Source organism: Quercus lobata, chromosome 12, assembly GCF_001633185.2.
Source record: "Quercus lobata isolate SW786 chromosome 12, ValleyOak3.0 Primary Assembly, whole genome shotgun sequence".
Lineage (NCBI taxonomy): Eukaryota > Viridiplantae > Streptophyta > Magnoliopsida > Fagales > Fagaceae > Quercus > Quercus lobata.
The window spans coordinates 26,755,738-26,818,250 of record NC_044915.1 but is presented as its reverse complement, the minus strand read 5'-3'; the positions used below and the strand labels follow the sequence as shown (position 1 = coordinate 26,818,250).

The following is a 62,513-nucleotide window of genomic DNA, read 5'->3' as shown; positions in this document are numbered from 1 at the left end:
AACTACTGAAATATTTTGTTCCTTTAATCAAATTAAAATAGCTTTTGGTACCGTATTAACAACTTTGCTTAACATCGTCAGTAAAAGCAACACTCTTCCTCATTGTATGAGTGAACATTGTGCTCAAGAATTAAAAGAGAGCTGTTTAAAACATGCTATGTAAAACGGTTGGTGATGTTTTTTTTTAACTGGATAATAATTATGATCTTTTTTTTTTTTTTGATACGAATACTAGTATTTCATTAACCATTCAAGTCTGAATCAATTGGTTTACATCTGAAGCAACTGCAGATTCTATAATGGTTGGAGTTTCCTCCATCCATGTTACATAGTCATCTACATATTGAGCATATTGTGCTAGACCGTGGGCTGCCTTGTTGCCCTCTCTTCGAGTGTGTTGGACTTCAACGTGGTGTAGCTGGGACATATATTGGTTGATGCCAGAGATAATATTGGCAATGGTTGTAGGTGGTTCAGTGACTCCCTGAATTGCAGAGCAAACAAGTAAATTATCACTTTCAAAGACCACCTTCTGGATAGCAATGTCTCTAGCAAAAACAGCAGCCACTTCAAGTGCTTTAGCTTCAACTTCCAACGCCCCTAAGGGGAGCATCAGTTTCTTGCTCATTGCAGCAACTACCCTTCCTTGATCATCCCTTGCCACCACCCCAATACCTGTCCATTTGTGCTTAGAGAAAACTGCACCATCAGTATTCACCTTGTACCATCCTATTGGGGGAGGATTCCGTTTGTTACTTCCAATTGAATTACCTTGGGGTTGAATTGGACTTTCCTGTACTGCAGAGTATTCCTCCAGCAGTCTTGTGGCTAATCCATAAATTGCAGCAGCTGTGAGTTTTCTTCCTCCGTGCCTTACCTCATTTCTGTTTCTCCAAATACTCCATGCAATCATCAACACAATATCCAACATGTTGGACTCCTTATTCGGGTCCATGCTGCACTGCCATAGTATATCAGTAAAATCCCCTTTACCCTCAATCCGAGATAGCAGATGACAATGGTTCCATACCTCTTTGGCTTTTGAGCACTGACACAACACATGGAGGACAGTTTCAGGTTCTAAGCCACACTCATCACAGATAGGGTCTTCAAGTACTTTCCGATGAAATAAGTTCTTTTTGGTGGGTAGGATATTTTGACAAGCTTTCCATCCAAAAGCTCTAATCTTAGCTGGGATTCTTGCTCTCCAAAGCTTTTGCCAAAAACATTTCATTAATGACGGATCTGAGTTCTCTCCTTTGTCCTTTCCCTTCCCATTTCTAGCCAAGTAGTATGCACTTTTCACACTAAATTTTCCATTAGCTGCTGCTATCCATACCATTTTATCAGCTGGTAGTACTGTGCTTAATGGGATGCTCAGTATGGAGTCAGCCTCATGCTCCAAAAACAAATCTCGAATCATGTTAGCTTTCCACTCTCCATTTTCTGCATCAATGAGCGCACTAACCTTCGCCTCCATGGGTAGTAGTCTTTGAGGTGAAACTATACGGAAAGTTGATGGATTTGTGGTCCATTTATCCTTCCATATGCTAATGCTTTCACAGTTCCCCACTTGCCATTTAACACCATCACTGATTAATGACTGGGCTGCCCAAATGCTTCTCCACGCAAAGGACGGGTGATGGCCCTTCTTGGCATGAATAAAGTCCTCATCTGGGAAATATTTATTTTTGTATACTCTATAGAAAAGGGAATTTCTGCCTTGTTGGAGCCGCCAACCTTGTTTAGCCAAGAGAGCAAGATTGAAAGCTTTTAAGTCTCTAAACCTCATACCTCCATTGGCTTTTGGCTCACACATCTTATCCCATTTCATCCATGCCATTTTCCTTTCCTCCCCTTTTTGTCCCCACCAAAAATTACGCACCATGCTTGTCATTTCCTCACATAAGCTGGATGGCAGCAAGAAGCAACTCATGGTATGTGCTGGCACGGCTTGAGCAACTACTTTGATAAGCACTTCCTTGCCTGCATTGGATAGTAACTTTTCCTTCCATCCCGATAACTTGTTTGCCAGTCGTTCCTTTAGCTGTTGGAAAGTGTTTTTCTTTGATCTTCCCACCAAAGATGGTAGGCCTAGGTATTTCTCATGCTGCTTAATGACCTCAGCCCCAAATAGTTGTTTTATGCTTTCTTGGGTACCCGGATGTGTATTCCTACTGAAAAACAGTGCTGTCTTCTCCCTATTGAGTTGTTGTCCAATAGAAGCTTCATACACTTGGAGAAGGCGTAGGAGTTCTTCACATTCCTTTGTTGTTGCTTGGCAGAACATCAAACTATCATCGGCGAAAAGCAAGTGGGATAGTTGTGGACCTTGTCTATAAATGGATATGCCATGAAGTCTGCCCTCCATGGCTGCTTTCTTGATCAAGGATGATAAGCCTTCTGCACACAACAAAAACAAATAAGGGGAGAGAGGGTCCCCTTGACGTAATCCCCTTGTCGGAGTTATACGCCCTTGGGGAACTCCATTAATCCGAATAGAGTAGGTTACTGAAGACAAACATTGCATGATAATGTTAATCCATTTAGTGTGGAACCCCATTCTTCCCATAATTTGTACCAACCCACCCCATTCAACTTTATCATATGCTTTGCTCATATCTAATTTTAGAGCCATTTCCCCTGTTGAGCCACCCCTTTTCTGACTAATATGGTTCATAACTTCAAAAGCTACTAGGATGTTATCAGTAATGAGCCTATTAGACATAAAGGCACTTTGGTTCTCACTGATGATAGTTGGTAATACAACCTTTAGTCGGTTAGCTACGACTTTTGAGGAAATTCTAAAGACTACATTACTCAGACTAATGGGCCGGTACTCTGTAATTTTTTTTGGATCCTTAACTTTAGGGATGAGGGTAATGTGGGTTTCATTAAATTTTGGTGGTACAACACCTAAGTTCAGAAAATCCAACACACATTTAGTGACACACTCACCCACAATAGGCCAAAAATGCTGATAAAAAAGGGGGTTCATACCGTCTGGTCCTGGGGCTTTGAGTGGGTGCATTTGCTTGACCGCTTTCCGCACTTCTTCTACTCGGAATTCCCTGATCAGCAAGGCATTCATTGGCTCTGACACTCGGGCTTCAATAGCTTCAAGGAGTTCTTCGTGGACAGCAAGGTGATTACTCATAAATAATTCTTGATAGTAGTTTACTGCAATGCCTTTTACCACCTCCGGATCCTCTTGCCACTGGTTGAACTCATCCATTAAACCCACAAGTGTATTCTTCCTTCTTCTGGCTGATGCCTTCTCATGGAAATATCGCGTATTTTTATCACCGGATTTTGCCCAGTTACTTCGCGATCTCTGGTGCCACATATCTTCCTCCATGGCTAGTAATTTATTCAACTCCATTCTTGTCTCTTTTATCTGATCCTGGTTTGAAAGTCCCACTGCTTGTGCTTCCAGTGATTGTAGCTTTTTTTGCATATGCTCTATATTCTTCCCCACATGGCCAAAAACTCTCAAATTCCATGCTGTTAAAGCTATCTTGCAATTTTCCAGGCAGTGCTCCATAGTGTTCTCCCTTCCCATATGAATTCCTGTTTCCCAAGCCTCCCTAACAACTTCCTCACATTGTTCATGCTTGAGCCACATTGCTTCGAAGTGAAAGATTTTTCTATTTCTTGGTTGTCTCATGGTTTGATCTAACTTCAACATCAATACACTGTGATCAGAGGCTGAATTTGCTAAGTGGAACAGCCTTGCTCTTGGGAATTTCCCACACCATTCAGTTGTGGCCACTGCTCTATCCAGTCTTGCTCGAATAATTCCATGATCCGATCTATCAACTGCCCAGGTGAACCATGAACCTGAAAAACCCAGGTCCTTCAGCCCATTACTATCTAAGCATTGTCGAAAATTTGCAATTTGCCGACTAGGCCGATCTGCCCCCCCTTCTTTTTCGTTGACACTTAACACCTCGTTAAAATCCCCAATACACACCCATGGTTTATCAAACCTCTGCCCAAGTCTTGTAAGCATTTTCCATGATTCTCTTCTCTTATACGTTTCAGGATTTCCATAAAACCCCGTTAATCTCCATATCCCTATATCCCCACCAGAGTCAATCAGAGCATCAATATACCAATGGTTAAGAAATTTAACCGAGATGTTCATGTTTTCCTTCCATAACAATGCCAATCCCCCACTCCTACCTTCACTTGGCATTGCTATCCCCTGAAGCATGCCTATGTCCCTTTTTACTTTCCTCATCTCCTCCACATTTAACTTGGTTTCCATTAAAAAAACCAAGCTGGGATCTTCTCTTCTAATGACCCCTTTCAGGGCTTGAACTGTCCAAGGGTTCCCAAGCCCTCGGCAGTTCCAGCTCATTATACTCATTGCTCTCGGCGGGGTTGCATAGCAACCTCCGCCGATCCCAAGACTTGTTTAAAAACCATACCCAAACTTACCTCATCAAAATCTGTCTTCACCTTCTTCCTCTGTGTCAAGTTCTGATCCACTGGAACCATCATCTTTCTTTTCGGCCCTTCCACCTCTGACTCCTCATCCATGGCCACCGTGGTCGAAGATTCCCTGGTAAGCCTTCGCCATGAACCTTTACTGTTTTGAACAGAGGTGTCTTCATTCTCCTTGCTTCCCGAACCCTTACTGTGTTGAGCCTTGCTTTTAATTTGCTGCTCTTTGGTTTGTTTCAGGGCTGAGTTCGGAGAGTTAATCTTTCCTTTTGGTTTTCTATTAGTGTTGGTCTTTTGGATTTCACTCCCCTTATTTTGGCCCAAGTTAAAAGAGCCCATCTCCACTCCTTTACAAATATGTGGCTGGTTAATGTCTGAGCCCAACTTCACCTTTTCAATTGGGCCTGAGTCCACTGCACTAACACCACCCTTTGCATTGTTTTTTTCAGCGCCATCTTCCCTTTCTTTGCTTTCTAGGTATCGAACTGTTGTAGCCGTATTAGCAGCCTTGATTTCGGACCCCGAGATATCTTCCTTGGTAATCACATTTCTTCCTGACTCCCTGTCAATCGCCACTGCTTTCTTCTGAAAAGTTCCATCGTCAACCACACCTACTGACATCACCGGATTTTTCTGCGTGATTTTCGGTATTGTTTCCTCGATGTTCGGTGTCTGTTCAACCTCCATTGTCATTACATCCTTCACTACTGACCGAACTCCGCCCTCTCTCATCGTGGCGGTCACCATAGAGTGAGCAGGAAGAGTACTCGTCTTTCCCGTCTCTCTACTGTGCACTTGTACTCGCTGAGGGCGTTGGAGTCTATCTGGGCTTGCCCTTAACCACGACCCGTACTGTTGGTCATGTGCCTGCAACGATTTACTTCACAGCCACATTCCACAATCTTTCTCATCGTGGTTCAGCTTGCCACACCAATAGCAGAAGATTGGCAGCCGTTCATACTTAAAGCCTACCCACACCGGCTCCGATCTTCCAAAGTTAATCAGTCTTCCTCAACACAGAGCTTGTGTAATATCAATTCTCACACGCACTCGAATGTACTTCCCTAGGAGATTATCGGTCGCCGAGACATCCACCTCCTCAACCTCGCCCATCGTTCTTCCAATCCACTCACCAACTTCCCTTGTCATCCTTCTGGCTGGGAGGTCATGAAACTGAACCCATAAGCTAGCCTTGTCAAAGCTGATGTTTTGTATCTGTTCATCCTTTTCCAGTTTGTGGTCTTATCAAAGGACCATGGACCATTATTTAAAACACGAACCATATCTGTCTCGTCCTCAAATAAAAAAATTGCTTTGTTTTCCCCTAAATCCCGAACCTCAAAGCTCAACTTCGTCTTCCATGCATTCTTCAGCGTACTTGCCGCAGCTTCAAGGTTTACTCTCCTTTTCGTGAAGAACCTTGCCACTATCGCTGCCCCTTCAACCACATTTGTGTCCTTGAAATCGTGTTCAACCACTTCTCTTTCCGTGAGGGATAGCTTCCCCCATCTTTGAGTTACTTCATCCATTATGCCCCACGTCTGTTTCAGGACCTTGTTTCTACCTCAAGGGAGAAAATGCTGTTAGCCAAAGCTAACAAGAGTTTCTACTGCTAGGATTTTCAAAGGAAAAGCCTAGAGAGAAAAAAGAAGAGTGTCAAAGGTTGTGTCAAAGGTTACGCAATAATTATGATCTTATGCATATGATATATACATATTCTCTTTTATAGGGTATAGTCTAACTCAATATAGTTTGTCGCCTAATGCAACAATTTTAAGTGGAGAAATTTTCGTTTAAAATTCATCATAATTTTTTCAATTAAAATCCATTTTTACATTTAATTGACAATATGACTAATTCACTTAATTTTCTTTTGACTTAATTAACTTAAAGCCAATTTGTAAACTACAATCTTAAAGTTTGGGGTGCTTGGATTTTACATTTTGAAATTTCATAATTTGGATTTACCCCCTAAAATTCTATCTTACACGCATCAACAGACCTTTCATTTATATTTTTCGTTAAGTGATCATAAATTTACCACACATGTTTAGTTAATCCAATAAAATAATACCACATCATTTTTATTATGATATGTCATTTTTAATTCTTTTTTTTTAGGCTACAAAAATAATGTTGCATCATTTTATTGGACAAATTAAATACAAATAATAAATTTATGTGACACCTAACAAAAAATATGGATGAAAAGGCTACTGATGCAAATAGAATAGAACTTTAAAGAGTAAAAATCCAAATTTTGAAATTTCATGATTTAAAATCTAAACACTTCTAAACTTTAAGGGGTGTAGTTTGCAATTTAATCTTAATTAAAATGTAACAAAATTGTAACACCTTAATGCAAAATTGATCATCAATAATTCACTCATCAATTTTTCGTGAAAGAGAATAGGATTCCAATAGGATTGAATCTCTTTTTGGGACAAGAAACAGAGTGTCGGTCTACCTACCTTTTAATTTTTTAATTATTTTTCCCATAAAACTACCTAAAATTAAAATTTTCTCATGGGGACTCTAGACATTGACTTAATGACCTGGCCTAACAGTCTACCCGAGTGGCGTGTAAACCACCTTATCTTCATTAATTTGGATCAACCACAATAACCACCACACCATTTTGGGTAGCTACTCATTCAGCCAAATAATAATAATAATTGCGGTAGTTCATGCCTGCACTCGAAGGAGCAACTATCAGGCTCACCGGTGCCTAAAACAATCCAGGACGTCGTTGGCTTATGGTATTGTCCAAAGAAAAGTCCTCTCTAATTTCGAAAGAGCCATTTGATCAACTTGCCTGATACAATTTTAAATAACTCTTCTATAGGAAAGGAGTAAATAAAGAATGAAAAAAAAGTTAACGGTGTCTTAAATATATTAGTTTGGGAAATATTTTTTATAATTTTTTTTTAAGAAATAAAAAAAATAAAAAAAAAACCAGCAGCTTTTATATTTCCTATAAAAGTAATATTAAAATTTTTCTAAAATGATCAAATAATAAATATTCTAAGAGCACCCAATAAAGTTGACAGCCCAAGCCCAATGCCTAAAGCCCTACTATTAAGGGCATGTTTGATAGATTGTAATAGGCGCTGTAATGTAATAGTTATTCCTATGGTTTAGTTATTCTTTAGTTTGGTAATATTTTTATTACAAGGAATAATCATTCTTTATGAATAACTATTCTTCAAAATAAGGAATAATTATTCCTCTTTAAAAGGTTGTATTAGCTATTCCTTAGTAAGTGCAATAATTTCAAAACTTAATATATTTTCAAGTAAACAAACTTTTCATATATATCTAACAATTATAAAAATAAAAAATTATAAAAAATAACACATATCTCTCTTAAATTTAAAAATAACAATTTTTAAGGAAATATAATTGTATAAGTAAGAAATTTCCTAAAATAAATGTTAAGTTTCATTCTAATGTTATAACTCACAACCAAACTAATAAATAGATTTAGTTATTACATTACAACACATTTTATTCATAGTAATAAATATTACAATTCCTATCATAATTCTCATTCAGTGTACCAAACGTATTCTAAATAAATTTTAGTAAATCAATATCTTACATTGTAGATTGTCAACATTAGTTACCTATAATCTCTCACATAACAACACACTAAACAATCTCTCTCTCTCTCTCATAACACCAAAATATAAAATTTTAAGTTAGATTACAACTTTTTTTTTTTTTTGAGAAAGCAGTTAGATTACAATTTAATTTAATTAACCATGCATTGCGTTATATCCAAAATAAAGTGAACCTTCATAAAAAAAAAAATGATTATATTTTATGCCTAAACTATGATAATTCTTTGTATAGAATCAACCTTGATTTGGTTAGTTTTAATTCATCAAATTAACCTTGATTTTGTTACTATTAAATAAATTTAATTAATGAGATGGGTTCAAGTTACACCTAGTGTAACTTAATAAGAGTTACACCTTTTTCTGACCATTGATTTCTATTAGATCTAATGGTAAATAACACACTAATTGCCATGTTATTAACTTTCTAAAAATAAGTGATGTCAAAGCATTAAAAGTCATTAATGCATTTATTTATATATATATATATATATATATATTTAAAGTCATTAAGCTCCACTTTCTCTTCCCATCGTCTTCTTCTTCTCCTCTTCTCTCTCTCATCTGCCTAGGCCTCTTTGAGCTCACCTCCTCCTCCGCTAACCCACTCAACTCACCAGAGCTACACTTTAAATTTAGCTAGTTAAATTCAAAAGTATAATTTAGTTTTAGATATAAGTCTAACACCGATCTGTTAAATTTTTTTACTGGTTAGAGTCCTCTGTCACTTAACAATGAAATAGGGGTGTTCTAGTAGTCTGAATGAAAATTTGATCAAAATTCAGAGAATTGAAACTCAGTAAGAATTGGGTCAAAGTTAATTGTTATGATGATTTTAGAGTTGCATTGTTTTAGAAATAAGAGCCACGCATGGGACATGGCACAACAGCCTCATTATTTAGGATATATGAAAGGCCATGGTGATCAAAGAAAATAATGTGAAAGATATAAAAGGACAAATTTAGCTATCAAAATACTCCTCCACGCAAAATGCATTTTCTATGATTTTAATTGTAGCAGTCAGTAAATAAAGGGCGAGAGTATGGGTAATTTTGGAAAGTTAAAATGAGGAAAATCATAGCCATGCCTAAATCAAAGAAGTCTTTGATCTCTTTAAACGAATCTTAGAGAAAATGAATAAAAGTTTCTTTTAAGGCCACTGCGATTGGGTCTGCCTCCTTGAGCTCCTTCTCATTCATGCCACAATATCGCAACTAGCTCCATATTCACCGTCGAAGAGGGTGGCATCGAATTTGCAGTTTTTTTCCCCATTCCTCTCAACGTTTAGATGACTGTAAATGTAATAAATAGGGAGAGAGAGAAAAAAATGCTACTATTAATTATGCAAGATGAGGTGGATATAAGAGATTTTTAACCATTAGATCTAATAGAAATCAATGGTCATAAAAAGGTGTAAGTCTTGTGGAGTTACACCAAGTGTAACTTGAATCCATCTCTTAATTAATATTTAAATATAGACAACTCACTTAAATTTATCATATTAAGCCTCAAACTATATCAAGGCGACCTTGCAAATTGGATATATCCTTGAACTTATGTAGCTTATGATCAAGGTGATTTTGCGAGTTTTATTTATTTATTTTGTACCCAATTTCCGCTGATATATTTCACTGTATATAGAAGCTCCTTAATTACATCGGATTTGGTGCAAATCATCGTTATATTGTAGAGCTAAATTAACTAAAATGTAAAATCTATAAATTTTTTCCCCTTAAATTTTCCATGTAAAATCTATAATAATATTACTCCATGTAAATTTCCAAAATAAATATTGGAAAATAAAATATAGAACGAAATTAATATCTCATTCATAATGGAGAATTACAAGCACTTCCAAGTTCCATCGATTATTCAAAGACATAGACTGAAGCGAGTAATATCCATGCACTTACATAGACAAAGGCATAGCTATAGCTAGCTAGAAGCCTAAGCTTGAGCCTTATGCTTCATCTCAAGCACCTTGGCCCATGCAGGTCGAGCTAGGATCTCAGCGCACCATGCTCTCACACGAGGTCGCGATTCAATGAGTTTTTTGGCTGGCGTTCCCATAAGACTTTGCAAATTTGGGAGGTGAAGTACATCAACGATGGTGTATTTGTCAGATGCCAAATACTTAAATTTTGCTAGCTGTGTCTCATACACATCAAGAATATTGCCTAATTTGGCTTCAGCTTCGGCCACTTCACCTTGGTCAGGAGCCAAGCCACTGTTTGGCTTAATGACCAACTCAAATATGAGTTTCATTGCTGGTGGCTCAAACCGGTGGTCCTCAACATCAACCCAATTGGCTACTATGGCTTGCTCCCTCGCATTCCAGTAAATTAGCTCTTCTCCTTTCTTGCCATTTTCATGGGCCATGCATCTTATTATTGCTCTTGATTCTACAATCAATAGGTTGTATTTTTGTTAGCCAGGGATATATATGTATGTATATATATATATATATAATATATATCTATAAAAGAAGTGAAAATTGCATATATAGCGCTTACCGAATTGCTTGAGGTCACTGTCCTCGTACACTGGAACTTCACCAAATGGCTACAAAATACAGATGAACAACTTATGCTCCATGAGAGAACTTTATCAGTTATCGCATGCTATTTCATTAATTTGATATCTTTGTAAATATTCTTTTGTAATGCTTAACCAACTACATAAGTGCATATCCTCATTAAAATGTGTATTTCATTCTTGTGCATTCCACGTACTATGTTAAAAAAGTAATGGAACAATGACAAGAACCAATGAACAAAACAGAAAGTACTCACTCTAAAGTCAGAACTTATTCGGGGGACTATTTGGAAACATTCATGGAAAGTGCAAATCCCAGACTACTTACATTCATGGAAAGAAAGGCTTTCTTCTTCTGCTCTCCAGCATCAAGATTGACCGGAACAAACTCAAAATCAAGATCATGCTCAAAGAGGCATGCCAGAACCTTCAATGTGGCCGGTGAGTTGAGGCTGCCATAGACTTTTCGGACCGCCATGTACCTTATTGACTCACCTTACAACTACTAATCGATATTGACTGGAGGATGTAGACAAAATTAAAGCTTGAGTGTTGGACAAACATATATATATATATATATATACATATATGGCAAATGTTAACAAGCACTGTATAGGTGTTGTTAAGGTGGTACAAAAGTGGGTCTCATTTTAAAAAAAAAAAATTAAATAAATAAATGAAAATGACATAAAACTAGTTATTTTGGTTATTTTAATATTTTTTCTCTCTACAAAGTTGACCCATACTTAAAAATATGACATAAAATTGCAAAAAAAGACAAAAAATTGTACAAAAAAAAAAGTCAAAAGTTGCTTTTAATAGGCACCTTACAATGGCCGTTGTTAACACAATCCTATGGGAAATGTTAACGGACACCGATGTCAGTTAAAAATGACTTATTGTAGGATCTACTTAATAAAAATTTGATATAAATCAATAAGATAACTGAAAATAGTATTAAATTGGCAAGTGAAACTAAACAAATTAATTTTATTGACTCTATACCCCATAAATATTTATTTATTTATTTAACATGAAATTATGTTTTATATATATATATATATTTATATTTTTATGTAGACTGATATCATATAGCTAGCCATTAAATAAGTGAATATGTACCTTTATTATGTGTTGAACCACAGTTTTGGGAGCCTTATTGAGATAAGGAATAGATTCAATTTATCTTCTTATTTTTTTCAAAAAACCTAATTATTTTCCTAAATTTTGGGTTTTAGTCCAACTCGACCCTAAGCAATGGATTTAATGTCCTAGCCTAAAAGCCTACCCGAATAGTCTGTGTACGAACTCACTTTCATTTGGAATCTTTTGAGCAACCACACCAATACCTACCCCCCCAAAAAAATAAATAAATAAATAAATAAAAGGTTGCTACTCATTCAGCCGAATAACACAAAAATGCTAAGAATAGTGTTAGTCAATGCTTGCCCCCAAAGGAACAACTAGCAGGTACCTAAAACAATGAATTATCTTAGGGACATAACTTTTGACACAATTTTGTACTATAATTTATTATATAGTGAGTTGTAATTGGTAAAAGTATGTCAGTGGTCTATGTGGGGACACACCCTTACCAATTATAACTCATCTTGTGTCGAGTTGTGGCACAAAATTGTGCTAAAAGTTGTGTCTCTAACATAATTCCTAAAACAATACAAACTTGTTCCACGAGTTGTGTTAGGACCACAAAAAATAACACAACTTTGTGCCACAACTTACCACATAACGAGTTGTGACTAGTGAAGAAGTGTTTATGAGTCATGTAAGGACACACCTTCACCAATTATGACTGACCACATGACGAGTTGTGGCACAAAATTGTACCATTTTCGGTGGTCTTAGCTAGGGGTGTGCATGGGTCGGGTTAAGGGGATTTTTTTACCCAACCCACCATGGTGGGTCAAAAAAAATCTAACCCAACCCAACCTACATAGATCGGGTTGAACCCATGGGTTGAACAAATTTATTATTATTATTATTATTATTATTATTATTATTATTATTATTAAATTGAGTAGAAAAAAATATAAATATAAATATATTAAAAAAAACTCAAAGATTAGTATCAATGTAACTCTTTAAAGGTAAATAACACTAATGACTAAACAACAATAGTAATTTACTAGAGTTTGTGTCACATAATTAACTTTTATATAGGATAAGAAGAGCTAGTTATTTTAAAATTTTTATTAATTATATAATATATTTTAAATATATGGGTGGGTCGGGTTAGGTTTGGTGGGTTTGGAATTTTATGACCCAAATCCAACCCGTCCCACTATTAAAAAAAAAAAATTGTAACCTAACTCAACCCAACTCATCAAGTCCTAAAAACCGATCCAATCTGACAAGTTGGATTAGATTGAGTCGATTTTGACGAGTTAATGGATTGGCTGCACACCTCTAGTCTCAGCATTTTCCCTTGTTCCACCGAACACGACCATATTGCAGTAGTAGTAGTAATAAAGAACAGCCAAATCTGATCAAGTTGGTAGCCTCGCCCGAGGCCTAGCACATGTTAGCCTAGGCTTAAGGCCGCCACCTCTAAAAGGTCCCATCCATTTTTTATTAAAAAATAAAAGTCCCTCTTCCATTATAATAAGGGAATTTTATGATTTAACCCAAAAAAGGGGACTTTTATGATAATAATTTTTTTAATTAAAAAAAAAAAAGTAAACCAATAGAAACTCAGCCCAATTGAAATTATATATTATTTGAAAAAGAAAAATGTTGTAAATGCAATAGATCATAATGATGATTATTTTTCTAATAGAAATAGTACGAGGGCTTTAACTTTTGTAGACTGCCAATATCTTATATGATAGATTGTCAACATTAAATATCTAATTTTACACACAATCACACATTAAAAAATCTCTCTCTCTCTTTAAGAGTCCATTTGAATACAGCTTATTTTGCTAAAAATTGAAAACTGAAAATACTGTAATAAAATAATTTATAAATGTGTAAATAGTATCGTGGGACCCATTTTTAATTTTTTTTTTTTTTAATAAAATGGTTGTGGGTCCTATGAACAGTGCTCAACAGTGCGTGAATAGTACTCAACAGTGCACTCTGTCAGGAGAAAGTCTAAAAAGCATGTAGCAAAAAAAAAAAAAAAAAAAAAAAAAAAGGAAAACGCAAAATGCAAACGTTGAAGGAAACGCCAGATCCAAACGCTACCTTAATGCTAAAATACAAATTTTAAAATTAGATTACAACCTTACTTAACCATGCATGTATCCAAGATAAAGTGAAACTCTTTTTAAATAATAATAATAATAATAATTTTCTGGTAGATTTTATACTTATATTTAATTCTTTATATGAAGCGAACCTTGATTTGATTAGTGTTAATTCATCAAATTATCCTTGGTTTGGTTAATATTAATAAATTTCTAATATTAATATTTTAATATAGAAGGTCCACTTAAATTTATCATCTTAGGCCTCAAACTATATCAAGCTGGCCCAACAAATTGGAAACATACTTGACCTCATGCATCTTATGATCAAGTTGAGTTTATTGGTTTTCGATTTTATGCAATTGAAGAGAAATGAGAAAAATAAATTGTAATATATTTGAACACAGGTGTTCATTCCATGATGAAAGTTCTTAATAATCTTGCTAGGACAATAATTAATTTTTGTTGTATACTGGATTTGAATACAAATCTCTTACTTGACAATAAAAGACTTAGGATCATCTTAAGAGATTTCTCCCTGTAATTATTTGGTGTGTGGGGGATGAAGAAATTTCACACTCAACGAATAGTTATCTCAAAGAACCTTGGACACCTACGTTAGCGGGTAAAAAAATTGGAAAAAAGAAAAGAAAGAAAGACAATTGTTTGTCATTTGTAATTGGGATAGACCCCCTCCCATTTTGAGTCTTTATTGCCAATGAAGGAGATGGGCCTGGCTACCTCCCTTATTTTACTCTAATAAAGTATCCTTAATTATTCATATAAGATTTAGTCAAAAAAATAAATATCTAGAAAAGGGGAAGAAAACAAACAAACAAACAAATCTCCAATTTTTTTTTTTTTTTTTTTTTTTTTGAGAAAGAGGTAAGTGAATTTTATTAAGCTAAATCCGATTGGAATACATCCTCCAAATCACTAGGTAGGAATTATACCCATATATCTGTGTCTGCAGATAAAACTACTCTTCTAGCTAAAGCGTGAGCTAATCTATTCCCCTCCCTTCTAACATGTTGAAACTTGCAAAGCCTCAGAGAAGCGCTAACTCACCTACATTCACGAATCTCCAATTTTAATGGCCCATCCAATGCATTACACAAAAAGGACACATTATTTCTCATGCATTTAGTATTTAGCATCGTCACCCACACACTAGTTTAATTTATTATATTGTTTAGGAATTATCAGTTTCTGATGTCTTTGTAAGGTTTTACATTGTGCTACAGTATATATGGCATTACCGGTTTGGCTCCGATACTATCTGTGATGACCTGAGGAATTATCACTTTCATTACGGTTTAATGCGGATTCATGTTGGTGAGTCTATATGTGTTTCAAGTTGTTGTGCTTGCCAGTGACAGTTATTTTGTGGCACTTAGATGTTGTCCTTAAATATTTATAGTCATGCTCAAGCTCATATAACAAGAATGATTGTGACAACTTAAATTAAATCATGCTCAAGCTCATGTAACAAAAATGATTGTGACAACTTAAATTTTCATAATTTTTTTTACAACTACTAATATGACTTGTTTTAATTAATGTATTATATAAATGGATTCTCTCAATTTCCAAAGGTGTTCAATTCATCTATTTCATGGTTCGGATTTTATTTTCTAGATCTAATAGTGTAAATATTGTCGTATGACTTAAAATTTTTAATGACATGATAGACTATACACAAAGGTTTGTAAAATCTAATTGAGCCATGAAATTGATAATATTTGAAATGGAAGAGTGAAATCAAGGGTGAACTAAGGCAAAAATGATGTAACTACAATCAAAACATGTCATTTCAATAATTACGAAAAAAATTGTGAAAATTATTATATCTTTAGTAGAAAATTACAAGCACCTCCATTGATTATTCAAAGACAAACTGAAGTGAATAATATCCATGCACTAACATTGCACCCGATGATTATTTTAAGCATATTTTTAAGTAATTGGATATAAGATTCGCTTGAATAAAAAGTGGAACAAAAGATTTGTTTTCCTACCTAGACCTGAGCCGTATGCTTCATCTCAAGCACCTTGGCCCAAGCAGGTCGAGCTAGGATCTCATAGCACCATGCTCTCCCACGAGGTCGCGATTCAATGAGCTTCTTGGCTGGCGTTCCCATAAGGCTTTGCAAATTTGGGAGGTGAAGTAAATCAGCAATGGTGTACTTGTCAGTTGCCAAAGACATAAATTTTGCTAGCTGTGTCTCATACACATCAAGAACATTGCCTAATTTGGCTTCAGCCTCGGCCACCACACCTTTGTCAGGAGCCAAGCCATTGTTTGGCTTAATGACCATCTCAAATATAAGTTTCGCTGCTGTGTCTCATACACATCAAGAACATTGCCTAATTTGGCTTCAGCCTCGGCCACCACACCTTGGTCAGGAGCCAAGCAATTGTTTGGCTTAATGACCATCTTAAATATAAGTTTCGCTGCTGGAGGCTCAAACTGGTGGTCCTCAACATCAACCCAATTGGCTACTATGGCCTGCTCCCTGCCATCCCAGTACACTAGCTCTTCTCCCTTCTTGCCAGATTCATGGGCCATGCATCTTATTATTGCTCTTGATTCGACAATCAATTGGTTGCATTTTTGTTAGCCAGGAATAGCAAAATGTGCAAATTGCATAGTTGTCAGCTGGGGGGGTCAGGATTTTAGTTTATGGGGCAAGGTTAAAAAAATAATAATAAAGAACCTAAAATTATTAATCAATATTAATAATAAAATTATAAACAAAATAATTGTCATACAATTAAAATTTAAACAATTGTAAAATATTCCTGACGATCAATCATCAAAGTATGAGATTAATCTATATATACATAAAGTTTAGACAATTAATTTGATTCTTCAAAATAAATTGAGAAAATAAATTTTAAATTTTCTTTCTGTATTCTTCTAATTATTTAAAATTTGGATTTATGATAAAACTCAAATTTTGAACTATGAAAATGCAAGAAATGAAGGAGAAATAAATAATGGACATTTTACAACTTTAGTGTCATACAAGATATTTTATTATTATTTTGGGTAAAGTTTGAATTCCACTTGCTTAACCTGAAATGAAAGGAAAGAAATTTGAATAAGTAAAAAAAAAAAAAAATTGAATATTGGTCAAAAGTGAAATCAGGTTTGGTGGCATTTATTTCGTGTAGGCTCATTGTTTAAAGTGGGATGAGTTGTTTAAATAACACCACAAAATTTCATAATATTTTTATAATAAATTGAGGTGTCAGTACATTATTGGTCAAAATAAAATATAATATATTTACTCTGGGATCTATTCCAACTAAAAATAAGATTATTGTGAAATTTTATTATGTCTCTAGACTTTCTCAAATAGAAATATGTATTTTATTTATTTTTCATTTCGTGTCAAGAGTACGATTTGAGAGAAGATGTTTCTTTTCTATTCTAACTTTAGGAGTACAACTCAACTTTATAAATATATGAAGGACTTGTTGGGAGGAGTCTCGGGGGGGTGGGGAGCTACCCCCTTAGCTTTGCCCTGGGCAGCTTACCGAATTGCTTGATGCCACTATCCTCGTATACCGAAACTTCACCAAATGGCTACAAAATATAGATGAACAAATTATTGGATATATACATGTAAGTAAAGTCTTATATTGAGCAAGAATGATAAAAGGGATGGTTAATATAATATAATTTGGTCAAATTTATAGGCTTAAACGCTTTTGAGTCAAGTGGTGTCCTTATATATTATAGTAACTACTCAATCTTCTTAATAAGTGGTATCAGAGCTCATGGTGGTGTGTGGCAAGATGTTCAAGGTCCTTTACTTCAAAAAAAAGAGAGAATGAGTACCAATGGTACTAGATAATGGTGCAATGTAAAGTTCCATGGACACAGAGGCCTATGTATGATGTGCTAGTGAAATATATACACACACACACACAAGAGAGCTAATATGACAGTAAGACTTTCTGATGGCCCACAAAGAGGCAAGAAGTAAATATAACGTAGTTTAGCTTAAACTCATAAGTTTAAACTTTTGAGTTAAGCAGTGTTCCTATATGTTATATTAATTACTCAATTGAAGTCTCCTTAACATATGATCTCCCCAACATGACTTGTGTCCCATGAGAGTGTTGGAAAAATACATGTTTGTATTACATACAAAACATACGCAGTGGAAAATTAACAGATATACTTCATTCGCAACTGATAATATGTATTGTGTAAATTTCAGAATATAAGAACGAGAGAGTGTACCTTAGTGCGGTGAAATTCAAAACCAAAGATTAGAAGTACTTGGAAACACTTTTAATCTTCACTTCGATTCCACTTGTTACTAAGAAGTGTGGTCTTTCAATCAGTTTATATGTATATGTTCAAGGGAGAATAAGAGAGTATCATACACTCACATACAAACCATTTCATTCTCTTACAAAATTTTGTATGTTTCTCTCCATATAATTGATTATCTAATTGGGATGGTCTTTTGGACCATTCCAATTGGGCTTTAGTATGTGGCTTAAAGTGGGACCAAAAAATAACAAATAAAACACTAGCTCCAATGGGCCTTGGGCTTTTCTGTCAACTCTTGACAAATCCAAAGTTACAATTAATTATATTTAATACCACTATATAAATATAATTACACTCTAGGTCTTATTAATAAATTATATCTTAATATTTTATTATACATTCAACCCCTTCATAAAATATTCGTAGTAATACAAAGTCATGAATGTAGACTGTCACTTTGAAGATTACTACATCTTAATCCTTGAGTACCCGTTTTAATACTTTAAGTTATTCATCATATATTTATGAAATCAAATTTTATAAATATATACTTTAATCATTCCTTACTAAAGTGATTAGGCCTAACACTCTAAATAACCGAACCCATTAAACTTATCTCAAGAGAATATTTTATATCTCCGTTAAGAGATTATGAATTCCATCTTGAGAACATATGTTCCATCAACACTAAATGTGGCTGCCCAACATACTAAGATTTTGATCGTAACTTTAAATCTCACTCCTAATATATCAAAACAACATACACTTCATGATCAGGTCCGTTATTCTCTCAGGATTAAGAGTTCATGTAAATAGAAATTGTGAGATTTATTATTCATTTGACAGTCGTTAGAAGAATAATAAATTTCACCGTGGTCTAATTCAATATGTCTTAACTCTTAAAACATATTAACATATCAACTAGAAGTCTTCACTTCCATGATCAAGACAAATCATCTTAGTTAATATGTTATAGTCTTCGCAGATGAAATGCCCAATTTCATCACCGACTATGAACTAAAATTTTGAGTTTACAAAAAACTTGTATTTTATATCTTCTGTGACAAAATCACATAAATCACATACTATACATCTCATGGACTAAATGATAATGTCCAAATATTCATGTTACCATTATTTTAGATAATAATAAAACAACTTTATTAATTATAACATTAAGTCATACATAATGTCACACATAATGTCATACATAACATCATACAATAAGATTTAAGGGGACTAATCCTAACAGAGAGAACTTTACCAATCATCACATGATATTTCATGATGTATATTTGATATATCAATAATCAAACATATATCATGCCAATTGTAGCACAAACTCAAACCAAATGTTACATTGATATCTTGTAAATTATCTACTGTAAATTTGTAATGCTTAATTAACCAACTGCATATGCTTGCAATCTATTCTTGTGCATTCCATGTACCATATATATATAAAAGTCATGCTACAAATACAACGAATACACAACAAATTGCAATTTGTGGAGCATAAAGTAGAACGCAAAAAGTGAGACAAAATATTTGTATTCTAGACAAAAAAAAAAAAATAATAATAATAATAATAATAATTCAATTTTTTTCACAACCATTGAGTTGATAAAGCTTTTATTTTGTACTTGCTTTTAATATCAATTTTTTTTTCTACCAATTATCAATAGTTTGCCACCTACCATCCATAAGTGTGAATGTTTTTTTTTTTTGGAAATTATTTGTGTAAATTACACTCATTGTTTTTTTTTTTTTTTTTTCAACAGAAAAGTATAGTATAACCATCATCGCGAATATAATTTTCCACAAAAATTGGGTTCCAATTAATTCAGTTAGTAAAGTTTCAAATGATTAAATAAGAGATCTAAGATTCAACCCTGCCTACACCGAAAAATCGATTGATGTCTTGTTCTAATGATAAAATACTACCATCAAAAGCGGATGCCATAAGTTGAAACTCTCTCTCTCTCTCTCTCTCACACACACACACACACATCACACACGCTTTGCACATGCAATAATGTTCTTTTTCTATTTTTTATTTTTTTAGAGTTATAATGCTTAAAAGTGATATATAAATAACCATGTGTATTTATAAATAAAAAAAATTTAAAAATTAAAAAGGTAAGGTAAAGTAGAATAATGTTTACAAATGAGATAGAAATAGTGTCCTAAGTTTTAGGCTAAATTAAGAAAATAAAGAAAAAAACTTAAAACTTAGGCCTAAAACATAGGAGTAGTAAATTATTCTCTTAACCAATTTATGTTTTTTAATTTGAAATTGTAAGGACCAAATTTGAATTCCTAGCCCAACACGTGGATGGACTTAGGCCCAAAAAACTCAAAACGATAAATTTGTAGAGAATGGGTTAGAAAATTGGGCTTGGGTTGATCGAACAACGAGTTAGATAGGTTTGATGACAAAAAGATAAAAATAGACAACTATAAAATGAAGAAAAAACGTCCCCAGCGAAGTCCGAGAACCCTGGTTCTTATGTATAATTCTTAGGTAACGTTACAAGTTTGATTGTAGATTGATACAGTGTTTCTTTTCTGAATTTTCCGATCCCCTTGTCTCACTTCCTCTTTCTCATTTTATACTGTCTTCTCCTTCCATTTCCACCTTCCACGCGCACTCTAGACGGTTGATCTAAATACTTGTCCCATCAACACTTCCTATATGTCCTCATGTAGTAGTTGTAAGGCTGAAAACCACTGTTCAAGCATCACCTCCACATTAATGCGGCCAGAGAGTTAGCTGCAGTGCATTTAATGTGGAAGCAGCAGCTTTCTTCTAAGATATTTTGGGACTCCTCCTTATCTAATGTCTCTGCAATGCCTGTCTGCTCCAACTAAATTTCTGGGATCGCCATCCATGCTGATAAACCATCTTATAGGACCTCGGCTTTGTCTAGCTAAGGACTCTTTCATCCTCGATGAGCTCTCTTGAGCTATCATGACCAAACCCCACCTTTTATTTATCAGCACAATCTCCTCTGACGAAGACTTCTCCTCCTCAGGCAGATCTTTGTTCTCAGCTTGGGCCATAGGCCCAATATATGGGTAAACAATGAACTTATGGGCCCAAGGGCCCTACAATAGCCCCTCGAGATTCTCCTTTCTGGCTCTTCAGGAAGAAAGGAGGATTTCGATGTCCCTAATTAGCTCCGTGCCCATTTCGCCCTTCTTCTGCTTATAAAGATGCCCTTCTGACTGCCCAAGACATGCTCCTAGCACTGCAGCATTCAAGACACGTCCTCATTAAATTCTAGCAGCTCTTTGTCCCCCACGTTCTACGGCGTGATGCAAATCCTAAGGTTGAGGGCTTCATTGGGAATTGAACGGGAACTTTCCCGCTCTCTGCTCTCTCCTTGGTATAAATATCTCTTAAATCAACTTCTTTTCTCACTTTAGCATTCATTTCATTCTAGCGCATATACCTTAAACTTGCACACCTTTTCAACTCACCTGAGCCCTTACAAATACTAAAGACCTGTCCTAGGACACCTTTATTCTTTCCGTAAATCTTCTTGAACTTTTACTCTTTAACTTTCTTCACATTCCTCTTTGCATCATCCAGTCTCTTTTTAAGTCCACTTACTATAACTTTGTTGACAGCCTCAGCCAGCCCATTTCCCTGTGGATACGCCGGGGTGGAGTATCTATTCGTTATGCCCAAGTCACAGCAATATCTTCTAAAGACTTTACTATTAAATTGAAGTCCATTGTCCGAGATGAGGGTTCAGGGGACTCCAAAACTGGTGACAATATTTTTCCAAAGGAATTTTTTGACATCCACATCCTTGATATTCGCCAGAGGTTCAATTTCAACTCACTTAGTGAAATAATCTATGCCGACCAACAAATACCTCTTATTCCATACTGTCTTAGGGAAAGGCCCCACAATATTCAAGCCCCACTGAGCGAAAGGCCAAGGGCTGGTCAAGGGATTAAGGACTTCTCTAGGTTGGTGAATGTTTGGTGCAAATCTATGGTATTGGCCACATTTCTTTACATAGTCTTGTGCTTCCCTCTGTATGTTTGACCACCAATAGCCTTGTGTTAGGGTCCTGTGAGACAGAGATCTACCTCCTGTGTGACTTCCACAAATTCCTTCATATTATTCTTCCAGGAGCAGCTCAACTGCTTCAGGGTGCACGCACAACAGATACGAGCCGAAAAAAGATCTCTTATGTGTAATAGTGGTACACTCATCCTTAGGCCAAAGGCTTATAAGGCATGAGTGGGATGCGTCTCTCCCCGATGTGGGATTGAACAAATCCTTGAAGACTAAGGCTCAACGTCATTTCCAAAGAGGACAATACCTAATTGGGGGCCGAGACGAAAGTCCTCCCACAAAAATTATTTAACTAAAAAATAGGAGTATTTAGAGAGGTTAAGAATTTATGTGAGGATATTTTAGTGCATCAAATGTTAAAGATGAAATGGGAAATATAAATATATATATATATATATATAAAGTGGACACTTTTTATACAAAAATACATATGTATCTGATTCACATACTAAGGTTATATTTGGTAACAGTTTTTTATTTCTATTTTAAAAAACTTGTTTTGGGGAATATAAAGAGAAAAAAAAATTCTTATATTTTTGAAATCAAAAACATGTTTGGTTAGTTGAAATTAAAAAAATAGTTTTTTGAAGAACAGAATAAAAAGATACTAAAATATGTTGTTATTAGGATTTGAACTCTAATGCTAACTCATTAAATAAGACAGATTCATTAAATCAAATGCGTATTTTCTTTAACTTTTGAAAATTAGAAATTGAAAACAGTCTTTTGCATGTTTTCAGTTTTCTTCACAAATTGAGTTTTGAGAACAGTTTTTGTTTTCTGTTCATTTTGAGTTACCAAACAAGTTTTTTATTTTCAAAAATAGAAAATTGTTTTTTAAAAAAGGAAATAGGAGAAAAAATAGTTACCAAATATACCTTAATTTACTTCCCAATAAAACAAAATAGTTTTTTGTGTTCTTAAATGTTGGGTTAAAATGAATTGATCCCTTGCAAATTAATTAATTACCCAAGTTAATTAATTAGTCAAATTACATGTAATAGCGTGGTAGTACAAAAAAATCACCAAATAACTAAATGCAGTGGAAATTAAATTTGACATAAGTGATTTGTTTACAAATGGGGAAAACCACCAAGGCAAAACCCCACCGGATGAATTTAAGGTCACCACTCCCGAGAATCCACTATTATTAATCACAAGCAATTACAAGTATAAGGAATCTTACCAAACCCTTTGACCTATCCTAAAATACCAACCTACAATTAAACCCCTACCCTAATGTCCAATTAAACTTGTATTGTAGCAGCAATTTCTGTGTTCAATGCACGAATTCCAATACATGACTAACCAATGATCCACGGATCCTAATACATGACTAACTTACCAACTTGAAAAAGATGTTGGCTGCAAAGTTCTTTAGTTCATCAACAGTGAAGATCAAAAAGCTCATTAGTTACAAAACCCTTGACGTAAATACGCAGTAGTTTTTACAGAGAGAATAATGAACTAGAGCAATTTCTGCCTCCAGTCACACAATGCATTTATTATTCTTTTTCATCACCTTGTGACGGCTCTTAAAATAATCCTTATATATGTCTAGGGTTGTGAGAAAAGAAACTCTACACAAATAAATAAGAATATGTGTGTAATCAAACTTGAAAAATCTAATTTCGTAATTCTCGATAGATACAGCTTGTGTCGAGATTTAACATTAAATCTTGATAGAACTCTTTCTGTCGAGATTGCTGTCGAGTTTTGAAGAACAACACTTTCTTCACTTGTTTCTTGGTTAGACTTGCATGGCTTCAATACTTAACTTGAACACTTGTTTTTTGAAGTACTAAACTCATCCTAAATCTACCTAATTACAAGTCAAGTGCGTTTTGTTAAAAAATTAGCCAATTACATAAAATAGTAACATATGTTCCTAACAGAGACGGTAGCTCCTCTAGCTTCTACTGCTCTATCCACCTCCGCTCCTTCGTCTTCAGTGGATGGAGTTACACTTAAGGCCATCATGGCACAACTTGTGCGCATGAATGCTCACCTTGACACTCTCAGCGATGAGTTGTGTCAGGTGAACACCCGTGTTGGTCGTATCGCACGACGACAGGCTGTCATGGATGGTTTCACTATGGCTTCCTCTTCATCTCCATCGACTTCTGAGAATGAGAATGACGATGGCTCCGGCAGTGATGACGCTGACGAGGATGATGATGCCGGCTTGCCTAGTGGTGATGAGATGTTTACTTGATGCACTTACCCCTTTATCACTCATGACAAAAAAGGGGAGTAGTTTTGAGATGAGAGTAGTCATACTCATAAAGGGAGGGATAGTATAGGAGATGGAGGGAGTGTGCATGAAGGATGCAGTGAGGATTTTTGTATCTTTTCTTTTCTTTCTATCTTAGATACATTATTTCTCTTGTATATTGGTCTTGTAGCCATTTGACATACATTGTGCTTATATTTGGTTTATATATATTAATGTATGTTACTTCACTTATCTCTCCATGTGTTGTTTCTTTTCATTCTTTATATACAGGTTTCTTATTTATTGTATGTAATCTATTATTTCTGTTTCACACTAAGATTTCGTGATGAGTTTTGTTTAAAGTGTTTCAGAAATACAGGTTGTCAAAGTCTTCTTGCCATAAACTCTTTTCTTACAAAGTTTTTCAAGAGTTTGTATTAGGATAGATTTTGTTGTATTCAACAAGGGAATGTGAGTTGAGTGATTTATGACTTCTCTCATATTTTCATTTGTTTGCTGTGGTTTTGTCACAGATTGCCAAAATGGGAGATTGTTAGGACATATGTAATTCAATGTTAGGAACATATGTCACTATTTTATGTAATTGGTTAATCTTTTGACAAAACACACTTTACTTGTAATTGGGTAGATCTAAGATGAGTTTAATACTGTTAAGACATATGTGATTCACTTGTTAGGAACATATGTCACTATTTTATATAATTGGTTAATCCTTTGACAAAACACACTTTACTTGTATTTAAGTAAATCTATGATGTGTTTAATACTTCAAGAAACTGTGTTTCAAGATTAAGTGTTGAAAACATGCAAGTCTGTCCAAGATTCAAGCTGAAGAAGTGCTATTCATTAAAGCTCGACAGCTAGCTATCCATCGAGCTTAAGAAGCTGTTCCAGTCCCGTAGCTCGACAGCTGCTCGACAGCATCTCGACAAACAGGTATCTGTCTAGCTTTATGAAAAACAGAATTACAGTTCTGTTTTGACTCTAATCCGTGATTATGTGTTTGGGTTTTCTTTTCTTCTAACCCTACACATATAAAAGGATTATTTTAAGGGTCGTCAAAGGGTACACAAGTTGCACAAGTGTTGAGCAAAGTTTGTTCAAGCAATTTGTAACCAAAGACAAAATTTTGCCCTAGTTCATCATTCTTGTGAAGAAGTTGCTGTGTATGTGCACCGTAGGGTTTTGTGACCAAGTATCTTCTTGATCTTCATCGTTGGGATGAACTGAAGAACTTTGCAGCCAACAACCTTCTCTAGTTGGTGATTGAAGTCGCGTACTGGGATCCGCGTATTGGTTAGTCATGTACTTGGGAGTTGTGCATCAAAAGGGAAATTGTCACTACAAAACAAGTCCAATTGGGTATTGGGGTAAGGGTTCAACTGTAAATTGGTATAAGGTACTGGGATTCCTTTACTTGTAACCGCTTGTTTTGATAATAGTGGAATTTCGGGAGTGATGACCTGAAAATCACCCGAATAAGTTTTTTCCGTTAGGTTTTCCCCATTCGTAAACAAATCACCGTATCAAATTTATTTTCCGCTGCATAATTAGTTTATTGGTGATTTGTTTGTACTATCACGTGTTTGCATGTTAATTTGATTAATTAATAAACTTGGCTAATTAATCACAAAGGGGTCAATTCGTTTTTGGCCTATCAAGTGGTATCAGAGCAGGCACACTCTGATTAGGGTTTAATCTTTGCTATATTGATCCATTGACTCCTGTTTGTCATGGATAGAGGACAATCGTTAATTATACCTACTTTATTTGATGGCACTAACTATGCATATTGGAAAGTACGCATGAGAGCTTTCTTGCAATCTTTAGATAAGAAAGTGTGGCAAGCTGTGGAGATAGGCTGGACTAAGCCTAAAGAAGCGCCGGCCGACTGGGATGATGCCAAGATCAAGGCGGTAAACTTCAACAGCAGAGCGTTGAATGCCTTTTCAGAACTGTTTTTCATCAAATCCGTGAGTATGTGTTTGGGCTTTCTTTTCTCACAACCCTAAATATATATAAAGATTATTTTGAGGGCCATCAAAGGTTATACAAGTTGCACAAAGGTGAAAAAATTTTGTTCATGCAAATTGTGATCGAAGACAGAATTTGCCCTAGTTCATCTTTCTCTTAAAGAAGCTGCTATGTTTTGTACACCGTAGGGTTTTTTACCAAGGAGTTTTATGATCTTCATCGTGTGATGAACTGAAGAACTTTACATCCAACATCTTTCTCAAGTTGGTGATTAAGTCACGTATTGGGATTCGCGCATCTATTGGTTAGTCACATACTGAGAGCTGTGCATTGAAAATGAAAGATTGTCACTAAAGAACAAGTCCAATTGGGTATTGGGGTAAGGGTTCAACTGTAGGTTAATAGAAGGTACTGAGAGTCCTTTACTTGCAACCGCTTGTTTTGATAATAGTAGATTCTCGGGAGTGGTGATCTTAAAATTACCCAGTGGGGTTTTTGCCGTGTAGGTTTTCCCCATTCGAAAACAAATCACCCGTGTCAATTTAATTTCTGCTGCATTTAGTTTAATTGGTGTTTTGTTTGTGCTGCCATGCATATTGTATATTAATTTGATTAATTAATCAACTTGGCTAATTAATTAGTTAATCTATTACAAGGGGTCAATACATTCTTGGCCTTTCAAGATGATTATTTATGCCTTTCTCTTTGGATTTTCTAGTCCTTCCCATCAAAAAGAGTGATATGAGTATTAAGTATAAAAGATTACTTAATCATACTTATCACAAACACAAGCCACAAAGTTCACTTGCTTAGATGTGCATTACAATGTTCATTTAAGCTACAAGAGATACAAAATTTAGAAAATTTTGTTTCAATGGCCATCTAGGGTACACAAGTACCAATATACACAAACACACACTGTTTTTATATTTTTTTTCTATTTTTTCAATATATATTTTTTATTTTTATGAAAAACAAATAAAGCAAAAAATTGAAAAACAACCAAACAAAAACATAAAGAAACACACGAAGCATAAAACTTGACTGACTCAAAAGCTAGAAAGCAAAACAAACAAGTAATGCATAAACATAAAGGGAGAGAGAGAAAAAGTGACTGAACCACTTTAAGCCTTTTTTTTCCTTCCACACCTTGGAAGGACCTTTCCTTGTGCGAACCTTTGATTCTGAGGAGAGGGGGAAGAATTAAAACCGTTCAAGTTCAAAAGGAACATGAAGGTCTTGAGAATATCTCTCAAAAGAGCCAGAAAGGATGGAAACTAATTCTGATTTCCTGACAAGAGCATACCATTACTTTGTTAAGTGACTAACCACTTATAGCAATTTGGATGAGTAAGCCCTGAAACTCCACAATGATGACAGAAATGCGGCTTCTTCGGCTGAGACTTTTTATTATTATCCTTCTTATTCCTAGGGCTTTTAGTCTCTTTCTTTTCAACCTTAGGGGATGCTCCTAGAATAAATTTGCCTTTATCTATATTCTCACTAGCTGTTTCAATTTTAGATTTATTGTTCTCAGAATTAACATTATCAGCAAGTGAGACAAACACAGTTATACTAGAGGAGGTAGTATTAGGAGAAGAAAAATCATACCCCAAACCGGTTTTATCAGAAGCAGCTTTCTAAAAACTCAACACCTCATCGAGTTTTGCACTAGAAGTCCTCTTCAATTGAGCTCTGACCTAGAATAGCTCTGCCTCAAGCTTCTTTGTCCTTTCAGCAAGGAAGCTATTCTCGAACTGCAATGCTCCAATGGTTTGATTAGCTCCATCAACCTTGGTAGAAAGCTCCTCTCGATCTAGCTCCACATCACTTAGCTTCTTGGTGACCAGCCTATACAGTTTCTCATACTTCTTAGAAACTTTGTACAACTTAGCATAGATTGTATAGATGTCATCTTCATCTCCCATTTTCTCAAATTTGAATTCCACCAAGTCCTCTTCTTCATCCACTGCTTCTACAATCCCCTCAATAGGATCCACTGTAATAGTGAAAGCACTCAAGATTCCCTCATCACCACTGTCATCTAACTCAGTCTCAGGCTCGGTATCACTCAAGGTAGCAACAAGAGCCTTGCTTTTCCCAATCGACTTGAGATATGTTGGACATTCTTGTTTCATGTGTCCAAAACCTTGACATCCAAAGCACTTTGATCCAGAGGGAATAGTATATAGACTATCATCCTTAGCATCCTTCTTCCCTCTGTCTTGACTTTTGAATTGTGAAGAACTAGATTGCTTACGGTCCTTATCAAAACCCTTCACATTGTCATTCTTCATGAACTTCTTGAACTACCTAGTGATGTAGGACTTCATCTTGGAATCTTCATCATTTGAAGACTCATCAGTCTCATTACTTTTGTCCTTCAGTGCCATACTCTTACTTTTGGTTCCTTTCCCAAGTCTAGTCAAACCCAATTCATAGGTTTGCAAGTTGCCAATCAGCTCCGTCAAAGGAATAGAGTCAATGTCCTTCGATTCTTCAATCGTTGTTATATTGGCATGAAATCTCTCAGAGAGAGATCTAAGCACCTTTCTCACAACCTTGGGTTTGGGAATAGTTTCCCCAAAATTGAAGGCTAAGTTAACTATGTCCTTTAGTTTGACATAGAACTTATCGAATGACTCATCCTCCTCAATCTTGATCTCCTCAAAGCTTGTAGTAAGCCTTTGAACCTTGGAATCTTTAACGGCCTTAATTCCTTTATAGGTCGTTTATGGAGATTGGTCTATACTTCCTTTGCAATTTCAGTCTATAATATTTTCTTAAACTTTTCATTCGTGACACACTGAATATGGCGTTCAATGCTTTGCTGTTGAAGTTTGCCACTTTGATCTTTGCATCATCACAATCAGTCTGCACTTCCTTTGGCTTAGTCCAGCCAATCTCCACAGCTTGCCACACTTTCTCATCTAAATACTGCAAAAAAAACTCTCATGCATACTTTCCAGTATGCATAGTTAATGTCATCAAATAAAGGAGGTATAATAAGAAACTATCCTCTATCCATGACAAACAGGGGTCAATGGATCATACAGTAAAGATTAAGACCTAATCGGAGTGTGTCTGCTCTGATACCACTTATTGGGTTAAAATGAATTGACCCCTTGCAAATTAATTAATTACCCAAGTTAATTAATTGGTCAAATTACATGCAATAGCATGGTAGCACAAACAAATCACCAAATAACTAATGCAACGGAAATTAAATTTGACATAGGTGATTTGTTTACGCATAGGAAAAACCACCGAGGCAAAACCCCACCGGGTGAATTTAAGATCACCACTTCTAAGAATCCACTATTATCAATCACAAGTGGTAACAAGTATAAGGAATCCTACCAAACCCTTTGGTCTATCCTGAAATACCAACCTACAGTTGAACCCTTACCCCATTATCCAATTAGACTTGTATTGTAGTAGCAATCTCTCCATTCAATGCACGAATCCCAGTACGTGACTAACTCACCAACTTGAAGAAGATGTTGGCTGCAAAATTCTTCAGTTCATCAACAATGAAGATCAGGAAACTCCTTGGTTACAAAACTCTTGACGTAAAGACACAGTAGCTTCTACAGAAAGAATGATGAATTAGAGCAATTTTTGCCTCTGATCACACAATGCATGTATTATTCTTTTTCATCATCTTGTGACGGCCCTTAAAATAATCCTTATATATATTTAGAGTTGTGAGAAAAGAAACCCTACACAAATACATAGGAATATGCGTGTAACCAGATCTAGAAAATCTTATTTCGTAATTCTCGACAGATACAGCTTGTGTCGAGTTTCTGTCGAGCTTCAACATTAAATCTCGATAGAAGTCTGGTCGAACTTGCATGGCTTCAATACTTAACTTGAACACTTGTTGCTTGTAGTATTAAACTCATCTTAGATCTACCTAATTACAAATAAAGTACGTTTTGTTAAAGGATTAGTCAATTATATAAATATGTCTCTAACATTAAATGGTACTTCATATCATAAAACAAAAGGCAGAAAAATCATCAATTTTATAAATAACCAAAATAGAAAGTACCATTTTCTCTACTGTGTTTTGATTAATTTTCTTTCCCTTACTACATTTTCCAAGTTTCATACAGTGGCTTTGTATTTTTTTTTTTTTTTTTTTCTTTCATAAAGTGGCTCAGTAATCTTATTTGCGAAGTGTATTTCATCTTACAAGATTTTTCTTCCATTCGTTTAGCTCATCTTTCCACGTTTACCATTCGTTTAGTTCATTTTTCTATGCAATAGAAAAAAAGACCAGAATGGAGGTAGAACATATTGGGCCTCTTTCGGACCAAGCGGCACATAAGAGCTTGTTAACTAATTTTTAGCCCAAATTTTTAAGGCTTCTATAAACTAAGTAATTGGACTTTTCTTTAACTAAGAAAATATACAAAAATAAGAGTAGAGAGCACAATATTACCGAGTTTCAAGAGAGAATTTTAATAATTTTCTCAAAAAGTGAGATAAGAATTTGGATGAGAATGTTTGGGTTTCTTAAAACAAGTTTGTAAAATTTAATTGAGTCGAAGTTTGGGTTTTGTAAAGCTCTTTGAGGTAATATTGTATTTTTTTTCAAATTTGTTGTGTAAGCTCAAATTGTTTTATTAAACATGAGTAAGAGACCATGAAACTTGTTGATTTGATAGAGCTCAACTTGTGAATGTAGGCTTTGTTGTGAACCACAAGTAATAAGCGCATTAGGAGAAGTTACACCAACAAGTTGGTTTAGTGTGCATGGTTCCTAAGTCTCATGTAATCAATGAGTTCCTTGGTTCAAATCACCTAAACATCATCGGTTGAGGGTGAGGCGGGTTGGAGGTACTTTTCCTTCTCTAATGAGGTGGTTTTAGCATTAATTAGGTAAAGATAAAAGAGAAAGTAAAGGGGTAATCGTGAAAGTGCTAAGAGAGAGAGAGAGAGAGAGAGAGAGAAACAATTTTGAAATGGTAATAGAATATGTACAAACGAATAATCCCACAGATGAGAGAGAGAGAGAGATTTTTATTTACTAGATTCCACTGAGATAACCACCACATGATTTCATCAAGTTCTTCCAAAATGTTAAAAATAGAACCCTTAAAATTCTCATTTCCTCTTAACCAGAAGTGATAGCCTCAGCCATTTTCTTGTAAGAAGGCCTAGAAGAAATGTCCTCCCACCATGCCTTAACATGGGGACGGTCATTCACCAACGAGGCCCATGGTGTCGTCATGAAATAGTGAGTGTAAGGATAGTGGTGCAAGTCAGCCAGGCTATAGAAATCACCAGCCAAGTACTTGGTGCTACTCAGCCTAGACTCATACACATCAAGCACTTTTTCTAGCTTCACCAAGTTGGCATCGATGACTGCTTGGTCTGCAGTTTTGCCTTTTATAGGCGCTAAAACATATTCCAAGACAATGGGAGTGATTGCAGGGTCGAAACTCTGGGATTCCACCTGTATCCACACCTTAACCAAAGCAGCTTCTTTGAGGTTGTTGTGCCTAATGAGATCAGTTCCTGTTTCCTTGAATTTCTCAGCCACATATGCTGTAATTGCTCTAGATTCTGTAATACACATGAAAGGTCAATTATTTTTGCTTTAGCAGGGCACTCTCATTCTCATCTATAGGCCACTTGACCTGTTGCAGCAATGGTACGTGCCTCCAATGCAATCCGAGCTCAAGCACCAGTGCACCACTTTTGACACTTTTTAAGATTTCAACAGATACGGTACAGGTGTACAGATCAACTGATCAAGTGACCCATTCTATCACTCTTAGCAAAAATAAAAATAAAATTTTGACTCTAACAATATATATATATATATATATATAATTTTTTTCATTTTAAATTGCATTCAAGCATTTATGCAGGAGTAATCATCACTATGACAGACAATATAGTCATAAGCATGAGTAAAATAATTAGGTAGCAGAAAAGGAAAAACATGTGAGAAAAATAGAAGGTGAACTTACCAAAAAGAGTGAGATCACCATCTTCCAGCGCTGGAATCTGACCAAAGGGCTGCAATATATATATATATATATATATATTCCCAAAAAAATATTATAAACCAATTTGAAAACTAAAAATTGTGTATCACTGTATCTACAAATTCGATAATATAAATCGAGTGCAAGGAGAAAAAAATACTATGACTCTATGAGATTAGATGTGGGTGATACATACATTCTTAGATAGAAAAGCAGGCTGTTTGTGTTCCCCTCCGAAAAAATTAACCGGAACAAGCTCAAAATCTACTCCTTTCTCATAGAGGCAGGCCGTCGCACGAGCAGTGCATGTGGAAATTGGAACTCCATAAATCTTGATAGTCATTTTCTCACAAACACAAGGATCCAAAGTGATAGAGAGAGAGATATGCTATCTGATGAGGTGAAGTAAACTATATGTTATTTAGAGTAAGACATAGAAGCAGGTGTTATCTATAGTAGTAGCCAGCTAGTCTTGGCCACCAAGAGTAATGAAATTTGACGATGGGTAAGGCTTAATTTCCAGATTCTCAATCAGATATGCAAGCCACCTAGGCCTTAGTTAAGACAGCAATATTTTTCAGATTTCACCATAAAATCACCTATTTTCTTGCTACCTTATCAAAATTGTACCCAGATTAGAATGAATATATTTTGACTATTTCCAACTGTTTGACATGATGAAGCATGTGATTATTTCATTACATATATAGACACCTATATTTATTGCAGTTTGATTGCATAGCCTCACAGAATATGAATTTAATTTTTTTTCTTTTCAAGAAGTTCCTAACTCCTACGTTGCATGGCCAAGAATTTCACCATTTTAAAATTTCACCATCAAGAATAACATTGCTTAATTTAGCTTCAGCCTCGGCCACTACACCTTGGTCAGGAGCCAAGCCATTGTTTGGCTTAATGACAATCTCAAATGTTAGTTTCGTTGCTGGTGGGTCAAACTGGAGGTCCTCAACATCAACCCAATTAGCTACTATGGCCTGATCCCTGCCATCCCAGTAAACTAGCTCTTCTTCTTTCTCGTCATATTCATGGGCCATGCATCTTATTATTTCCCTTGATTTTACCATCAATTGGTTGCATTTTTGTTAGCCAGGGATAGCAAAATGTGCAAATTGCATAGGCCGATAGGCGTCAGGGTATTATATATTGCTTACCGAATTGCTTGATGCCACTGTCCTCGTATACTGGAGCCTGACCAAATGGCTACAAAATACAGATGAACAACTAGTTTGGTATATACATGTTAATAAAGATCTACATGACTGACAAGAGGGGTGATTAATATAACATAGTTAGGTCAAATTCATAGGCTTGAAGCGTTTTGAGTTAATTGGTATCCTTATATTTTATATTCATTACTCAATTGAAGTCTCGCCAAAAGGTGGTATCAAAACACATGATAGCATGTGGCAATGTGTTCAAGGTCTAGTGGCGGCTCCAGGATTTTTTTTCTAAGGGAGTCATTAATGTCTTAAGTTAGGATTTTGTTGTGGATGAGTAAAAAATAAAACGATTAATTTTTTTATATATAAAGTTTTCATATAACATGCAATAATCTAACATAATATTCTAAATAGTATACAATGCAACTATACTATACAATAGTCTAAAAAAATTATTTAATAGTTTAAAGATCGGTACGTAAGACAACAACAATTAAATGCATATATAAATATAATTAAATAAATAATCATAAAATTTGTCAAATTAATAATAATTCATTATAATCGTATGCAATACCAATTAAATAAAAATATATGATAAAGAAGAATAGTAACACATACAAGGGTAGGTATGGGAGTAAACGTGAAACTAAGAAAAAAAAATAGTAACTGAATAAGATTTTGTTTTTGAAGTGTATGGATTTTTAACCACACAAGTGGTCATTCTCTTGGAATTGGAGCAAGTACAAAAAGACTTTTTGGACTCAAAAAACTGTAGAACACTTATCAAACTACTTGATTAGACAAAAAGAAAATATAAAAATGAAAAAGAGAGAATGAGAAAAGAATCATATATTTAAATACAGAATAGTTGGTATGGTGTAATTTTTTGCTAATGAAGAAGAAAAGTGCAAGAAAAAACAGTTTTATTTTACCATCAAAGGTAAAGTAAGCTAGAGTCCGGAGAGAAGGATTATTTATTAACAAATGAGCAATTTTAATAATAATACTATTGACACAACATTTATGCAATAAAATCTAGGTGTCAAGTTGTTAAATGCATGTAAAAAAGTGACATCAATTATGGGTTCAGATAAAAAGTCAATTACAACTTGTCACTAAACCTTTATTGTAAAAATATTATGAAAATAGCACTAAAATGATCATATTTCAAGTTTATTTCAATTGAGTTTAAACAAAATTTAGAGTCAGAATGTTCAAAATTTTATTTTAGAAGTCAAAAAAAAAAAATTAAAACTTTATATATAATTTTTTTTTTTGCCAGGCCATGAACCCCCTGGGCTGGTTATAGAGCCGCCCTTATCAAGGTCCTTCTCTTCAAATGAAGAGTGGACTAGTACCAATGACGTGCTAGTCCTTAAAAAAACCTATAGACAAGAGGGGGCTAGTAGGACTGTAGGACTTTCTTATGGCCCATAAAGAGGGCTTGAATCCTACAAAAAGACAAAGACTCACACGTGAGGGAAAGATCATTGGATACGTACACATAAATGAAATCCCATAATTGAATAAGAATAACAAAAGAGAGTTGGGTCCAAACTCATAAGCTTAAGCTTTTAAGTTAAGTGGTGTCCTAGAATGTTATACTAACTACTCAATTGAAGTCTCTTTGATCAAGATGTGATCTCCCTAGCAAAAGCACAATTTATGCCCCATGAGAGACCTTTATCAATTATCACATGCTATTTCATGATATAAATTTGATATATCAATAAGCAAACATATTTCATGTCAAGTGTATAGCACAAAACTAAAACCAAATGTTACATTGATATGCTTAGCAAAAAAAACTGTTACATTGATATCTTGTAAATTTTCTTTTTTAATGCTTAATTAACCAACTGCATCTGCTCATTAAAACGAGTGCAATCCATTCTTAAGCATTCCATGTACCATATTTAAAAAGCAATAGAACAACGATGAACCAGTGAACAGAACAAAAATTACTCACTGAAAACTCATTCAAAGTGTTCACTAAGAACTGGTTGGAAAAATTATTATTATCATTCTTTAGTGTAGTTCTGAATTATGGAGAAAGTTCACATCCTAGTATATTAACTTACATTCATGGAAAGACATGCTTTCTTCTTCTTCTCTCCAGCATCAAGATTGACTGAAACAAACTCAAAATCAAGATCATTCTCAAAGAGGCATGCCAGAACCTTCAATGTGGCCTGTGAGTTGAGGCTTCCATAGACTTTTCGGACTGCCATTTACGTTCAGCTCTCCTTACACCACTCCTAATTGATATTGACTGGAGGATCGAAACACAATTAAATTAAGCTTGGATGTTGGAAAATTTTACAAAATAGGGTACATATATATATATATAAGGTCAAAAGGTCAAAATTTGTGGACAGATAGGGTCATGATTGGGGTCATGATGAAATTGTTAGGTAGTGTGAAATGTACTTTCCTAGATCGAGGGTTTTACATGGAGTCGCTACTTATTTAATTTAAAAGGAAAAATAAGTAAATCTTCAATAAAAAAACATTTCTGTTGTATTAATGTATATGACAATTTACATCAAATTTTGTAATAAAAATTTACAATGCTTTTTTTGTCCTAGATACAATCTAAGAAAAGTAAATTACATTGTTTTATTTCCTAGTTACATTCTAAAAAAATGTAAAATTACATATACAAGAGCATAGTCTAGAACCCTTGATCTTGGTTCGGAGGCTAATTTACGAGATGGGAAGGGATTAAGCACCCATCTCGTCTAGTAAAACCAGTCTTCTAGGTTAAGGTGGTCAATGTCATATCATGTCAAACAAATACAAACAATATGTCATATAAACATGTTAATTTGCAGGAATTGTAAACAAATATGTGTTAGAAGAATTTGACATACAAAGAAACAAAAAGTGAAACTTGTTAGATAACAATTTTAATGTAAAGAAAGCATGAAGGTAATAGCATGTTCATCCAAGAAATCAATGTAAACAAAGAATTCCTAGCCTAGACATGTTCATCTAAGCATGTGAAGAAAAAAAAAACAAAGTTGTCATGTTATTTGTCATCAACATAATTACAGAGAGAACAAAATAAAATAAAACATTTAAGCATATTTGATCATCCAAGCTGAAAGTTCAAAAACGTGTATAAACACCTTTGAACGTTTAGACCCCCAAATTACAACTTAACCAATTCAAGCAATATGTCAAACAACTAGTGTGCGGAAACTTAACATATGCTATAATATGAAATTGGTTAAAAACTATCTAAGTCAAAATAAAATAAAATCCACAGCAGATAATAAAAATACAAAGATAGAGAGGAAAGAAGATGCAAACACAAAGACAACACATGATGTGTTATCGAAGAGGAAACCGAAGCCCTCGGCGTAAAACCTCTCCGCCGCCCTCCAAGCGGTAAACAATCCACTAGAAAATACAGTTGGGATACATGGACAGCAATAGACCCTCCAAGCCTAATCTATCCAGTGCACCTAAGCCCTCTAAGCTTCTTGCTCCAACGAGGTTGCGCCGAACCTTTTTCTTTTCTAGCTTCCCAGATTCCGCTACTAGACTGTAGCATCAACCAATGAAGATTGGTTCCTTCCTAACTGCTTCCCAGAAATCCAAACAACTCTCTCACAGTAGTGATAATGGTGAGAATCAGGTTTGGTAAAATGCCTCTCAAGGATTTGACAATGGAGAGGAAGAGAGATGAGAAATTTGAAAAGACTCTAAGGTATAGATTGTGGGTGAATCAATCTTGTTTTTCTTTAGGGTTTCTCTCTCAAAATTCTCTCTGGAAGCTCTCTTACAATTGTGGGTAAAAGGGGTATTTATACTGGAATGGAAGAGGAATGTGAAACGTCAGGTTTTACAAAACAGGGGTGGCTCACGGCTTGACCTCGCGGCTTGACTAAGTCGCGAGATCCAGTCGCGAGATAACCTTATGGCCAGTTGTCCTGTTTTGTCCTGTAGTGCTCCAGCTAGCATGACTGTTCATCTTCCAGCATGCTTGGCATGTATGCTGCGTCTGGCGGCTTGCAGCCGCGAGTCACCCGCGAGTCCCAGCCGCGAGTCTCTATTTTCTTGCACACTCTTGAGCAATCTTCACTCTATCTCACTCACTACCCTTACATCAAACCCACCTAAATACAGGGTTACTAAATGCTGAATTACAAGTAAATTTGGCACGGAATAAAGCCAATTAGATGGTTGAATAAATTCAACCTTACAATCTCCCCCTTTGGCTATTCCGTGACAAAACCCTAAAACAGACTCTAAACTTAACATGTGAGTTGGGAACAGTTGAACAAAACTCACTCACACCTAACTCTAGAAGCTGTGAAGCACTTGAATCATATGAACATAATACTCCTGAAACACAACAATACACCATGATCATTGTAAGCAGAAAATTATAAATGCATATGAAACAGGCAATATGTGATCAAGTAAAGATGGAGTTAAGAAACAAACCATGGTTTGATCAACCAAGTGAACACCACAAGGTAGTGATCACAGTGCTCATTCACACTTGGAATGAACACAAAGACATACAAGTTAACAAGCACAAGGCAAGACACTTGTATGTGCAACACTCAACTAATGCATAGTACACAGGGTATATGCATCTAGGAACAATTCTACAAGGGCACAAGAGTGACAGTACATAAACCAAAATGCAGGACATTTAGATTAAAGTACTGATTTCAACATAGCATAAAGGCTGCATTAAGCAAGGTACATACCATAAAGCCTACAAACTATGCATAAAACATTAACCCTAAAAGCTTACAAAAGCACATGGGTACAAACTACAAAACATCCTGAATAACATCATCAAAATATATTAAAGTTTAAACCAAGAGTATAGGTTAAGAGTTAGAAACAACTATACACCAAAAACACAGAGTATCAAACCCATATAAACAATAAATAGTCCAACAAACATAAACCTAAACCTATAAGTTTAGAGGATAAGACTTAAAACAAAAGTATGACAAAAGTATGTGTGTACTCCCCCTATCACTATGCACACTTCCCTTTGAACTTTCTCCCCCTTACTGAATGCTCTCCCCCTTTTTGGCACGAATAGCTAAAGGCTCTCGTCCAACTTTCGTTGAATATCATCTAGCTGATTCTCCATAGTCTCAAGACGCATTTGGACATGGTTGTTTGTGGAGTAGAGAAGTGCCACAATCTCATCAATGCGTTTCTGAATATGCTCAAGTATACTCCCGACTCTATCAGTATGAGGAGCAGTCTGTGCTTGCGGAATACTAGCCGGTGAAGTTTCAAGAACAGCACGCGAAGTAGATGTAGTATGTGCAGGTGTCTCTGATTCAGGGACAGATGGAGTAACCGGAGAGATGTGAACACTCCTTGGTGATTTAGAGGAGTGACTTCTGCTAGCTTGAAGAGTGAACATGGAAATGGGACGCTGACGGGTCAACATTTTTCCATCTGCAGGAGGAATAATACCTTCACGAAGAATGAGCTTCATAATGAGACTGCAAAATGGAATAATTCCTCGAGCTGCAGTTCTACACGCGGTCTTCCTCAAGGTGTAGTAGATGTGAACACATATATCAATGGGGGCTCCTGTAATAAGATCACAAAGGAATAAAGCTCTCCCAAGATTGATGAATGTAGTGTTGGATAGTGGGTAGAGATTGGTGAACATGATCAACTTCAGTGTGGTCAGCTCTAGTGCAAACTTTGCGGTGCTGATGGATGTTCCTACACCGGATACTTCATGATCGGATCCTAGGATTTGTAGAATTTCTCCAACTTCTGGAGTTCGTTCATCGTAAGGAGTTAGATTCACATTCTGAGGTTTGGTGATGCCGAGAAGATCTGCGATGGAGTCTGGGGAAACACTAAACTCTGTTCCTCTGACCCAGAAAATGAGTTGAACTCCAAGATCAGTTGCATTGGAGAAGCATTCTTTGACCAGCTCATCCATTGGATCATCAAAGTTCCGGAACAAGTTTGCCCAATCTCGTTTCTCAAAGATTCGAGGGATAAAAGTGGTCCCTAAGGTGTTAAACTCTACCACCCGTTCCACTATAGTAGTTGACTTGTCAAAGACGTTTGAGTAGACGTGTGAGTTAAGCGAAAGTCTGAACCTATCCTCATTGGGGTCTTGAGATGCCTGAGATGATAGTCGAGTCCTTTTAGCAACTGGTGTTGCTGGTTCGTCAGCAACAATGTCTTTACCCCTGGAAGATCGACGAGACATCTGCAAGAGAACAGGCCCACAACAGAGAACCAAACAACAGTACCACACAAGATAAATTTCAACAAGATTCAGAGCAAAAGAAAATTTCAATTCATAAATACAAACTGAAGATAGTGCAGACCCAACCAAACTTCCAACAATACAAAGGAGCACAAAATGACAGGTGCAGCAAAATGGTGATAGTGCACAAAGACATAGATAGACAAAACAACTGACAGAACTGTCAATGAGACAGGTTATCATGACCATGATATGCAAACAGATACAACATTCGAACATTTAGAGCAGATAACATGAAACACTCCACAAGAAATATGAACATGGGAAAATATTTCAACATGAAGTAACAAATCATCCACACTAGAGCACATGGTTGAGAGACACACATTATGTTAACATAAAAACTCAGTAAGCAATACCGAAATCCAACATCAATACTCAAGCAAGTGAAATGAGCAAGTCAAATGAGCAAGTCAAATAAACACCAAACCCATTTAAGAAAAGATTTTCAGACTCAACAACAGGCAAATATCAGAACAATGAAAAACACATTGTGACCACTCAACATGAAAATAGATGAGAACAATAGCAAACACAGCAGGTATGAAATGTTTCGAACACAATATCAATCCAAACGGTAAAAGAAATATCCATGAAATAGGTAAAATGAGATTGAGAAATCAAAACCCATACCTTTTCTTGATGATTTGGACAAGAAATGAAGCACCAATGAGATTTGAAAATGGATTCACGGAGTGTTTGGGAAGGAGATAGTTTAGAGAGAAGATGAACAGTCACAAATGTTCGAGGGAAAACTGAAAAAGATTTAAAAACTGCTCCTATTTCTGCCAAACACGCGTTTTTCGCGACTTGATTAAGTCGCCACACAGTCGCCAGTTCAAGCCGCCAAAACACTCAAGGACAAAAATTTGAAAAATTTTTCTAAGTGTTTTTCGCGACTGGAAGGTCTACCCGCGAGTGAGTCGCGAGCTGAGCCGCGAAAATCTCTGAGTAACCCTTGCGACTGGACCTTCCACTCGCGAACAAGTCGCCAAAAATGACCCGCGAAGACGCGACTGAGGCACGCAACTTGACATACCCGCGACTGAGCCGCCAAAACAGGGCAAAACAGGATTTTTGAAATTTTCAGATTTTTCAAACAAATACTTTCCAAAAACACCTAAAACACTCAAAAATCTTTTTGTGCTTGATTTAACAAAGTTTTGAGCATGTGAAAACACATTTCATCAAGTACAATCACACAAATGAATATGGCATTTATTGAACATAAACTTGTGTGTTGTGTGTGGATATCAATAATGAGATAGTCCTTAGTCTAATGTGAAGCTTCAATGATCAATTCAGCCAAGACATACACAATTAGCACTAGATCATGTGACCCATCTCAATTATAAAAATGTGTATATATGACCTCCCACAAAACTTGATAACATAATTTGGAGCTTTACATTTGACTCCACTTTCAATCATAACATTTGATCTTTTTGATCTTTTGAGTCAATCATCTCTCATTGTGAGAGTGATATTTGATATTTCACTTTAATGAACAAGTCTTTGACTTTTTGAATAAACATTCACTTTAATATAAGGTCGCTTACCCTTTTTCCTAGTCAAATACTAGAATGTGCGACAGGCTTTTGCAGCTCAATATCTCTTTTCATTTGGAGATTTACATTTGGTGAGCTCTTTTTAGTAAAAACAAAAATAAATAGTGGGAAGATATATAGACACAAGTCTATGCATGTCTCAAGATCAACATAACCATTCACTAATCATTCATGACAAGTTTGAATATCTATTTACAACAATCACATAGATTTCAAGATTTTTCCCACAGTGATATGAGTGCATGAAAACAAGCAATGCTCGAAAATGCACAAAGCCATTAACACAAAGGTACAAGGCAAAACAAGTTTTGAGACAAAAAACTCAACAAAGTCAATCAAGCTTTTTGATTTTTTAATTTTTATGTGATTTTTGGATTTTTGACACAAGAAACAAAAAGATTGATAAGACAAAATTAAAAATATGCACAAGTAGACAAGCAAACAATCAACAGCAAAAACAGCAAGCAAAACAAACAAACATTGTCACAAAGCATAGGAAGTATTAATGCATGGACATGTTGTAATGCTTATGCATGAGTACCCTTTTTCACCCACACGTCACTTGCGTTTGGGGTGATTTCCTTATAGGATTGGGTACGGGAGTTAGGGCTTTCAAACCTTCGTGAAAAGCTTTCCAAGCAGTTGTTGAATGCACTAATCATCTTCATCACGTTCATCATTCCGGGATCACCATTCTGATCTCTAGATTGATCACCTGCCCAAATTCTTCTATCATTTCTAGGTCCTCCTGACCTTTGAGGAGTTGCACTATTCTTTACTCTCAGCTTTTGGCAATTTGGTCGAGTATGCCCTTGAAGTCCGCAATAATGACACACATAAGTTGCTCTAGGACCTCTTTGTGGTCGTGGGCGTGACTTGGCACGATATTCAGACCTGCCCACAGATTGATTATGGGGATTCAACATCCGTTGGTTCACCACATTCTTCTTCTCCTCCACCTTGAGCTTCTCATCAGTAAGGTCAGCTACAACTGGATCTTTGGCCTTTACAAACTTCACTTCTTTAATGACATTTCCAGATGAACTACCTCCTCCGGTATATCCCAATCCGGATTTGTCTGAAAAACTCTTTTGAGATGAGATAACATCATCTAGCTTCTTGGTGGTGACCCTCTCCACTTTAGCATTTGCTTGCACAACCTCATTCTTAAGAAATCTCACTTTTGTGTAAGTTTCGGACAACTCACCATTCAATGTTTCTATCTCACATTTGGCCTCCCTATATCGGATTAGGAGACTTTTGTAGTCCTCCTCAGCCTTCTTTATTTTTCTCACAGTAGCCTTGGCCACCCTTGTATACTCACTGAACTTCTCCAAGAGTGAGTTATAATTCTCTTGAAGATTTGCTGTGCTTTCATCTTCTTCAGCATCTGATTCTTCAACAATTCCTAGTGATTCATCATCACTATGTTCTCCAAGGTCTCGTACAAGCAGATTCAACTCATCTGAAGACTCAACATGAGCAATAGTCATAAAAGCCGAATAGTTCCCCTCTCCATCACAGCTCTCTTCAGATTCTGAGTCAGACGAATCCGAGTCACTCAAAGTCATGGCATACACTTTACCTTTCGATTTCAAATAATTCGGACATTCCTTCTTAAAGTGTCCATGCTCGTTACATTCGAAACAAGTGACACCTTGTGTGGGTTGGGATTCTTTTCCATCTTTCTTTTTGAATTCCCTTTTCTCCCTTCCAGAACTTTGGAATTTTCTTTTATCATCAAATTTGCCATTATTTTTGAATTTCAAGAACTTTCTGAAATTTTTGACAAGGTATGCAACATCTTTGTCAACCACATCTTCTCCCGATGAGTCTTGATCTTCCACCTTCTCATTAATGGTCTTTAGAGCAAGAGATTTACTCTTCCGTTGATTGGGCAGCGACATCTCATAAGTCTGTAGAGAACCAACCAGCTCCTGTACTTTGATGTCATCAAGGTCCTTACTCTCTTCAATTGCTGTCACTTTAGCACGAAAACTTTCCGGCAATGATCGAAAGATCTTCCTTACAATTTTTGAATCCTCCATTTTCTCCCCCAAGTTGAACTTACTGACAACCACCTCATTTAGCTTCCCATAGAAAGAGTCAAAAGACTCATCCTCACTCATTTTGAGCTCCTCAAACCGAGTGGTCAGCATTTGTAACTTGATGTCTTTCACTTTCTTCGTACCTTCATAGGTGGTTTCCAAAATCTCCCATGCTTCTTTGGCAATGGTAATGTGAGAAATCCTGTGAAATTCATCTGGAGACATACCACAGAAAATAGCATTGAGTGCTTTACTGTTAGCATTAGATGCAGCAAGTGCTGCCTTATCCCAAGTGGATTTGGCTGCCTCAGGTTTGGTCCAACCAATCTCAACAGCATCTCAAACGGATTCATCAATAGAACACAGAAAAGCTCTCATGCGAACCTTCCAAAAAGCATAATTACTACCATCAAAATATGGAGGTGCATTTAGGGATTGAGACCTATCCATCTCAAAAGGGAGTCAAGGATCACACAATGGTAATGAAACCAATAGCAGTGTACCCGCTCTGATACCAATTGAAAGTTCAAAAACGTGTATAAACACCTTTGAACGTTTAGACCCCCAAATTACAACTTAACCAATTCAAGCAATATGTCAAACAACTAGTGTGCGGAAACTTAACATATGCTATAATATGAAATTGGTTAAAAACTATCTAAGCCAAAACAAAATAAAATCCACAGCAGATAATAAAAAGGCAAAGATAGAGAGGAAGGAAGATGCAAACACAAAGACAACACGCGGTGTGTTATCGAAGAGGAAACCGAAGCCCTCGGCGTAAAACCTCTCTGCCGCCCTCCAAGCGGTAAACAATCCACTAGAAAATACAGTTGGGATACATGGACAGCAATAGACCCTCCAAGCCTAATCTACCCAGTGCACCTAAGCCCTCCAAGCTTCTTGCTCCAACGAGGTTGCGCCGAACCTTTTTCTTTTCTAGCTTCCCGGATTCCGCTACTAGACCGTAGCATTAACCAATGAAGATTGGTTCCTTCCTAACTGCTTCCCAGAAATCCAAACAACTCTTTCACAGTAGTGATAATGGTGAGAATCAGGTTTGGTAAAATGCCTCTCAAGGATTTGACAATGGAAAGGAAGAGAGATGAGGAATTTGAAGAGACTCTAAGGTATAGATTGTGGGTGAATCAATCTTGTTTTTCTTTAGGGTTTCTCTCTCAAAATTCTCTCTGGAAGCTCTCTTACAATTGTGGGTAAAAGGGGTATTTATACTGGAGTGGAAGAGGAATGTGAAACGTCAGGTTTTACAAAACAGGGGTGGCTCACGGCTTGACCTCGCGGCTTGACTAAGCGAGATCCAGTCGCGAGATAACCTTATGGCCAGTTGTCCTGTTTTGTCCTGTAGTGCTCCAGCTAGCATGACTGTTCATCTTCCAGCATGCTTGGCACGTGTGCTGCGTCTGGCGGCTTGCAGCCGTGAGTCACCCGCGAGTCCCAGCCGCGAGTCTCTGTTTTCTTGCACACTCTTGAGCAATCTTCACTCTATCTCACTCACTACCCTTACATCAAACCCACCTAAATACAGGGTTACTAAATGCTGAATTACAAGCAAATTTGGCACGGAATAAAGCCAATTAGATGGTTGAATAAATTCAACCTTACACAAGCAATTATGAAAAAAAAAATAAAGGAAAAATCCCTTAGACATGTTCATCTAGAGAAAATCAAAATACTTAGACATGTTCGTTCAAGCATTTAAAAAAATAAAACAACTACCTAGACATGTTTATCTAAGCATTCAAGGGAAAGTTGTGTTTTAGCCTAGAAGTGTTCATCTAAGCATTCAAGAGAAAATTGTGCTTTAGCCTAGAAGTGTTCATCTAAGCATGTAAAATGAATATCAATGAGACATATAGGCATGTTCATCCAAGCATATCATGAAAGAAACAAATAACAACTTGTTAAGCATTTATTCAAGCATGTGTAGAAAGTTAAGAACATAATTAACTACTTACCAGCATAGAGCATAAATTAAAAAGGGGAAGTGATCACTTAAAGGGCTAGGGAGAAAGTAAGGAAGTACTAAATTACAACCGAAGTAGGAACAATGGTTGCACAATAGCTTTTCTTTTCTGCTTTCTCACTACCTCTCCAGAGGGAATTCGGGGTGCAGAAAATGGAAGAAGTCTTCTCTATTTATAGGGGAAGGGATGGCTTAGCTTTAAAGCTAAGTTATTAGCTTTCTTCTGAAGCTAAGGGAGGAGATAACCTGTTTAAATGAGCTAGAACGGATTTGGTGTTGATCCCCATTTGAATTTTGAAAGGAAGTTGAAGATGATGCTGCACCTGCTTCGTATTTGGCTCTAACTTTCCGCTCAAAATTCAAACTGATTCAAGATGGATGTTTTTTGAAATGAAATTCAATTATCTACAACTTTTTCATAAATAGAGAAAAACAAATTTCAACGTTTTCCAGGCCAAAAATGCGTTTCAAATTGCTGCTGAAGATAATAACGTTTTTTGAGCATATTTTAATTTTTTTCACAGGATGTATCTGTTTCTCTATCCAATTTATTTTTCAAAAATCTTTCTTCTGAAGCAAAGGGAAAGGATAAGTCTATTAGATAGGCTTGAACAGATTTGATGTTGATCCCCATTTGAAATTTTGAGAGAAAATTGAAGATAGTGCTAACTTTGTGTTATCTTCTGCACCTGTTTCATATTTTGGCCATAACTTGTGCTCAAAATTCCAATTGATTCGGGATTGATTTTTTTTGAAAGTAAATTCAATTATCTACAACTTTTATAGAAATAGAGAAAATCAAATTTCAACGTTTTCTAGGCCAAAAATGCGATTCAAGTTGCTGCTGAAGATAATGACGTTCTTGCTTTTTTTGAATTTTTCCTATCTCCAAATTTTTTTCAAAAGAGTAGATAAGATGTCCTAAAGGAAAACATTTTTTTTTTTTTCAAAAAAAATGAAATCCAATCAAAAATCACACCTAATTAATTTTAAATTAATTCTTGTAAGAACCAATCAAAATTAAGTGTTTAAGATAGAACGTGATCAGGCCCATCGTGTAGGTGAGCCATGATCATTGAAAATTGTTTGTATGATAACTTTAATCAGATGGTCCGATCAAAACCCATGACATACCATTATGATTGTTAGAGCATTAAGATTTGTTTTGTATCACAAATTTGAAGATCTACCGGTTGGTTAAATGCAAGTTGTAAAATGGGGTGTCTATAGGTAGGAACTCCTACTTGTGGTGGATGTTAATAAAATTGGTATGTATAATGGATGAATGTAAAAATGATGTTTTATCGATTAGAACTTGGTATGTTAGCACTTATGAAAAAATTATTAAAATCTTATGTTATTTACATTACTCATTTTTGAAATGCAATTTACATGATAAAAAAGTGTTTTTCATTTTTTAATGAAGAGGATTTTATATATATATATATATATATATATATATATATATATATAAGCCATGCTATAGATACAACAAATACACATCAAATTGTAATTGGTAGAGCATAAAGTAGAATGCAAAAAATGAGATAAAAGATTTGTATTTCAGAGACAACAATTTTCTTAATTTTTTTTCACAACCTCTGAGTTGGTAAAGTTTTTATTAGTTCTCTTACTTTTAATTTTTTTTTTTTTTTTTTACCTATTATTAATAGCTTGTCACTTACGTAGGTGTAGCTTTTTTTGTGAAATTATTTGTGTAAGTTAGACTCCATTTAAAAAAAAAAAAAAAAATTCACATATAACGGTTAAGTATAACCATCACCACAAATATAACTTTCCACAAAAGTCTTTTTATATAAAAAAGTGGACACTTTCAATACAAATATACAAACGTATTTGATTCACACACTGATTTACATCCCGATAAAACAAAATGGTTTATTGTATTCTTAAATGATACTTCATATTTGTGAGGATCCTTTTTCGGACAGTGTCCAGGCCCAAGTAGAAGCAAAGACCCTAGGCCTTTTAGTTGTCGTTTCAAGGGACTGGGCTTAGTTTGCCACAACTAAATGGGCTAATTACACACCAAGTGGTGCACAGAGTAAGAATCCTACAATACGTACATACTAGGAAAAAAAAAATATATATATATATATATATATATGTATGGAATAGCAAGAAACAGTAAAGGAGTAATGTAATAAGAAAGATGCAAAATAAATGCTAGGGATCCTTAAAATTATCTGAGATATTTCATTACTTTTCTTAATTGTGAACTGCAATGTGCTCACTAAGACGTGTTACAAGGTCCAAATAAGCTCAAAAATTACAAATTTAGATGGCTCTCCAAGCCTCTAAGACTTACACAGTTTGAATCCCTTTGAATCCAAGTATGCTCTATAGTGGTTGTTTTTAGGATACCGGATGATATTTCTCTTTCTTTTACTACTTTCTTTGAGTTTTTTGACAAAGTTTTCTCAACGATTCTATTCTGATTCACTATTGCTGAATGCCGATTCTATTATAATAGTGTCATCCTAGGGTTCCAGGATACCACTGATTCCTCTCATTTGCTCTCCTAGGTACTAGAGCTCATGTTGTGCCAGCAACTTTGGTGGCTAGTCCCTTCTTTGTTTCTCATAGTTTTCTTCTTTTTTTGCTTTTTCCCCAAAAACCTCTTGCTGACTTTCCGTTTTGGGATGTCCCTAGAGAGCTAACCTCTAATCTCTCTTCCTTCAAGGCTTCTACACCTCACCTTTTTAGATTCAGCTTTTTGGCTACCTTTCCTTTTGTCATTTTTCCCGAGTGAGCTGATTCCATCTCTACCAGGTTGAAAGTTTTCCCAACTACTTCCCTTCGTGGTTCTTCTTTCTAGGTTCCCCGAAGTACTAGCCCTTTCTTCATGAATTGTTATTCCCCAAGCTCTCTAATTACTTTCTACATCATTGGGTGGCTGATAAGGACATATATGTTCTTCCTTCCTTGTGTTTCTGGGCACTTCTTTTGAGCTGTCTTAATCTCATCCTAGTTTTGCTACATGTCCCAAGGACCCCGAGCTCCTGGCAATCCCTAGGTATCCGACCCAGTTCTTATTACTGGACTCTCTTTTGATTTTCTGATTGTGGCAGGCTGGGCTTCTTCCTTTCTTCCCTTCGTTTCTAATACCCCTCCCTTCGTGGGTCTTGGGCTTAAATCATTTTTAATATATTTGGGCCTACCATCCTTTTTTTTTTTTCCCTGTTATGAGCTCAAGTCTTTTATTATTTTTTTCCATGGAGTTTAGCTTACTGTGCCACTCTGGGCATTGGTATAGTATTATAACTTTTTAGACCTCAATAATATTATAAAAGAAAAGACAGAAAAATCATCAATTTTATAAATAACAAAAAAAAAAAAAAAAAGTACCAATCTCTCTTCTGTGTTTTGATTAATTTTCTTTCCTTTACTACATTTTCCAAGTTTCATACAGTGGCTCAGTATATATATATATATATATATATCATAAAGTGGCTCAGTAATCTTATTTGCAAAAGTATATTTCATCTTACAAGATTCTTCTTACCATTTGTTTAGTTCATCTTTCCATGCAATAGAAAAAGACAATGCGGCCCATAAGAGCTTATTAACTTATTTTTGGCCCAACTTTTTAAGGCTTCTATAAACTAAGTAATTGGACTTTTCTTTAACTAAGAAAATATACAAAAATGATTATAGAGAGCATTATATCACCGTGATTTGAGAATATTTAATAATTTTCCCAAAAGTGAGACAAGAGTTTGGATGAGAGGTGTGAGCTTTTCTTTCTCCTACCATGGCCAGGAAACCTATTAAGTCAAGTGTCTCAAAGGTTTTTGGGTTTCATTAAACAAGTTTGTAAATTTTAATTGAGTTGAAGTTTGGGTTTTGTAAAGCTCTTTGAGGAAAAAAAAAAATTCCAAATTTTTTTTGTAAGCTCAAATTGTGTGATAAAACATGAGCAAGAGACCATGAAATTTGTTGATTTGGTAGAGCTCAACTTGTGAATGTAGGCTTTGGCACGAACCACATAAGTACTAAGCACATTAGGAAACATTACACCAACAATTTGGTTAATTTAGTGTGGTTCCTAAGCCTCATGTAATCAATGAGGTCCTTGTTTCAAATCACCTAAATATCATTGATCTTGTGGCCACCTTAAAGGGATTCTCAAGTCCACATCTCATTGCCTCTTCAAGGTGGGAAAAACTCTCTCAAAGTAGGTCAAGAGTGGGGCGGGTTGTAGGTATTTTACCATCCTAGTGAGGTGACTTTGGTATTAAAGAGATAGAGATAAAAGATACAAAGGTAGGTCTAGGGCAAGGTAGGTTGGAGGTATTTTATCCTCTCTAATGAGGTGGCTTCAACAACAATGAGGTAAAGATAGAAGAGAAAGTGGAGGGGTAATCATGAGAGAGAGAGAGAGAGGGAATAACTATTTTGGAATGGTAAATGAATAAATTAGAAATAGAATATATGCAAAAATATATATTAATTAAAAGTACATATATAACATAGTTGTTAGTATCATACAATACGTGATACATATCATATAATTGTATCATATTGTGTACACATGCAAAAAGTTCCATATCATAAGGATATATCATAAATGCTCATAAATCGTCCGATACATTATTATGTATCATATGAATCATATGGTATTAGTGTATTGTACAATACATAGACATTTGAATTTAAAATGAGGGATTTTGTTAAAATTTGTGATTTTAATTCTATTTGATTTAAACAAGTTGTTAGACTTTTTTTTAACACAAAATTATTGGAATACTTAATTCCATGAGTTTTTTTTTTTTTCCCCCTCTACTCTTTCTCCTACAAAACCATACACTTGACACTTTACTTTCATATTTGCAAATTAGTTCTTTTCTATGCTATGAATAATGTATTAAATGAAAATATAATTATTTTTTATGTTGTTATTACTGTTACAAGTCTAAGAAGCTAGAATGCTAAGAAAAAATATAAAGAATTAAATATTAGAATTTTAAAAAGAGAGAGAGAGAGAGAGAGAGAGAGTAAATATTGATTATAATGACTAAAATGTCAATGAAAAAATAATTTTGCAAGATAATGACAAATATGATAACATTAAAAATATGTTATCAAATATGATAACATTAACTTAGATGGAGTTGATTAGGCAAGATAATGAAAAGAAATTATTATCTTGGTTTATATATTATGTATTATCACTTCTGAGTTTAATAAATTTGAATGTGTATGTAATAAAAATATGTTAATTTGATAACATATTTAATTAGCTTTGTTGAATATATTCCAAATTTATAATGAGTATATCTTTTACATATGTATATCTATATTTCTTTTTTCTTTTTTTAATTATTAGGTATTTGTGTATCTTTACAATATACAATACGATACAATTCACGTTATAAAAATATAAAAATTTGATTTACGATACGATTCATGATTCGACAATTATGGATATAAACATAAAACCATAAAAATACACATTCAACAGCGGGGTGCAGAGAGACAACGTAAAGGAAGCAAAATTCATCACCACCCTGTCATCTCTCTGGGATGTAGAAAGCCCTCAAAAGTACACAGGGAAAATTATAGGTCAAACAAAACTGAAAATTTTTATTCCAAGTGTTCAAAAAGCTTTGAACGTTTACATTAGGTGATAAGAAAATCTCATATGAGAAAGAGAGAGCACTTATTTTATTTAATATAGACTATATATAGTCCGCTGAGATAACCACCATCTCATCAAGTTCTTCCAAAATGTTAACATTTCCTCTTAACCAAAAGTCATGGCCCCAGCCATTTTCTTGAAAGAAGGCCTAGAAGAAATGTCCTGCCACCATGCCATAACATGGGGACGGTCTTTAACCATCGAGGCACATGGTGTGGTCATGAAATAGTGCATGTAAGGAAGGTGATGCAGGTCAGCCATGCTATAGAAATCACCAGCCAAGTACTTGCACGTACTCAGCCTAGACTCATACACATCAAGCACTTTTCCTAGCTTCCCCGTGCAGGCATCGACGACTGCTTGTTCAGTTTTTTTGCCCATTGAAGGCCCAATAACATATTCCATGACAATGGGAGAGATTGCAGGGTTGAATGTCTGGGATTCCACCTCCATCCATACCTTAACCATAGCAGCTTCTTTGGGGTTTTTGTGCCTCATGAGATCAGTTCCAGTATCCTTGCATTTCTCAGCCACATATGCTGTGATTGCCCTAGATTCTGTAAAACACATGAAAGGTCAATTATTTAAGGAATCCACTTAGATTGCTTGTGAAAGCAAGATATATAAGTATTGACTAATGAGCTCTTTATTTATTTATTTCAGGGAAAAGATTTGAAATTAAAAACCTTTCACAATTTGATTCCCGCACCACATGGTCATAAGAAAAAAAATATCGACAAATATTCAAATGATTAAAAGTATGTTATAATCAATCAGGATGAACTAAGAAGGAAACTAGTAGAATATGTAAGAAATCAAAGTGAATTTATTATGGAGAAAGAGAAAATAATTAACTCTTTTTTTTTTTATCTAGGATAAAATTTTACGTTAATCTAATTTCATTATTATCTTGAATTCCCTTTGTTTTTAAATTAATGTACACTGTTGATCTCATAAGGCAATATAAACCAACGATGGTTTGCTGGGCCCCATTGTCTTCGAGCCATGACAAGTTGACAACAACAGAGTACAGAAACAACAAGCTTAGCAATAAGATTTGGAGTTTGACACATGAATATCCAAATTCAATGTCATATATATATATTGTTAAACTTGGATCATTGATGCTTTGAACATCTCCAATACCAAGCTATCGTACATTCGTACCCTTTCATTTTTACTTTTGCAGGGCACTTTTATCTCTAGGCCACTTGACATATTAAAGCATTGGTGCCTCCAATACAATCCGAGCTCAAGCACCAGTGCACCACTTTTGAGTTCAACAGGAACAGTACAGGTGTATAGAGTGACCTATTCTATCACTCTTTGATAAAAATTAAATTAAATAAAAAAAATTAAATATAAGTTTGGTTCAAACATTTTTTTTTTAATTGCATTAATTCAAGCATTTATGCAGGAGAAAGACCTTCTAATTTGGATCTAGAGCAATCATCACTATGATAGATAATATAGTCATAAGCATGAGAAAAATAATTAGGTAGCAGAAAACAAAAATATATGAAAAAAATATAAGGTGAACTTACCATAGAGAGTGAGATCACCATCTTCTAGCACTGGAATCTGACCAAAGGGCTGCAATGTTTTTTACCCAAAAAAATATTATAAACCAATTTGAAAACTAAAAATTGTGTATCTACAAATGCATGGAGATTCGATAATATAAAATCGAGTGCAAGGAGAAAAAATACTATTAGATTTTATGTGGATAATACATACATTCTTAGATAGAAAAGGAGGCTGTTTGTGTTCCCCAGTGCCAAGGTTAACCGGAACAAGCTCAAAATCTGCACCTTTCTCATGGAGGCAAGCCATCACACGACTGGTGCATGTGGACATGGGAACTCCATAAAGCTTCATAGCCATTTTCTCACTAACACAAGGATCCAATAAGTGATAGATAGAGAGAGGAAGAGAGAGATATGCTATGTGTTGAGGTGAAGTGAACTGTATGTTATATAGGGTAAAATATAGAGGAAGGTGTTATATATAGTTATGGGCCTTATGGCCCAGCTAGTCTTGGCCACCACTAGTATCGAAATTTGACTGTGGGTGCGGATTGGAAGGGAGATAATCATGAGGTCTAAATTTAATTGCGTTACCATTTCAGATATCACCATACTTATCAGATTTCCCCGTCAAATTACCACTATTTTCTTGCTAACTTATCAAAATTGTAGCCAGGATATATTTTGACTATTTCCAACGTCTATAAAAAAAAATTTTGAATATTTCCAACAGCATGACATGCTGAAGCATGTGATCATTTCATTACATATTAATTTTGACTATTTCCAACGTTTATCAAAAAAAAAAAATTCTTTGACTATTTCCAACAGCATGACATGAGGAAGCATGTGTTCATTACATATATAGACACCTATAAAGTGGCCCAGTAATTTATTCGCAAAGGCATATTTCATCTTACAAGATTTTTCCTACCATTCGTTTAGTTCATCGTTCTATGCAATAGAAAAGACCAAAGGGGAGGTAGAATATATTAGGCCTCTTTCGGCCCAAGCAGCCCATAAGAGCTTATTAAATTATTTCCGGCCCAACTTTTAAGACTTCTATAAACTAAGTAATATTGGACTTTTTTTTTTTTTTTAATCTAAGAAAATATACAAAAATGAGAGTAGAGAGCTCCATATCACCGTAATATAAGAGTATTTAATAATTTTTCCAAAAATTAGATAAGAGTTTGGATGAGAGGTGCAAGCTTTTCTTTCTCCTACCATGATCATGAGGCCTATTAAGTCAAATATGTCAAGGGTGTTTGGGTTTCTTTAAACAAGTTTGTAAATTTTAATTGAATTGAATTTTGGGCTTTGTAAAGCTCTTTGAGGTAATATTGTATTTTTCCAAATTTGTTTTGTAAGCTCAAATTGTGTGATAAAACATGAGTAAGAGACCATGAAATTTGTTGATTTGGTAGAGCCCAACTTGTGAATGTAGGCTTAGTCGAAAACCACATAAGTAATAAGTGCATTAGGAAAAGTTACACCAACAATTTGGTTTAGTGTAGTTCCTAAGCCTCATGTAATCAATGAGGTCACTGGTTCAAATCACCTAACCATCATCGATCTTGGGGCCATCTGAAGGGAATTCTCAAGTCCCCATCTCATTGCCTCTTTAGGGTGGGAAAAACTCTTGTAGAGCAGGTCTGGAATGGGGGGCAGGTTGTAGGTATTTTACCATCCTAGTGAGGTGACTTTGGTATTAAAGAGGCAGAGATAAAAGATACGAAAGTAGGTTAAGGGCGAGGTGGGTTGGAGGTATTTTACCCGCTATAATGAGGTGGCTTCAACATTAATAAGGTAAAAATAAAAGAGAAAGTGGGGTGGGGGGGGGGGGGGGAGACAGAGAGAGAGTAACTATTTTGAAATGGTAATAGATACAAATGAATAAAATATATGCAAAAATATATTTTAAATAAAAGCATTGATATAAGACGAAAATATATTTTCTGTCCCTACATTTTGGGCCATTTTCCAATTTGGTCCACACTTTTTTGGAACTCCTATTTTGGTCTCTGAAAATCAAAAATCACTATCAATGTAGTCTCCACCATCATCGCACTAACCAAAACTGCTTATATGGTACACGGAATGCATAACTATCATGTTAAGCACAAACGTGACCATTAAAATAGTAATAAAAATGTCACATCAGCATTTGATTGTAATAAATTAATTTATCAAATTAACAAAATAAAAAATTAAAAATTAAAACAAAAAAATAAATGAATTCAAATCTAGGTTGATCTTGAACATGAAAATATAAGAAAACAAACCCAGAAAAGAAAAGAAAAGAGATTACAACCAAGCATAACCCAAACCACAACCTCCAAAAATCAAACACCTTGCCTACACAAACCCGCAACCAAACTCCAAAAATCAACCAAACCCACAGCCAAACTCCAAATATCAACCAAGAACAAACAACAACCTCTACAAAACCCTAACACTTTGTGTGTGAAACTATTTCTCTCTCTCTCTTTCTCTCTCTCTCACATTTTTCACACATAAAAGGTTATCTCTCTCTCTCTCTCTCTCTCTCTCTCTCTTCATTTTTGGTGGATTTTTTTTATACTTTTCTTGAATCTTTACATTAGGTTGATGAATTTTTGTATTATTTCAAATTCCACTATGACCAAGTTTGGTGTTTTTAAGTTGTTATTTTTTTAATTCTCTTTGATTTCATAGATGTTATCATATTGCATTATAAAGATAATTGTAAGGACACGATTCGTGGCGGACCGTAACAGTGTCGGGTTCGCGCGTGAAAAGGCCCTAACAATATCATTTGTAGAGCGTGGATTTGGAAGGCTAGGCCTTGATCGACAGGCGGTGGGTTTTTCGTGGTGTTCGTACAAGTTAAAGTTTTCCTTCACCCTTGGAGTCTTTCTCTTGGAGGTGGGCTGGGAGGCTCTGGTTTTTGGCCATTTTTCCCAACCCCTCCTTTAGGTTACTTATTTTTCCTTTTATATTTGCCTGCGTTCATTGTCCTTCGTCCACGTATAGGGTCAACCTTTCCAAAATTGATACTTATCCCATCAGCCCATATTCAAAGTCGTTGGGGGTGGTTGTAAAAGCCAAAGAATGCGGCTCTGTCAGGTTCAGAGCATTGAATGGCAGTAAGGGCAACTTTCCCCAGATATTTTAGATCTTTCTTCCAAGTTTCAGTCCTATACCGTTTTTACCCCTCTTTCAGGGGGGACTTTGGGTCTGCCGAGGACTGAGCTGTCCTCGGCGGTATCCATAGGCTATTTTGTCGAGCTTGGGCCATAGCCTTCCTCGGCTTGGGCCTTTGGATTCTCCCCGGGTAGATGCGCCTGGCCCATAAATCATTTGGGCCCCACAATAGCCCCTCAAAACCCGGCTGTCCAACCTCATGGTTGGAAAGGGGGGTTTTGGTGATGCCGAACCTCTTCCTACGGCCCAATCAATTTGGCCTATTAATAATGCTGGCGGCTCTTCATCTGTCCAAGAAATGCACCGGTCTATGAGACAGTTTTTTGATTTCGCGCTTGATGCGTTCTTATCGTTTAGGTATCCAAGACGCGCTTTTAATGACCACTATTTACGAGACTACTTTAATTCGGCGGTTTGTTTTGATGGGGTGGAGAAGCGGAACCGGCATGTTTGTGTTGGCAGATTCTTTTGGAGATCTGAACCTATTAAATGTCTCCCGCTCCACCCTTTGTATAAGAAGGAAGGGAGGAGGTTATTGTTTTTGTAAAGAATCTCTTTTCATCCTTCTGAGATTTGAAATACTTGGCCTCCCCTAGGGTTCATTTTACCCACTGGTTTATAAACTAAATCGTGATACACTTTACCATAACAAAGAGTGATACAGGAGCCAAACCCCTCCCATAAACGCCATGTTCCAATAAAGCTCATTATGGCTCGATCGGGACAGGAATGGCGAAGACTCAAAATCAACCTCACCCTTCTTTCAGTCAAAATCCGAAGCAGGGACTTGTCACGTCAAACTTTCGTCGTGACTGAGTCGAGAACACCCATCATCAGTACCAACCGCTCTCCTATGAGCATACCTAGTATAGCTCCAGTGTGTTGGGAGTTAGGATCGAGGCAGGGACTAAGTGTCTCTACTTCTTCCTCTCTTCCTTCACTGGTGCTATCCTCCGTCTCCCTTTCTTAGTCTTCCCAGCATCAGATCCATCCTGGTGCTTTCACTTCTCCCTCTTTTGCTCCTTTTTCTTTCTTTTCATCTCTTCTCTCTTCTTCTCCTCCTTCTTTACTCATGTCCTCCATCTTCTTCATTCATCTCCTCCATCTTCTTCATTGATTTCTTCTTTACTATTTCCTTCTCCTTCATTTTTTCCCAAAGAAGGTTCTTATCGTAATATGAGCAGTATTGAGGCAGAGATTGGAGAGACTTTGAAGACGAGTTTAAAAGACGCCTGACAGTTTACTTATCTGTACTACGGATGTAATTGTTGCTTAGGCAGTTCACATTTTGTATAGGCTCGTTTGAGCCCCTCTTTGTACGTTGTAATAATTTTTCGTATTAATAAAAATTGTTGTTATTTTATTTCGCATGTTTTGTCTCTATACCTTTTCTTTTTTTTAAATTTACAAACGCTGCTCGGCACAATAATATAGTATCTAAATCAATGACGACTAAGACCAAAATACTTGATAATAAAAAAATGTCGCCATAACTTTAATAGAAATGTTTGGCACAATAAGGCCGACCAGTGAAAAGTAATACTTACCCCATGCTAGCCGAGGAGTAAAACGAAGGTTTGATGCCGTGTGAGGAATAACCATTTGAAGATATATCACCCACCAAATGAACAGCCTTCTTATACGACTAAATTCTGGGGCGTTCCACCACCTTCCTTACAACTTTATTGGTCTTAACCTTTTATGGTGTTTAAGCCGTGGATGAAGTGACCTGACATTTTTATCAAGTAACCCATCTTACGAAATTCAAACCTTTTCTTATCCAAGTATTTGGTTTCCCCATTGGCTTGGGTCCGAGGACCATACAAGGCCTTGGTTCTGTCCAAAACTTGTAATAATTATAATTTTTTGTACTTGGTTTTCCCATAGGCTTGGGTCCGAGGACCATGCAAGGCCTTGGTTCTGTCCAAAACTTGTAATTTTTTATGTACTTGGTTTCCCCATAGGCTTGAGTCCGAGGACCATGCAAGGCCTTGGTTCTGTCCAAAACTTGTAATTTTTTATGTACTTGGTTTCCCCATAGGCTTGAGTCCGAGGACCATGCAAGGCCTTGGTTCTGTCCAAAACTTGTAATTTTTTATGTACTTGGTTTCCCCATAGGCTTGAGTCCGAGGACCATGCAAGGCCTTGGTTCTGTCCCTGGGCTACTATGCTGAACGGGCCTGGGCAGCGAATTTACTGGGCCCGCAAATTAAGAGGTATTTCCGTAGTCTTTGATCACGCGGTACTTTTTGGCGTCCCAGTGTTCGAGGTGCGCCTTCTCGAGACTCCTTTAACCTCAGGGTTGCAGACGACGTTGGAAATCGAGCCAGAGACGTTTTGTCTGTAGCGTTCCTTGGGACGCTGCGTGAATTAAATGCCACCGGTTTACTTCTGGGTATAAATGGGATAGGGGATCACTTCACTTGCACATGAACTCTCCTGTTCCCTTCAGAACCAAATTTCTTCCATATCCGCGATCTCTCTTTCTAGTGCCACTGCCTCAAAGCAAGATGTTTGAGGCGTGGATGGGGATGAAAGGTCTCCGCACGCTTCAGAGGCACCGAATCCTCAAGGTGATATGGTATGGACAAGGATGACATAGATTCAAGCCAGTCCTCCGTCTTGACAGGAGGAAGATGGTATTCCTCCTTCTTTTAGTCAAAATCCGAAGCAGGTTCTGGTCATGCCAGATTTTTGGTATGTCAGAAGAAGGAATTTCCGCCATCAGCGCCGTCTGCCTTGTAGCAGGCAAATTTTTGCGGGGGCTCCCCAACTTCCGGCTCCCTGCACCTTTTCTGTAGATGGTGTTAGCCTGAGGTCAGGTTCCCTGCACCTTTTCTTCACCGGTGCAGGCCCCAAGTTGGGTTCTTTTGCTACCTGAGTTATGGGCGTGCAAAAGCATCGAGGAGGAATAAGGTCTCGAGGCAGTAGCTAACTTCTCCTCTGTGCTACCTCCTCGGCTTTATCTTCACTCTCTTGTATTTTTCGTTACTTACGTAGTTAGCTTCAATGTAGGCTTTGTTTCAGCTTTTCATTGTACACTGTACTGTTCCTTTGTCTTAATAAAATATGTGTCTATTTCTCTATACATATCTTTCTTCTCCGTAACAACTACTTTATGCATGAATATTAAATATAAGCTTGCCCTTAATGATATTCCAGGCAGAAAAATGCCTTAACACAGATTCCTACTAGTTTAAACTTACAAATATTATCAAGCATAACAAGGTTAATCATCAATAAATTAAACTCTTGGAACTAACCGGGATAACCGCTGAGTGCTGCGCGATGCATGCTAGAGCGATGTCCGAGAACGATAAACTCTAAGTAATTCGTCCGAGAGGGTAGCCGAGTAGCGAGGGACTTTGGTTGTGCTTTTGGGTAATATGTTGCGCCGTATCGCATCAACCCCTTTGATACTGGGGATCAGAGGGTAGACCGAGGAATCCGCGCAATCAAGGTATTAACCCATCTGTTAACGCGGAGTTCTCTTCGGATGGATTTTGAGGTTTATGTGCCATAGTTTTTTTTTTAAATAGTTGGTTCCTCATCCAGGTAGTTGGTTTCCCCATAGGCTTGAGTCCGAGGACTATGCAATGCCCTGGTTCTGTCCAAAACCTAGTTTTCCTCATCCAGACAGTTGGTTTCCCCATAGGCTTAAGTCCGAGGACTATGCAATGCCTTGGTTCTGTCCCAAAACCTAGTTTTTCTCATCCAGGCAGGTTTCCTCTTTCTCTAGTTTTCCTCATTGGTTTCCCCATAGGCTTGAGTCCCTATGCAATCCAAAACCTAGTTTTCCTCATCCAAGTAGTTGGTTTCCCATAGGCTTGAGTCCGTGGACCATGCAATGCCTTGGTTCTGTCCAAAACCTAGTTTTCCTCATCCAGGCAGTTGGTTTCCCCATAGGCTTGAGTCCGTGGACCATGCAATGCCTTGGTTCTGTCCAAAACCTAGTTTTCTCTTTGTGTGGGATCTTGACTTTAGGGGAGTTAGCTCCTCAGCCAAGCCCCTAGTCAAGAAACGTAGCCCCTAGCAGAACTTTATACTAGAACTCTATAACCAACGGTTAGAAATAACGAAGAAACTCTATCGACCCACATCCTATACCAACACACAAGCGTTTCCCACAGACGGCGCCAATTGTAAGGACACGATTCATGGCGGACCGTAACAGTGTCGGGTTCGCGCGTGAAAAGGCCCTAACAATATCATTTGTAGAGCGTGGGTTTGGAAGGCTAGGCCTTGATCGACAGGCGGTGGGTTTTTCGTGGTGTTCGTACAAGTTTAAGTTTTCCTTCACCCCTGGAGTCTTTCTCCTGGAGGTGGGCTGGGAGGCTCTAGTTTTTGGCCATTTTTCCCAACCCCTCCTTTAGGTTACTTATTTTTCCTTTTATATTTGCCTGCGTTCATTGTCCTTCGTCCACGTATAGGGTCAACCTTTCCAAGATTGATACTTGTCCCATCAGCCCATATTCAAAGTAGTTGGGGGTGGTTGTAAAAGCCAAAGAATGCGGCTCTGTCAGGTTCAGAGCATTGAATGGCAGTAAGGGCAACTTTCCTCGGATATTTTAGATCTTTCTTCCAAGTTTCAGTCCTATACCGTTTTTACCCCTCTTTCAGGGGGGATTTTGGGTCTGCCGAGGACTGAGCTGTCCTCGGCGGTATCCATAGGCTATTTTGTCGAGCTTGGGCCATAGCCTTCCTCGGCTTGGGCCTTTGGATTCTCCCCGGGTAGATGCGCCTGGCCCATAAATCATTTGGGCCCCACAATAATATATAAGAATATAATGTTATTTTATTACATAACATAACTTGGATAATTTTGTGCTTATTACTATAATTTTTTATTTTTACTTTTTTTTCTTCTCATATTATTTTCTATAAATTTCTTATTATCCTCTCTCACATTCTCTCTTGAAAAAGTGGTTATTCTCTTTTCTTTTCTTTTTTTTCATTCTTTCTTGCAACTCTACTTTTTATTGATGAATTATTGTGATTTTTAAAACTTTATTTTGGGTTTATACGTTTTGGTGTTGTATTTTTTAGTTCCCCGTCACAAGTAGTTATTGAGTTAAAGGGTGTCTCTATATGTTATATTAATTACTCAAGAAAATCCCCCAAGATGATTATCTCCCCCAACAAGTGGTATCGGAGCTCATGGTGGTGTGCAGCGAAGGTGGTGAGGTGTTCATAGTCCCTACCCAACGGGGACAGAATAAGCCTAAACGGCTCCCACATAAAGATCCTTGAGAAAAAAAACAAAAACAAAAAACAAAAAGCCCAACAAAGGAATGTTGCTAATAGTGCTAAATAATGGTGTGGCACGAGGTTCCCATGGACAAGGACGTGCAGGGTTCCCATGGATGTGCGTGCAAGGTTGACACGTGGTTCCCATGGATGCTGTAAGAGAGGCCCATGGATGACGCATTGATGAAGTGAAAAAGCTCATTAGGAAAGGGGGAGTGAGTAGGACTTGTTCATGACCCACGAAGAGGTCTTGTAGCCCACAAAGAAGCAGAAACTCACATGTAAGGGGGAGATTGTTAGGTTACACATGTGAGTGAAATCTCACATTGAATAGAGATAAGAAGAATGAGTGGTTAATATAACATAATTAAGCACATACCCATAGAGCTTAGGCCTTTTGGGTTAAAGTGTGTTTTTATATGTTATATTAATTACTTAAGAAAGCTCCCCAAGGTGTTTATCTCCCCAACAATACTCTCTCTCTCTCTCTCTCTCTCTCTCTCTCTCTCTCTCTCTCTCTCTCCAATAGAATTTAGAGAATAAATTATACTTATTCAATATAAGTTTGATATGAGTTTTGATTATCATGATAATCTCTTTTAAAAAAATAAATAATTTGAATAATTTATTTAAATAAAAATTATACATACCAACATATGTATATATTTATTTATTTTGCTTAAATGTATAATCAACCTCATGCAATTCATCTAAAAGAAATGATGTCAAAACAAATAAATAATTGCACTAAAGAATACATTTGTATATTTATAGATTTTATGTTTAGAAAGACTTACACTTAAATTTAGTCATACCGAAGTAAACTAAAATTCTACATTAATGTGGTTTAACAAAAACGTAGCAATAATAAATGTTATGCTTAAAATTTTAGATAATATGAGTTTGAGATTTTTATTATTATTAATAAATTTGGATTTAAATTAGGTGCTTTCAACCCAAACATGTATTTTTCCATTATTTTAGTGCACAAAAATAGATCGAAGTAGACTAAAATGAACCAAAATGATCTAAATAGACCGAATTGGACCAAATGGAACAATGTGGACCAAATGGAGAGAAAAGGACCGAATGGACCAAATAGGACTAAAGTAGACTTGGAAAAAATAGACCGAATAGGACCGAAGAACAAACTGGACCAAAAGGGACCGAATAGGACTGAAGTAGACAGACTGGACCGAAGTAGACATACTGGACTGAAGTAGACTGAATAGGACCGAAGTGTATAGAATGGACCGAATAGAACCAAAGTGGACAAATGGACTAAATAGGACTAAAAAGACCGAATGGACCGAATTGAATTGAAGTTGATCAAAGTAGACAGAATGGACCGAATAGAACCAAAATGAACTAAATGGACTGAATAAGACCGAAGAGGACAGAATAGGACTAATGTAGACC

At 36.1% G+C, this 62,513-nt stretch overlaps 5 protein-coding genes across 5 annotated transcripts; all 5 read right to left on the bottom strand.

Moving 5' to 3' along the window:
- Positions 1-9,876: 9,876 nt before the first annotated feature.
- On the bottom strand, positions 9,877-11,148 carry LOC115972409 (glutathione S-transferase-like). Its single transcript, XM_031092691.1, has 3 exons — positions 10,933-11,148; positions 10,583-10,631; positions 9,877-10,471 (listed from the first exon to the last, which is right to left on the bottom strand). The coding sequence occupies exons 1-3, from the start codon at positions 11,080-11,082 to the stop codon at positions 10,017-10,019; spliced, it is 654 nt and encodes a 217-aa protein (XP_030948551.1). The 5' UTR covers positions 11,083-11,148; the 3' UTR covers positions 9,877-10,016.
- A 4,680-nt stretch (positions 11,149-15,828) lies between these two features.
- LOC115970461 (glutathione S-transferase-like) lies at positions 15,829-23,605 on the bottom strand. Its single transcript, XM_031090092.1, has 4 exons — positions 23,540-23,605; positions 17,357-17,402; positions 16,208-16,405; positions 15,829-16,088 (listed from the first exon to the last, which is right to left on the bottom strand). Exons 1-4 carry the CDS (start codon positions 23,603-23,605, stop codon positions 15,829-15,831), a joined length of 570 nt encoding a protein of 189 aa, XP_030945952.1.
- Positions 23,606-31,363: 7,758 nt separating this feature from the next.
- Positions 31,364-32,903, bottom strand: LOC115969875 (glutathione S-transferase F13-like). Its single transcript, XM_031089510.1, has 3 exons — positions 32,606-32,903; positions 32,392-32,440; positions 31,364-31,981 (listed from the first exon to the last, which is right to left on the bottom strand). The coding sequence occupies exons 1-3, from the start codon at positions 32,750-32,752 to the stop codon at positions 31,530-31,532; spliced, it is 648 nt and encodes a 215-aa protein (XP_030945370.1). The 5' UTR covers positions 32,753-32,903; the 3' UTR covers positions 31,364-31,529.
- Positions 32,904-33,224: 321 nt separating this feature from the next.
- On the bottom strand, positions 33,225-35,824 carry LOC115970460 (glutathione S-transferase PARB-like). Its single transcript, XM_031090091.1, has 3 exons — positions 35,675-35,824; positions 33,582-33,630; positions 33,225-33,487 (listed from the first exon to the last, which is right to left on the bottom strand). The coding sequence occupies exons 1-3, from the start codon at positions 35,822-35,824 to the stop codon at positions 33,225-33,227; spliced, it is 462 nt and encodes a 153-aa protein (XP_030945951.1).
- A 15,229-nt stretch (positions 35,825-51,053) lies between these two features.
- Positions 51,054-53,122, bottom strand: LOC115972081 (glutathione S-transferase F13-like). Its single transcript, XM_031092229.1, has 3 exons — positions 52,873-53,122; positions 52,680-52,728; positions 51,054-51,692 (listed from the first exon to the last, which is right to left on the bottom strand). The coding sequence occupies exons 1-3, from the start codon at positions 53,017-53,019 to the stop codon at positions 51,241-51,243; spliced, it is 648 nt and encodes a 215-aa protein (XP_030948089.1). The 5' UTR covers positions 53,020-53,122; the 3' UTR covers positions 51,054-51,240.
- Positions 53,123-62,513: the final 9,391 nt, after the last annotated feature.

What these genes read in the sequence shown, in the direction of transcription:
- LOC115972409 (XM_031092691.1), bottom strand. Translation starts at nt 11,082, where the DNA reads ATGGCGGTCCGAAAAGTCTATGGCAGCCTCAACTCACCGGCCACATTG. An exon ending in AAGCCTTTCTTTCCATGAAT is followed by an intron (nt 10,632 to 10,932) that starts GTAAGTAGTCTG and finishes TGTATTTTGTAG; the next exon opens with CCATTTGGTGAAGTTCCAGT. An exon ending in CAGTGACCTCAAGCAATTCG is followed by an intron (nt 10,472 to 10,582) that starts GTAAGCGCTATA and finishes TATTGATTGTAG; the next exon opens with AATCAAGAGCAATAATAAGA.
- LOC115970460 (XM_031090091.1), bottom strand. Translation starts at nt 35,824, where the DNA reads ATGGCAGTCCGAAAAGTCTATGGAAGCCTCAACTCACAGGCCACATTG. An exon ending in AAGCATGTCTTTCCATGAAT is followed by an intron (nt 33,631 to 35,674) that starts GTAAGTTAATAT and finishes TGTATTTTGTAG; the next exon opens with CCATTTGGTCAGGCTCCAGT. An exon ending in CAGTGGCATCAAGCAATTCG is followed by an intron (nt 33,488 to 33,581) that starts GTAAGCAATATA and finishes AATTGATGGTAA; the next exon opens with AATCAAGGGAAATAATAAGA.
- LOC115972081 (XM_031092229.1), bottom strand. Translation starts at nt 53,019, where the DNA reads ATGGCTATGAAGCTTTATGGAGTTCCCATGTCCACATGCACCAGTCGT. An exon ending in CTCCTTTTCTATCTAAGAAT is followed by an intron (nt 52,729 to 52,872) that starts GTATGTATTATC and finishes AAAACATTGCAG; the next exon opens with CCCTTTGGTCAGATTCCAGT. An exon ending in TGGTGATCTCACTCTCTATG is followed by an intron (nt 51,693 to 52,679) that starts GTAAGTTCACCT and finishes TGTGTTTTACAG; the next exon opens with AATCTAGGGCAATCACAGCA.
- LOC115969875 (XM_031089510.1), bottom strand. Translation starts at nt 32,752, where the DNA reads ATGACTATCAAGATTTATGGAGTTCCAATTTCCACATGCACTGCTCGT. An exon ending in CTGCTTTTCTATCTAAGAAT is followed by an intron (nt 32,441 to 32,605) that starts GTATGTATCACC and finishes TATATATTGCAG; the next exon opens with CCCTTTGGTCAGATTCCAGC. An exon ending in TGGTGATCTCACTCTTTTTG is followed by an intron (nt 31,982 to 32,391) that starts GTAAGTTCACCT and finishes TGTGTATTACAG; the next exon opens with AATCTAGAGCAATTACAGCA.
- LOC115970461 (XM_031090092.1), bottom strand. Translation starts at nt 23,605, where the DNA reads ATGAGCTTTTTGATCTTCACTGTTGATGAACTAAAGAACTTTGCAGCC. An exon ending in GGATAGTGGCATCAAGCAAT is followed by an intron (nt 16,406 to 17,356) that starts TCGGTAAGCTGC and finishes ACCAATTGATTG; the next exon opens with TCGAATCAAGAGCAATAATA. An exon ending in TTGCTTGGCTCCTGACCAAG is followed by an intron (nt 16,089 to 16,207) that starts GTGTGGTGGCCG and finishes CTCCTGACAAAG; the next exon opens with GTGTGGTGGCCGAGGCTGAA.